Below are 60498 nucleotides of genomic sequence, written 5' to 3' on the forward strand. Positions count from 1 at the left end.
TAACAACAAAGTAAAAATGTTGAGAACCCTCACGTACGTACATAAGTAGCTAGCAGTCTGCAGGTCGCAGTTTCAATTACTCACGCAAAGAACAACTTCTGTTTTACCTTAAAAACAGACGAGCCCAAATTTTCCTGAATAGGCCTACCTAAGTCTGGATGTGTCGTTTTGAAACTACACAGTCAACACAAGCTCACATCATCTTTTGCTACTAAGATAAAGAAGTTCCGATCAGCCCAGATCTATAGGGTTGGTAACATTGTTAATTTCCTGTTCACGTGATGCGCTGCTGCCACGTTAGTGGCCTGGCTTATATTACATTTTCTTCCGCTTATTGTTTCAGTATTTTCACACTTCCTTATCACACAAGCTTGTTGCTTCACATCGCTACCTATTTTTCCAAATACATGCCAATCGTCATTCACATATTATTGCTAAATATCAATATGTAGAAATGTGGCCAAGGAGATAGATAGTATATGGCTGTAGTTTAATTTTTGAATATTTATGTCGTCATGTCCGGTTGTCTTCATTCAGTTATACAGCTCACATTTCATCACAACTTTCAAAAACTAATGCATGACATTGACATTCAAAAAAGATATTACATTGTATTTATTGTTTCTTTGCTTTCTTGTTTGTTTTTATATTTTGGGTGGTACTTTAAGTTCTTTTCTGTGCAATGTCTTGCCACTTTATCTATTTACAAGCGTACTGCTAATTTGCATTCATCAAATGCTGGCATTTGCACAACAATCTAACCTCTTAGTGTAATTTATTAAGTTAAGAATCGATTTCGCTATAGTAATAGCATCTTCAGCTTATTCAAATAGATTGTTACATCGGTATTTGTATTACCGGTAGCCTATTTACCTGATACGTTTTTTTTAATTGAAGACAAGGGAATATTCAGTTTTTTCTGAAAGTTTTTTGAGCCATGGACTATAATTGTTTGTAAAAAAAATTCTTCGGTCCCATAATCATGTTATGCTGCAATTTTAGAGCAGCAGTGATATATTATATCCAATTAGAAATGCAACTTTACACAGAGCTTTTGAATGCGATGGTTACAGCTATAGCAAAGTATTTTCCCGGAGTTGAAGGCGAGGTAAGATTAACTATAACTTTCGGTCAAAGAAAGGTGAATCCGTGACGTCGCTATGGCAGCGAAAATAACCTTTTTATTGTGTGAAGGTACCAATCTAACATTGAATGTGCAAAGAAAAATATTGAAAACTTTTGGTTTGGTCTTTGAAATGAAAACAGTTTAATAATATGAATGTGCTTATCTATACCATAAGACCAACAGATTAAAAATAAGGCTAATTGCTTCTAACATTTTACAGCAAACGTCGAATAAACGGTATCCGACGTTTTTTCGTAAACATTTGTTCGTAAAACAATTGTTCGTAAACAATTGTTCGTAACCAATTGTTCGTAAAATTAATTCATCGTAAAACAATTCTTCCTAAAGCATTTTTTCGTGCATGCAGTTAAAATTTGATGTATACGAAGAAATGCTTTACGAAGAATTGTTTTACGGATTTCATTTTACGAACAACAGTTTACAAACAATTGTTTTACGAATAACTGTTTACAAACAATTGTTTTACGAACAACTGTTTACGAACAATTTACCTATAACCGAATAAACGTAGTCCATAATCGATTTTAATGACATTTGCAAGAGTGAGCTTTTAGGATCAAAACCTCAAAAGTTGAAGTTGGTACACCACTTTAAAAAAAACACATTATTGTTCACTTTACCTATTTATTATTGCTTTTTGTGTAACAATTGAGTCATGTGACCAAGCCTATGAGCACACCTTGCCTACTTCTCTTCATTTTTATGTGATTCTGTTTTTGATTTGTTTGTCGTATCCAGGCTTACCAGTTTGTCGTTATCCAGTCGTATCCAGGTGGTTGAAAATGTATATTAAGTGAACGGGAAGGCAAGGAAGCCAGTCTTCGTGTCCACCTTCAGGCATGCCTTTTAAGTGTCCTGCCAGAGACACAGCCACATGCTCTTGAGCGGTGTCGAACCGGCGCCCTTTCGATTGTCCTTACAGGGCTCTCACCACTCGGCTTTGCAGCCGACATGTGATCCTGTGATTAGCATTGACTTGTTTTCTATGGCATACTTATATTTTAAAATACAAACAGTAGGTCTACATGCCTGACACATCACTGAAACTTCATTTTTGCATTGATTTGATGCAATTGCGCTGTATGATACAGTGGAATAAAAGAACGCAAAATAAAATGATTGTTTGATTGTTGTTGCAAATAAAGAAAAGCAAGTGATATACAAATAAGATATACAAATAAAATCGCTGGGAGAACCAATTTGGCTCAGTATTGATAAATGTCTGGGCACCTTCCGAAGAAAAAAAATAGACTCAAAAATAAGACTTGTTTTTGAAGAGCAACTGCAAAACATGAATATCGAAGAATTAAAAAAAAAAATTTAATTTACAAACTTTACGTTTATTTAAGGTTAAATGTGTCAAACCCCTTTTTAATTAATGAATATCGAAGTCTATCATTCTTAAAAGGAAATTTCTAAGAAAACGCTTCATAGGGGTTCTATTCTAGCGCAGTAGATACACGCTGCAGTTTAACTAACATTCCAAGCCCCTCAAAAGTATTGGACTCTCTGAAAGGATCCTGATCCCAAGTCCAAAAATGCACTCTGAAAATCCGTGTTCACAGTTTATAGTACTTAATCGCTATATTAGAACAAAACATTGCGAAAGAGTTTCATCTTCAAAATGCGGATTTGGTTCACTAAGCGTTTAGAAGTCGAAGTTCAAAGACGGTGTCACACGTTTTTCTTCGACTACTCAGCTTTGATTAACTTAGCAATTGTAATTTAAGTTTGCACCGGTAATGAAAATGTTTCCACTCGGGCCAGAGTTTGAGTCATTGCGTTATTACTTCTGTTAACCTTTTTTTTTACAAAACATAGTTGTTTCACGTCTCTTTCACTCACTTCATCTCGTCGTCGATTGCGTCACGCATTAGCCACGTGATGTAGCTTCAATTAGTTTGAAGCAAATGACATTTGTGGAATCGAGTTCTTCTAATTGGTACAAAGGTCGCAAATAGACTCGTCGAAAAGCGGTTTCCTGGTTGTGAATTTTCTTTCACATCCTGTTTTCCTCTTAAATTTGTTAAAATAAATTGGCAATATTTCTTGTAACTTACCAATATCTACGTTGTTGTATAAAGTTGATAAGTGGGATAGAATAAAGTGCATGATTGAACCTCTTATCGCTGGTTCAGATTACGCAGATGTTTTACACAAACTAAATGCAATGTATTCAAATAATCTTTGCAATGTTTCAATAGCCAATAAATGCATAAAATTTTTGTTTTCTGTTTGTTTGCAACGCTAAAGCTTCCCTTTACCTTGCATCATATATGACATGATGCTTTCAATATAGAATTTTACTTCCGCTTCATCACAGACAGTAGCCTAACATTGTCAAAGGGGTTTAGAAGGTACTTTTGAACCCGATCTCTGGATGATTTTAGAGGACCGGAAACGTGAAAAATCCACGCGTATTCTTGGGATATAGTGCGCTTTCCTTAGAAGTGTCCTAACTTGAAGTCTGAGGATCTCATTGGTAATTTCCCAAATTATCCTCTCTACGGCCCTGTCCTGAGATATTACCTGTAGGCTACAATACGGGTGTAAAGGTAAGAGGTAGGCTATGACAAATAATATAAGTTCATATTCAAATATCAACTAACTGCATCATTGTTATGCAGCTTAATGCTTTCTATCATTTTTTTTTCATGTTTTAATGTCGCTGACAAATGCTTCCGGACCTAATTCAAGATATTGTACCTATATAACAAAGAAGACATCACAAAGAATATAATGAAGGCATTTTACAGTGAGTAGAAACGTTTATGAATCGCTTGTTGGATACAAGAGGACTAGGCATGATTAGAATAGATATATCTTTGCAGTGAGAATGTGCTTATAATAAAAACTCAGCTTAAAATGTGCACTGCAACGAAAATGGCTTTCTTGCATTCTTGTGAAGACTTTAGTGGAAATCCGAAATTATTTACAAAAGATTAGGCTTACCTAACAATAATATCGATTGCTTGTGCTGTACTTTTATGTTTGTAGATATTAACAGCAAACGCAACACTCCATAGTTAACACGACACGTTGCAAAAGGGGATGAGAGCTTCATCAACACCATCAGGACATCATCATTTACCAGCTCATCCATTCCATCACCCACCAGGACAAGAAACAATAACAATAACTGGATATCAAATCTCAATCGTCTTAGGCTAGTATGTGATGTGCAGTCTAACTATAGAAAGAGCTCAACACCTGCTCTCCTGGGCCACATCGAAACGGGCTTTTGCCTGAGGATGGGTTTCCTTTATGTCCGGTTTTCTTTCTCCATCCTATTATTATTATGACTGCTCAATGCTCATCCACATCAGTATTGGAACTGGCAAATTTAATCCACAACACTTTTCATTAGGCTGTCATTCATTACTACATGTGTGCTTCTCTCTGTTTTTTTTTTTTGCTATTTGTTTTTTTGGTTTTGTGGCCGTGCTAACTACTGATAAATAGCCTATACTACATAATTTTTCATTCAGGCACGTTTTAAACCTTTCAAGGTTTTGCCTCCTTTTCCCGTTCGTTAACGTGCTGGTAGGTTTATATCGATTTTTGCAGTTAGTATCTTTTTCGTCCCGGACGCGTTAATGACGAAAAATAAAATGATTGATTGATTAAAATACTATCTAACTTTTATATTCATAAAGCTTTGAAATAAAGCGTTTTTTTTTTAACAAAAATAAAGCTTTTTGTCAAACCTGAAAAAGCCCAAAAAGAAAGATTTTGATTTGAATGATTGTGATTGGTCAAAAATTTTAATGACGTACTTTAATTGGATTGGTAGCGCGTGATCCATGTCTAATATTTTGCTTACAAACAAACCAAACAAGTAGCGTGAGCTACAAATACAGAGAACAATTTAGTAGGACACTTGGGAAGTTTTTTACGCCGTTTAGATGGTAGTTTCTTGTATGGCTTCCAGTTGTAATCGGTTTGATTGATTTGGTTCTGAATCTGTATCCTCAGGTAGGATATTCCTAGTAGTTTGGCATACTTGTAGAGGCTTTTGACGCAGGGCCCCAAGATTACCAAGATTGACAGAGTAAAGTTATCAAGATTGACAGAGTAAAGTTTTCCGATTGTTGAAGTGTTGTTGCCGGGGAATTATTTCATCTATTAGATGATGCTGAACGGAGAACAGTTATTAGAACACATTACTCAAGCGCATACCCCGAGAGTCGAACCAGCGTCGCTTGATCTTGAAGCCTCTTCGTTCACGATGTCACGCGCTAACCGACTGTGTTATCGGAGAATCGTCAAAGGGATATACTTTCATCGTTTACCTCTGAATAATGAAGACAAGCTGAAGAAATGGATCTTAGCGATGAAATTCAAAAACTCACTTGTTAACAAGGTCAGTAGGTCAAGGGCCAGGTTTAGCTGATGGAGGGCCCGGGGCACTTTTAGATTGAGGGGCCCATGCGAAAAGTTTTTCCCACACCGTTGCGAATGCCATTACGCCAAGCTCAGTCACCACCTTGTGACTAAAAATTAACCTTGAAAGAAAAAGGAGCCATTTTGCAGAAAATTCAAAGGCTGAGAGAGAAAAATAATAATAACACAAATTCACATTTTTCCACGTTGGGAGCCCTTCCAAAGGGGTGCCCGGGGCAACTGCACCCTCTGCCCCCCCTCTAAATCCAGGCCTGAGTAGGTCATTAAAGTATCGGCAGAGTAGGCAACTCTGAACACCGTTTGGTTTTTATAAACTATACTTGGTTCAAGACAATATTGTTACCAACACAGCTAGAGATAGGTCTCATCACAGCGATGGAGTATGGGACCATGTTCAATCATTCAGCTTGAATTGTTCATTTTTTAATAATATGCAACTTGATACAGGTCAACTCGATGAGACGTATAAGTCATCCGACAACAGCAGCAGCAGTGTAGGCTATATGAGAAAGATAAAGTAGAGGTCGCCTGTTCAACAAACACTATCAAACTGTTACCTTTTTGGTTCAAACAAAAATCCTTGTCTAGTTTCACACATCTTTAATTATTTTAAGGTGAATTGCAATGTGACTTCTTTTTTTTATCTTCTGTTTATAAATACACAATGCGACGTTTCTTAAGTAAATATGTGAAGCTACCAACCGGATTACCAGTCAATTACGGCACAAAACACATAGTGCAATACGGTGCCCGATTTTCATTTTGTTATGCATACCAAACAGAGAGATACACCAGACAATTCTTTCGAAAAAAATTATATTTTAACATTAAATAATCTCTAAAAAATTTAAATTTGACACTTCAAGTGCCCTTTAAATTGTTACCGGATTTCGATTTAGTGAAAATTGAGAAAAAGGAAACGCAAAGGAAGCTGCCCTTCTGCATTACTCGGCTATTGGAAGAAGTGATGAAGGCTAGCCTATGCAGATCAGCGCTTGGCGTAAAAATACGTAAAAATTGAAGATTAGCAAGAGTGGTCCGTCCCGTTACCTCAGTGGTTACACGCGTGACTCGTCATTGTAAGATCACGCGGCGCTGGTTCGGCTCTCGGGGTGTGCGCTTGAGCAAAGCATTTCAGAACTGCTCTCCATTTAGCGACACCTAGTGAATGGAATAATTCTCCGGCAAATTAATGCACTTCAACAACAATTGAACAACTTCACTCTGTCAATCTCGGTAACCGACCCTGCGTCAAAAGTCTCTACAAGTATGAGAAACTATCGGAAATAAAATATCAAAGGCTTTGTCACTCAGATACAGATTCAAAACCAACCAATCCAACCACAAAACATGGTAAATTGGTAATGCTTTAATTTTCAATTGTTTGATGTACTTTACTTCTGTTCAGTTGTTTTTATTTCTGACCACTACAGCAAAAACAATACACGTCAACATAGCAAAGGTCGAGAAAAGATACAAGCGACAAAAAATGAACGTTAAAACGAGCTTGTGACCGAAGTAAGCTATTAAGTTGAAAAAAATTTGGCACAGTCGCTACACCTTTAGAAATATTTGAGATGGAAAGGGAAATAAAAAAGGAAATGTTACAAACTCGTAGTAGCTATTAGTCTAACTCTACATGGTACGTTTGAGTGAGCATTAGACGATATAGAATAAACCACACAAAACAACGTTACTCTTTGTCACTTTTTCACAATCGACAAAATGTAGCATGATCATAACTGCACTAGGCTACTTATCAATTAAAGCTTTGGTAGAGAGTTTGCTTTGTTGAACCATAGAGAATTCTATGGTTCAACACCCATTCTCTATTTATCAATTAAAGTTTACCAAATTTGTCTATGTGCTCTAAATAACCTACCAAGGCTGTTTTAAATCATCATATTTCGTTTCTATTCGATCCAAGACTCATCATCTTTATTTCATATCTTCTCGACCAAAACAAAAAAGTTTACATAAACAGTCCAAGAACAGTCCAAGAACCGTTTGAAACGCTATTGCTTCAATCTTTATGTCAAATCTTTTTATGCTGATCTTCGACAAAATGATGTCGCTTCATGTTTTACCCAGAAGCATACGCTCATGGCTCAGACACACGTTTTACAGAAGACTTGTGGCTTTTAGACTGATATTGCATAAGTTTATCCATTCCTCACGTAGTCACATACTTGAATATTTGTTGGGACCAGGAGGAATGTATAAAGTTGGAATTTCATTCCAAGATTGATTATATTGTTTCATAGAAAACCGGCCGGAGATATTTAAAAGTACACACGTGCTTGCAAGTATTTGCAAGTCCATCACGTACTTGCAAGTCCATCACACCCATCAATGCCATCCTCGTCAGCACCAGATTGCTCATAAGTTTTTATTCCTGTAGGAGTGTATGGGATGTCGTCAGATGCGGACACTCAAATATGGAGATGTTGATTATTATCAGAAAGTTTATGCAATCTAACGCCCTAGAAGGGAGTGTTACTGTGGTGTAACAAATCACAATGATGTCGAGTATAGCTACTATGGCAACATCGCGTTTATTCTTTGTCTTCCTCTGTTCATCCAGATATTTTGTGTTCTTGAAGGTTTTGTTTCTGGTCCTTATTTACAGTAAATTGATAGCAGTTACTTTTATTTTCTATATTGCAGCTTATCTACATTAAGATAAACTTTAACTGTATAGCTGCAATGAATCAAACGAGTATTTGTTTTTCAGTTTACATTATGTGATGATCAAGAATTAGGTCTGCTCTTAACCTGCTCTCTATGCAAAAAAAGCTGTGTTCTAATAAAATGTGTAAATAAGTTGTTTTTATTTTTTTTATGATATTCTTCATGTCGTGAATTAAACTTGCTAAAGTCTGAAATTAATACTTTCAAGGATAGGGTGTAGCTAATAAAGTCATGTTCGATAGCATTTTACCTATGGTTTAATTGCTCGCCGTCTGGGAAAAAATAAATTTGGGGCTGCCCTTCATAACAACGTAAGTTGTAAAAGAGCCCTGTATGATTGACCCAAATCCGAAAACTTGTTTGAAATTCGAAATAAAATGAAAGCTATTTCATTCTTTAAATCAGGGGTCGACAATCCTTTTTCACACTACGAATCGGTTTGAGACTGGCATTATTTTGCAGACCGTTCATCAATAAAACACATAATAATGTTTGGTACACATAATTATGTTACAACTGATTCAGTCAAAGCCCTGGGCTTTTTTGCAGCAATAAGCCCAGGTAGGCTATTATGGCAGTCAATGTCTCAATGACACCCACAATGTATTTGTTAAGCCCAGCCTACTTTGTAATTTTGTCTGGTTTCTTGTTGTTTTGCTGTTTTTGAAACAAACTTTATGAAATTCTTGTTTTTTTGTTTGAGTATTTATCGCAGCAAACGTTTAGGCCTACGAACTATTCAACATAAAATTCATATTTTAGCTCTTAATAAAAAATATATGTCATTTTTGTAATTTTGCATTGGGTTTGGGCGGCCAGTTAACAAATTCTTCACAACTAGCACTGGGCCACGGCCGGTGATTGCCGACCCCTGCTCTAGATCAATAAAATTTATAAAAGACATGTTGGTTTATTAAAGATTGATACACTGAGTTCACATAGTCTTTAAACATAATCGAAATTGGTCTGTGAGCTTTAAAAAGATGAAAACAATATGATTCTGTCCTCTTTCTCAGTCAGACAAAAGGCGTCTGATGTTCCACTACACTTGATGTTTTTACCTATACCGATTGAACAAATGAAGAAATATTAATCTTCTATTCCAGCTGTAGGCCTGCTTCTCACGTAACCAAATAAAAAAAATATTCCCACGATGGAAAGCAGATGTTTATCACGCATCTTATCGTAAGCACGATCTAGGTCGGCTTTGCCGGGACCGAACACCTTTGGTTAAAGCTTATTTGTTCATTTTGTTGTTGAAAACAAAAGGCAACAATTTTCAGAAGCAGTTTCAAATTTTTATTTTAATAACTTGATAATATTATTGGCAACTACAGCAAGATCGAAAACGGAGATCATTGAAAAAATAAATCGCCTTTTTGAGGTGTAGGTATATAATAGCAGCCAATAGTTGCTTTGTGCCTAAACAGGGTATTTGGCGGTGAGTGCAGTAACAGAATGCGAGCGAACCTTTGCGTTTGTGCTCAAACGATAGTATTCCTTTAACCTGCATCACCTTATTAAGCTACATTAGCCCACGTTGTGGTTGCAAAAAGTGTTGCACTGACGTTTTTGAAGCAGCTCTATACGTTGTGAAAGAATCTGTAAGCCTTATAACTCTTCTTGTCCAAATAAAATTAAAAAGAGTTCATAAACTGAGGTTTCATAATTCTGATGTAATGTAATATTACTGTAATATTTTTCGTAGATGAGATGATTTTATAAAGTAAAAATTCACCTTTCTTTTACTCTTATCTTTTCCGTTTCGTCGATGTAGAAAAGCTATAACCAACAAAAAGGTACTGTTGAAGTAACAGTGTGTTTCAGCAAGCAGGCCAATGTGCTGCAGAGTAAAGAAGAGCAGAGGGTACATATCCCTATAAGCTTACAACCGTGGCATTAAAATACTGTAGGCCTACAGTGTTGATAAATCTGACATGTAAGAAGAGACCAAGAAAAATGTTTTCTTGCGATAGGCCTACTCTTTATAAGCTTCCTTTGAGACCTATAACCTTGACTGTCTCACATACAGTGCTTGCAAATGCATTAAACTTTTGACAGTCCCGGTCACTGCGATTGACAGTTAATTTTACACTTGAAGTTGAATGCTCATCTGTGATATATTCCAGCCATTAAGAACGGCTGATTAGAGACCTGCTCTTAGTGAATTGCTCATGCACAACCTGTGAGTTGAATCCTTTTTGCTTCGCCTTGACGTTTTAGCTGTTTAGATAGCCGCATGTTTTATTAACTAAGCTGTTGTAACGAAGGAAACTAAATACAGTCACATTCGAAATATTTTACTTTTACAGCACCTTTTAATTTAATTACTGTTCTTTTTCTTCCTTTCATTTCAACATGCATATGATCACCTTTTGCCTGGCATGTGCATTGTTTTGCATGTTTTTAAACGTAAATTGCACAAGTTTGTCCAAACGTCAAGAATTCTTTTTGATCCAATGCCTTGAAAACAAGTGAGTACTCAGTTAACTGATCTACTGTTTCTGTTGAACGGAACTACACACGGTTCAAGAAATTTTTCAGTTGGCTTCACCTGTGACTGCTAGTTCTTTTAAAACGTTGACTAAAATTTGTGGAGATTTGAAATTGCAGTTTTGTTTGTGGCCCACATTGACGCTTAAATTGAATTTGGCCTTGCTTTAAAAATAAGGGATGCAGAACTTGAATTTAGATTTTGATCACAGGAGAATGTACAGATAGTGCTTTTATAAAACTAAGCTATCTGATAAGAATTAGCATGTTGCAGCTATTTCTTGTCTAATTCAACCAGCAATCAGACCTATCCATTATCGTAATCTTCTTGCAAGACTAGTGTCGCTGTAGCCTACTAATATCGTCTGGTAGACTTCCATATCGTTTACAAGAACTTTATCGAAATCTCGCATAGAGCCTTCATTGCTTGTCACTTATCCCTGCAAGGCTGGGTGATTTGGATTTTTTTTTCAATGTTTAATTATAAGAATGCAATTCCTTTTACATTTATCAGCAATCTCTACGTTCGAAGCCATACTTTTGCTCCGAGCATGCAAGGATAAACAAAGTGTCATGCAAGCGACATAACTATTTGTAGAAACAGTGGAAGATCTACTACATCTCGAATAATATCCATAGCCCCAATGGTTCTAATGATCGCTTTTTTTGGAAGAGGGGAGGGGGGCGGGTGGGGTAAAGTTTGTTTGTTTAAAGATACAACATAATTTACGTGCCTTACGTACAATCTCATCACTGTTCATAGGACACTGTAGCATCAGTTTTGGCGTAGAAGTAAGTTATCAAATAAGCTAAATGTATAGGCTACTGTACCTCTATTAATTAGAAGCCACAAACAGCCATATCGGCCTTTGGAAACTTTCTGGTTCGTGCGTATCCACTTCAGGCACTAAAATAAAAAGTAGCTTTATCTTTTTGTACGAGATGTGTTACGTTTTTAACATTCTTTATTTTCAGCACCGATTGGATTCAATCATTCCCGAAGAGGAAACGATGCATTGCATACTGGAATTCAATTCGATTGTCATCATTTTCTGGTGTGTGAAATAGGCTATACCTGTTCGTCTCTAGGCCAACGATCCAAATAATGGTTTGTGTTATAAGGGGAAAAATCTTATTAAGTCTGTAGGGACAATACGCCACTTGCAACTTTTTTGACGTCTCAATTCGCATTTGTAATACATTGCATACCATACGGCGGACATTTTAAAATTTTCCATGGTAAATCACAGGTCTCATCTTGCTTCATTATTTGTTCGTCAGGCTGTAATTAGCTTTTTAATCATAGTATTGTATACATAACATTTAGAACCGCAACAAAGTGCATAAATACAAGACACTCTTGTTTTATTTGAGATTTTTCAACATTAATTTGGTAAAGGCTTGCTACTTTTGGCCTAAATTCAGATTGTTATTTAGAATTTGCGTAAAATGAACAAAATTTTGCTGTGTTTGAAAAAGCTCCGCGGTTTCGCAATATTGACTCGTAATGGTATCCGGTATTTTGAAAGCTTTTCATTTGTTCGTTGCAGGTCACAGTAATTCAACTAATTCAGAGAATTTTTATGAGAACACACAGTTGGGTTACATTTCAGGTAGGTCAAAAAACTTTCATCGTCATCATCTGTCACAGAGCCAAAGGTTGGCTGTAAACTATTTCCATAAGTCTCGATTTTCTGCGTTTCTGTTTGCTCACCAATATTCGACAAGTCAACCTACTGTTGCACATCATCTCTTCAAGTTCTTCACTTTTTTTCCTACTTCTCTTTCCACCCACCATATCTTCAGGAACCAATTGATGTAGCTGGCCGGCCCTCCAAATACATCCAGCCATTTTATAATTATTTTTGCTAAATTATTTGCCGATCTGTCTTGCACTCCAATTCTGTTTCTAATTTCTTTGCTCGACTTGATTTTTTGTATGATATATTTTTGTTTTCAATATTCTTCTGAAACACCAGAGTTAAAAAGCATTTTTTTTGTGATTTATTTGGCATTAAGTCTATATGACCTTGTAATTTGTTTTACATACGGTAGCGTGAGAGTAGTCTCTGCAAACTAAGTTGGAAAACAACATTTAAACGGTGGAATTCGTTGATTGCTAAAAAAAGAGTAACAAGATGCTGTCAGGCGTGTCCAAATGAATACTACGGTGCTGCATATGTGAGGATTATCTTATCAAATTTTGTTTTAATTCAGCTTTAGTAAATTGGAGGAATAAAGAAGGAACTTTTACCAATACGCTATTGAAAAAAGTTGTTCCGTGTTATAATCATTCCTCGGAGCTAAGAAAGACGTGGAGGAATTTCTTTGAGAAACGCAGTACCACTGTAGGCATAGCACCGGCTATATTACGTCAACAGTGGAATCGCACAATTGGAGAAATTACGTTGGTTACGCCTCAAAAAAGGTGTGGCGAGTAATACCTGTAGTTTTTTGAAGAAGGTTAAATAAAACTTTTTTAAAAAACTTAAAGCAGCGTTTTTCTACTCCTCATAAGAGATGCTAACAACCCCGTTTTCAAAACGTTGACATGTGCTATACAGTATACTGTATATACGAAGGCACATTCTAATCATTTTAAATGCTATGCAACACAGGCTATGCAAAATAGCACATGAACAGCACAATGACAACTTTATTTTCATAAAGTATCAAAACTCAAGTTTAACGACTGAAAGCATAGATTTGTGTCAAAGTAAATAAATATTTGTCATCCAAATATACTATTTAAGTCTAATGTTTTATCCTTTCAGCATTGGGCAAATCTATTAAAAAAAAATTCACCTAACGTAGCTTTTCAGCAGTTCTTATTTTGCAGACGCTCGACTGATAAACTCATTGCAGCAGAATTGATCATCGCCAGAATAAGTCCGTCTGATATCGGGGAGCAGCTTGGTCGATACGTCACTACTGTCTTGAAGGTTGAAGAAAATCGTGCTTCCAAAAGAATTCATTTTGAAGACCAGGTGAGCAAGAAGTTTTATGGCATAAGATAGCAGTAACGAAACAAGATGTAAAAATGAAACTGTTAGTTTACTGTCATTTGATAGACAATACAGGGCGTACGAAACTATTAGGCTAGTAGTCATTTATTATGTAGAAAATATTTCATTATTATCGTTGCAGTTGATCGACAACTTATAGATACAGTAAGTTATGTTAGGTAGGTAAGTTACAATTTCTTTCACGTAGGAGATTGTAACAAAACACTTTCTGTCTATCTCTATATAACAAAATTTTCAACGTTCCAGACATCATGTCCAACACCGGACGCGCGATTGCTAGTGCTAGATTTGCAAACAAACTTGCTGGAGAAGTGGCTCAGTGGAAATGAAAAAAATATCACACTTTCTGTTCAAGTTCAACCACGGCAACGGCAGTATTTTAACACACGCAGTGGTAAGTACAAGTGTTTGCTCTTTGGTCTGTCACTTTCGCCCTTGTTGAAAAAAAGTGATAAGTTTAAAATGTGGGTAAGGCGTCGACTATTAGAAATACTATAGACAGCTTGGAGAACAAGAATCTCTATCATTGAGAACTCAAGGCATGTCTTTAAGTGTCCTACCAAAGACACAGCCGCATGTTCCTGATCTGTGTCGAACTGGTCTTCTTTCGAGTGCCCTGTCAGGGCTCTGACCACTCGGCTATGCAGCCGACAATTTCTTGTCGGTAAGGCTATAGTCTACAAAATATCAATGTGTATTGGCTTTTTGACTTTTAATATAGACTAGTCAGAACCGTGGCAACCTATAGGCTATCCAGGGCTTCCCAAACTGGGGGTCGCGACCCCCCAAGGGGTCGCAGAAAGTATACCAATTTGCACAAATTACTGCATATTAACACTTTTGTGCGAGATGCTGTGACAGTTATTAACTTTATTAAGAGTCGCGCACTCAATAGGCTGCCCTATTGTTGAAAATTTTTGAGGTGAAGTGGAATCGGAGTTAAAACTCTTTTACTGCATCGTGAAGTGAGGTGGCTTTCAAAAGTCAAAGCTTTAAAATGACTAGCTAATTGAGCTAACGTTGAAAACTGAAATCGTGATTTTTCCAACAGAATAAAATTCACTTTTAGTCCACCATTTTCGTATCTAACTTTTGGAATTATGCCAAGTGTCAGACTTGCTTGAAAAACTAAACGAATTTAATTTGTTCCTCCGAGGAGAAAACATCAATATTTTGCATTGAAATCTAAAATTGATGCGTTCGTCAAACAATTGAACATCTGGAAACCAAATTTTCAAAATGATTTGTCTGAAATGTTCTCACTTCGTGTACCGTTCCAGCCTAAGCAACATCGAAACCGCCTTGAGACCTGCATTAACAAACACTGAGCCAAGAGTGGATTTGCTTTGTGGCAGAAAGCAGTCACACCCATCATACTGAATAAATGCGTTTCCTTGTTTGTTTTGTTTCCAGTAGGCTACCCATAAGCTTGATCGTTGTGATGGTCAGAAATAAATAAGAAATTAAAAGCAAACGAAACAGAGTGCCGGTAAATTGTTTTTGGTTTTCGTTTGATCTAAGCCTTTCAATAATTGTCACAAGTGTATATTTCGCACTGTTCGTCATTTTAATAGTAAGGGGTCGCGAAAAAATTTAGTAGATTAAAAGGGGTCGAGAGCAAAAAAGTTTGGGAAGCCCTGGGCTATACATCGCTTTGGTCACAGCTATTGAGAAAGAAATTGCTAAAACAATAATTATTTATTCAAATTCAACAATAGTTGTTTTCCACCGATGTCTATTTATTTTCAAATCAATCGAAAAAAATTGACAAACTTTGAGTTCATTTGTGAATTATTTTATACTCGTTTGTTTCCTGCAGTCGAACAAAGCGATACCACAGTGGTTGAAGAAATTGCAGGGTTGCTTTTGCATTTCAAAACCAACGACGATGAAACTTTGGTGTCAAAGATTCAAACAAATGCTCTTGGTGAGAAAGAAACTTATTTTAGGGCAGGCAAGTAACGTTTGGTTACGTAGTCATCAACATTAAGAAAAAACTATCATGAGTCTCATGCTGTTTGAAATTTAAAACAGAGCTAAATCATTAGGACCTATGATTTTTATCCATCATTAACGAAACGTTTGCTAAACATGAGCTTGTTTATTTAAAAACGAACAAACATTGCAAACTAGACTTCATTAACAGTAACAACTTTTTCTTTCCTTTGTGTATGAGTCATGAGAAGAGAACAGGTATATGACGTCATCGAATGATGCAAGTTTATTAAACTTTCTGTTTTCAGGTTTTCAATGGTCATTGGCATTCCTCGGAAAAAATGAAACAATTTCAGCTTTAGGAAATAAACTAAAATACATTTACTTCAGAGCATTCAAGTCCTGCTACTGTAAACTCGCGTTATGGGCGCTTAATTCGTACACGTCGTTCTTCCATAAGACGTAACACAGTCGTAATGCCCAGAGACCCACCAAGTAATATATGCAAGAAGATGTCATTTACCGTTCCTAAAGAAGTAATCACGGTACGTTTAGCAGCAAAATAAAAAGTCCAGTCGGCTATCATAGTAATGAAATCTACATCATAGGCTACCAAACTGAATGTGCGGTTTGGTTAAAAAAGCTAGTTTCATTCTGGTTTCATCTACTCTACGGTTTAATTGTAGTTTTTAAGATTAATAAATAACCTACATGTCGATGGTGGGAATCTTTACCCTCAAATTGAAAAAATTTCTGAATGGTTTAAACCAGGGGTGCGAGACCTGTTCGTATAGGCGGTGCGGGGATGCTGAATTATTAAGGATTTTTTATAATATGACGTAAGAAGCAAAGTTGTTTTACCAGGTGTCAACAAAAATTTCGAGCTGTAGGCGTTTATTACTTTTCAGTCACTCCTAGGAGGGAGTGCGAGAACTGGTTGGTAATTTCAACGTTGTGCCGACAAGGCAAAAGGTTAAGAACCACTGGTTTAAACCCAGTCAGCAAATTAGTCCTTTGTAGCATTGATTATCCCTGTAGTAGATAATGTCTGGAAATTTTGAATCAATTTAAACAAACGATTGATTTTCTGTCTGTAATCCCCGCAGTTTTGGGTGCAAGTAGAGGCTTTGAACTAACACAAGCCCGGTCATCGCGATTGACAGAATGGAGTTTTCTCTTCGAGTGAAGTGTGGTTGTCTGTGAATTATGAATTATTACATCCACATCAAACCAAAAAATGCTTATGGATGCATATCCAGAATAATAACTTTTTATAGCCTACTGTAGCTTGTTCTTACTTGCTGAAACATAAATTATCACAACCTAGCGCATTCCCTTCCTCAACTTAAGTCCACACAGCCCTTGGGAAGTCCTTGGAAACTTTTAATTGGGCGAAGATAAGTTGATTTTTGATAAAAGTAATCAATTATAAGCATTTGCCTACTGTTCATCTGTTTAGAAGTACGCTACTTTAGCAAATTCCTTTTTGCATCAGCTAATGACGATAGTTTATTTTGTCAGAGTGAACATGTTATTTCAAGCGATGGAGCAGAAGCATGGAACATCCATAAGTGTGTTGGGCCATGCCGTCATCCGATAACGGCTGAAGTTGATAAAACAAATCATGCCATCGTATTGAGCAGGGTAAGCTCGATCAATGCAGCAGCTGTTTTTAAAAATAAACACTTTCTATGCTTTTTTAATCGTTATGACGACTGTAATTTAGAAATGTAATAATATAGCGAGCCCATGTTTCAAGTACCGTAAAGTATGTTAGCTTAAAGGCATACTCAATGAAATTTTCAAACGGAAATTAAGCATTAAAATGCGTAGGAACTGAACATTCAAGAATACATTTCAAAAAAAATTACCGAATAAAACTTGTTTTCAATGGCGCAGGCAAGGCACAAAGTCCAATGTTTCATTTATTTTCATTTTTTTTCAAAATGACCAAAAAGTGCAAACACAGCTCGAGAATACGTCATAAAAGACAGCAATAACAAAAGCTACGTTACAACATCTGATGTTTTAACATCAGATCTGAGGTTTTGAGCAAACTGTCTGATGTTTTGACGTTGAAATCTGATGTTTGGATGTACATACATACATAGCCTACAGTTAAATCGCTGGCAGCAACAACTGTTGCGTGATCAGCTGATTGCTCGTCTTTTATTACGTGGACTGTACAGTCGCACGCTTCGCTGCTCAGGCCCATTCTGATTTTGAAAGCTCTGACAAAAGTACGCGAGGAATGCTGATCAGACCGCAATGGGGCAAAATTTTATTGAAAATCGTTTTATGGTAGCAAGTTAAACACAAAGAACGTGGAAAATCGCCAAGTCAGGTTTTTCCTTTAGTACCCCTTTAAAAATGTAGCTTCCAAGTGGTTGCTTCTGCAACTGTCGATTTGAGGAAGTGGAGTTGTCACAAATAACAAAAACTCGTCGTGATTAGTGCTTTTCAGCGAGATCTTTCAGTTCTTCAGCATCGTGTGTAGCTGTGTAGTCACAATTGTTGAAAGTCGTTTGTATGTTGACGTAGGGTATATATATATATAGCTTATAGGGCCTATTTTAGTTAGCAGTAGGCTACAGTGTAAGCTAGGCTATGTATCCACAGTTTATTCACTGCAAAATTTCATGAATCATCAGCAAAAAATAAGAAAACTAATGTAGCGAATTACGCTTACTGATGACATGTAATTCTGTATTTGTCTTGCAGTACACCAGGTCGAAGAGCGTATGCTGTGTTCCAATCGCTTACAATTCGTTAAGTTACGTTCATGCTGCTACTGGGGGTCGGATCATCCTGGACTACAAAACGAATATGGTCGCTACCAAGTGTGGATGTCGATAACAATTTAATTCTCTTCGATTTAAAACTTAAGTTTCCAAAAGCGCGGATAAATGGATGATAAAACAGATAAGCCTTCAACGCCTATTTGCTCTATTCTGGACTTAACATACACAGTACACACTAACTGAGTTTTTCAAGCTGTTTTGAAAGCATATCAGTGACTGTACATAAAAATATTATAGTTCTCCTTCGGTGGTTTTGTTGTCCATACAGTATTATAGAGTGCCTTACATTTGCATGACCAAGCAATTTGTTTTCAGTATCTTAATATTTTTCTTTTTACGCTTTGTATTTTATGATCTTTGCATAAATTGAAGAACTGAGTTCTATAAGTAGGCTACTTAAACGTAATTTGGATACGATAAATTCAAAGCTCTGCAAACAATTGTGCAAAAAAACCGACACACACTTGCAAAACATCAAGACTAGAAAAAGTACCGCTGGTACCTTACGTCTAGGTAGGCTACAAATACCGTGCCGATGTGCTTAGAGTTCATTGTACAAGATACACATGCTTACAATGATTGAAATTTATTTCATAAAACTGTGACTTAAGTACTTTGAATTAATTATTTAATTAGTTGGGAAATAAATGAAAAGTATTCTGTGTTGTGTAATCGCATCGAATGAGATCTAGATTCTAGCTAGACCAGTGGTTCTCGAAATTTTCAGTTTGCGGACCGGTAAAATTTCAAAACAAATTTTGCGGACCTGTGGACTTACAAAATCAACCCAAAATGTAATTACGACAAAAATATGCAATTCAAAGGAAGTATGAACAATTCAATTTAATGAAAAGTATGTTGCTGTCTGTTTGAAATTCTAAATCAGTTTAAAATTGGATGTTTTATTTCTTTAATCAATGGACAAGCCTTCAACATCTTGCATTTTGCAATTGAGAGATAAATTGTAATATATTTGGCGGACCGGCAGGAAAGTTGACGTGGACCGGCACCGGTCCACAGACCGGCGATTGAGAACCACTGAGCTAGACCACTGAAAAACGCTGAAGTTGCTGCACATACGTTATCGTATCAGATTTATTTTATTTTCGTTATAGTTGATCCAATCAAACAATAAATTGGTTCTGCGACAAAAGGAACAAAACACTCATGGTAGTTGATATTTTTTTAGTTCAACATGGCAAAAAGAATGCTGCATAAATTAGCTAGCTGCAATACGCAGACAAGAAACTTAAAAATGCTTAACTATACGCCTGTAGGCTTCACAGTATTATTACAACAGGGGTAAGTTACAAAAACTGATCATAATTACTTGGCTTAAAATTTGAAGAAAAATGCCACGAAACAAAAGTATCACTAGATACATACATATAACACTGAATAGTTGAGTGTTTTCAGATTACACTTAGTCTGCCTCAGAATGGAGATTGATATTCATTACGTTACCGTACTGTAACACATTATAAAAACCGACTGAAAATCTTAGCCATCTTGAAGTTAAATAGAAGTCTACCTATAACCTACTGCACTTGGAAAGGAATTGAGGGAAATGCAAAGCTCAAATGAATACATAGGCTAACTTACTCCATCAGTTATGAGAGTAGAGACGTTAAACAAAAGTATTGCCAATGCTTGACTATAGCTGGCTTTTAAAAAAACAGCACAAATTAATCAAGCACATATCTTGATAATTTCTCCATCACAAACAATTTTACGTATCACAAAAAGTTAAGTTGTCAACGCAATGGTATGTATCAGTAAATTTAAGTTGCTCATCTTACAAAACTTACGGCTTGATAAGTATTTACAAATTTAGGAAATATTGCAGTTAGCACCTGACTCATACATTAATACTTCTTGAAAACTACCTATGATTTTGAGCTGTAATACTTTTTAAACTTACAAAGGGGTGACTGCATAGCCGAGTGGTGAGAGCCCTCACTCGTCATTCGAAAGGTCGCCTGTTCGACACCGCTTAAGAATAAGTCGCTGTGTTTTGGCAAGACACTTAAGCGCAGGCTTGAAAGTGGACACGAAGATTGGCTGCTTTGCCTCCTCGTCCACTTAATCTAAATACTCATTAACTACTTAACTACATTAACATTAACATAAATATTCATTAACTACATTAACTACTACATCAACTACTTTGCGTAAGCCTGGAAAACTTATAAAGTTTCAATTTGAAGATATAAATTTTGAGTAGCGCTATTGTACTGTCGAGTGGATAAGAAGTCGCTTTTAACAGACCAGCGTTGACCTTTTTGTGATAGTTTAGGAGAGCATTTGGTTTGGAAGAGCTGGCAATACATTTATTTAACTCACTCTACTTTCAGAAAATATATTTTTAAAGCCACAGTCTGCAAGCATCAGGTATTTTCAATGTGTAAAAGTCAAACTTGAAAATGACATAACAATTTGAAAAACCTAAATGTCTACAATTTGCTTTGAACACACAGTACAACTTTTCAATATAATCACGTCCATTCACATTTTACACAAACAAAACGACACCACATGATACTCTCTCGGCAAGTTTTGGTAAGCCCCGATTGCTTTCACATAGGTAAGCAATAAACAAACCTTCTATTGAAATATCTGATCCAACAATGTGCCATTCATAAGCGTTGGGTGGTAAATTTGTTCCTGTTGCCAATTGTTTGGCTCCAACACAGACACCGAAATGAAAAAAACAAAACAAAAAAACACCTTTTGTTGAGAACTGCTCATAAAATCAACAGGAAAAGAAGTATCCTTCCAAAAAAATTGATTTGTCAGAAAATGGATTTAATAAAAATGAGTAGCAGAAAAAAAATGCGACGCCTTCTTCAACCTCCAATCACCTTGGAACGTCTCCGAAAAATCATCTCGGACCTAGGTCTAAAATAAGCCATAGACTTCACCCTTGTTAACGCTGCTGCTAGTGCCATGTGAACGAGTATCGTCATTTTCCATTGGTAAGATATCACCACTTGGTCACACTTTGTCCACAGAAACTCTTGATGGAACTCGCAGATTTGAAAAGGGAATTGCATAGACAAAAATAGCACAGCACACCAGAGTCATTCCTCCAACGAAATAAGTTCCTGCGCAAAGAGCAATACAAAAATGTGATGAATGTTATTTCAACTTCTAATGGACTCTTCCAAATTTTTCATCAAAGAGGAAAAGTATTTTAATACATAAATGAATCAACCACAGACTTGCCAAACAGTCTTTTTATTTATTATAAACTATTGTGTTCCACATGAAGCCTTTCATGATGTGTGGTAGCCTACTGGCCACCGGGCCTTCAATCTCAGTGGTTACTGAATGCTCATTTTTAGGTTTCAATTTTTTTTTTCTTTTTTACTTGCTATAGTTCACTGAGTGTGCATGATTGCTGAGAGAGTAGTTTAGCATTGGTACCCATGACATACCGAGCTCCGAAAACAAGACATCTCTAAAAAAATAAAATTATCTTAACCCATATCCTCCTAGTGTCAGTTTTTACTGAAGGCACAAAAAAAAGAGTGCCAAGCATAGTGATAGTTCTAGAAGTCCAGTTTACTGGTGTGATAACGAAGAATCTAGTTGCTTTTTGTCGTATCCAGGCTTACACCCAGCGGTTGAAGATTTAGATTAAGTGGACGGGAAGGCAACGAAGCCAATCTTCGTGTCCACCTTCAGAAGAATCTAGTAAATTGCTTGATACCTTGACACATTCCCAGCAAGATATTATCCATACTCAACTTCTATTAGAAGCAATAGGCACATCACACCACAGACCAATGCAATTATTGTAAGTTGTCATATGAAAAGTAAATAAAGTGATTACTTTCTCTAGTGCAATTGCGGTATGCAAATATTTACCATTTTGCGCAATAATGTAGGCTGAGCTGCAATGCAAACTTACCAATGTGGTAATCAAACAACATATATGACGCTATCGTAGACAGTAAAATTGACGTTGAGGCAGAGAAACTCTTCGTAATATTATCAGTGTGTAGCAACACTAATGATATAAGAATTCCACCGAAGCTTGACACAACTGAAATTACGGTGAGTTTAGACAAAGTACACACAAAACACTCAAAACTTGTAATTCCTTCAAAAATAAGCTCAACTGGATGGAGCTAGCTTATTTAAGAAAAACAATAGACTGTTAGCAGATAAACTAATTGCTTAGTAAGGCTTATTTTTACTAAATGTATGCCGAGGCTACATTCATATAATTCTCATAGCTACCTAGCAATACGACAAAATTTATTATATTTTGTATAGGCCTACTGTTTCTAACACTGTAAAGGAAAATCTAAAAAGTGCATTTTCTCATCTTTTACTGCCTTCCTCAAGCGGCATAATAGATTATGTTATTATTACCATGAGGCAACAAAAAAAAACGTAGTTTTAGAATTTTTCAGTTAGACTATTGGCAGTAGTATACAGTGGCGGCTCGTGCCATGGGGCTGCATGGCTGCTGCGCCACCTGAAAGAAAGAGAAGAGGAAAAATATGTTTTCCCTTGTGTTCGTCTGACCCGGTTACTTTTTTCACTTAAGAATTGCGGATCGAAAATTAAAATATTAAAAGTTGGCAACACCGATTATGGGCAAACTTCTTTGCAGCCCGAGATTCTGGATTTCAAACGCTCTGATTGGCTAAAAATTATCCTTGAAGCTCCACCACTACCACTACCTCCACCTTACCGAATAACTTTACAGACTTTTTAAAGTTAAAATAATGAAAGAGGCAATATAACGCAAGAGAACAACTGCATGCCCAGCAAGCTGGTGCAAAAGAGAGAGACCCAATTACGAATCCATAGGATGCACTGCCAAATAATTATAAAATTAAGACAAATGTTACGACCAGTCCAATTGATGTCAAGTTATCATGATAACTTGACATCAATTGGACTGGTCATACATTTGTCTTGAATTTATAAAGTAAGTTTTTATTTCGCAGAGTAGCGATGAGCCATGAATGTAGAAGTGTTAGCTGTAGAGTTAGGGTATTCAACAGGTTATAGGAAGTGCTAGGGCATCTCAAAATCACTTGAACCTTGTATGCAACAGCTAGGCTGGTCAAGGCTAAGCTCAATACTAGTAAAGTTTGTCACCAAAGCAATAGGCTACTGTTGGGTTTTTTTAAATACAGCTTAGGAATACATCAACTTTTCAACAAAGTTTGAATGCATTTGTTTAAAATTAGGGGTAAAAACATGCTCAGATCGCACCAAATTTAATGCAATTTTTCAAAATTTTCTGGGGGAGACCACCCGCGAAATCGTTTGCAGCCCCACTGCTCACAAACACCAACAGCCGCCACAGGTAGAATATAAAATAGGTAGAATATAAAAAATATAAAATCTGCCAAAAATTGCAAAATGTGATAAATCAAGTCTCATTCTAAGTTATTTCTAATATCAGAAATTCAAAATAGACTCACATACAATTATCCATACAACGAGATTGTAATCAAAGAAAAATCCTTTTTGTGAAACATGAGATGAGTCTTGAAAAACAACACTTAACAAAGTGATTGGGATTGACCAAACGTACATTTGAATATTCTTTATCCATATTGAGGTATCTTCAGATTTTAGCTGTTTTTCGAGATAGACACCTAAAAACAAAACACATTAGCTATAGAATGAGTTGTTCCTAAGTTGCGTTGGATCTTCTTGATTGATTGATTGAATCTTTATCCTCGGACTGGAAAGCTTCTTGCAGAGCTTAATCCTGGCAGTTTCGCATACTTGCAAAGGCTTTGAATCACTGACGCAGGTCCGGTCACCGAGATTGACAGAGTGAAGTTTCCGATTGTTGAAGTCTTGTTTGCATAAATAAAAATGTTATTGGACATGTCAATGCATTTCCTGTCTCGATCTTCGTTTGAACCTTCTTCGTCACTCCAAGAGTCGATGGGCTCTGCCTTTTACCACCACTGAGCAGTGGTGGCGACGCGGTCTAGATGCTTGGGCAGGGGTCGAGCAGCCATTTGAATTGATTCGTCATCCAGTTCACGCAGACCACGCACACCATTTGGCGCATGGTAGATGACGCAGTTGCAGATGGTCTGGTCTGCGGTTTGTTCCTCCTTGCCACACTCAGAGATCACGGATGGAGCCATCCCCCAATTTGTGCATGTTGGAGCGGAATAGTCCGACGCCAGTATGCAGGCGGTTGAGCCGCACCCAGACCTTCCTTGGAAAATGCATTCCGGTTGGGTGGGGGCAGGTGTCAATGATGAAACTTTGGAGTCTTGAGGAGTTCTTCTTCTCCGAGCTCCATTGATGGTCCACCCAGGTAGCCCCATTGATGGATTAATCTTCAGTGGTTTTCATCAGGAGTTGTGCGGCACGTACAAATGGGTGTCTCGATTTCAGTGGTCTAGGTTTGCACGCTCACAGACTCATAAAGACGAGTGGAGCAAGCGGTTGGGGTTCGTAGTGTGGCGAAATGGAGACAAAATATCTTCTTCGCGACGAGCTCAGCTGGTTGGATGCCTGCAAGGACAGGGAGATTGTCCGATGGTGTAGGTCGCAGGCATCCTGTCACGATATGCAAGGTGTCGTTTATGGCAGTGTCGATTTAATGGCAGTGAGCACTGCGGCTCCAGACAGGTGCACAGTATTCTGCTGGAGCGTGAACTAGCGCAATGGTGGCAATGCGCAAGGTGACAACTTTGGCTCCCCAGCCTGAGCCGGCCAGACGCCTTAGCAAAGCTGTGCGTGTTGAGATCTTTTTGCGTAGTGACTCCAAATGTTGACGGTAAGTGAGCGACCTGACCAGAACTTCTCCTAGATACTTAGGGTTTGGGAAGAAGGGCAGATTTTTTTCCATTGGTGTTGCTCTTGAGCTCACGCTTCGCTTCCCGGTTGTTTAAGTGGAAGGTTGTCGTCACTGTTTTGGTTTAACTGAGCTTTGTGTTGGATAAATGAATACTTTGAGAAATGATCCTTCGTGACTACAGATCTTGTCGTTTCGTTGTCTGTAAAGTCGTACGAGATCCAGTGTGCCATCATAATGGACAAAGTTTTGAACATACAATAGGGTCGGTTTTTTAATCAACCAATTGAAAAAAAACTCTTTTAAAATTGTGATTATCTCTAAAGTAGGCTCCAAAGTTTACCTTTGCCTTACCAAATCGGGCATAGGCTCTTTTAGCTAAAGCATGCTAATTTGACGTCTCGTTTTCTTCCAAAACACAATGATTCAATCAAGGAGCATATAGTCTACCTACCTGTACAGAACAGACAATATAAATATATTTTTGAGATGTCGTTGAGGTCCCCGATTGAGGTTTACGAAATCACCTTCCGCTTTCACTTAAAAATGTTATTGCACATGACAATACATTTCCTGTCTCGATCGTCAAGGAACTGGAACACAACTGTTGTGTTGATGTCTCAATAACGATGCTTTTTTTATTCAGTCTTTTATGAAAAAGCTGAACTGATAAATAAGTAAGTCGTATCGTGAATGAGATTTCTTAGCAAGGCACCAAAACCGTTAAAACTGACAACGCCGACTGAATACAAAGAAGAGCATGCATATAGAATCGAATTGTAGACAAGAAAGCGGCGTCCAAAAATTGCTGAAAAACATCTTTCAACGGCGTGAATACAACACAACTTGTAACTATTGTAATTTTGACCATACCTGCCACCGAAGAACACAGAGAAGCAAGAACGATTGCAAATGTCCCTATAAGATAATTTTCTTCACTTTTTACAAATTTGTTAGAAGCAGAGTTTGCAGTGCGATCGTGACCTGTTTGATGTTCAATAGCTCCTGTTCCTAAAAAGTGAAAAGGAAAGATTTCCAAAGTAAAAATATTTCCCATGTTAGAGCTATTGGGCTACATTGCTGTTAGATGAAGCAAAGGTAGGCCTATGCTTTATCCTTTATGTCAAAGCGATTGAACAGTGTCATGTGTAGCTTTCTACCACTTTAGTAGACCACTCAGAAGGCTTTGGATGGAAAAGCCAATGGGTCAAATGGTTAATTATGTATATCCAGTGGGTCATGCAAAGTGAAGCTTACATCAATATTGACATATTTACTTTGAGTTACTTTTAAGGCAAGGGGTAGCAAGCCTCGCAGCAAATGGTTCTTCATCGTCTAGATAGCCTATGTGTTACATGGCTTATCACCTTGTTCTGATAGTACAGCATAACTACTTTTTGTATGATGTCCTTCAATAAAATTTATACGCATTGTGCCAACAAGAGATCAGTTTCATGGTGCAAAAACGATTAAGTGAATCAAACTTCACAAAAGATTACTCTGAAACGCAAAAGTTTTCAAACCAACAACGGCTATTTAGCTTATTTTAGCCAAAAAAAAATGTTGCAAATCTGAAAATTCAGACCTGGATGAATATGCCAAATGGTTAGCCTATACTGTGGCCTACAGCGTTCAGTTGTAGGCTAGCCTACGCCAACATAGGCTAAGGAAATTAACTACGTGGCAGTTCCAGCCTGCAGACGTATAGAAGTATCTTTCAAAATTCGTTTCCATTATATGCAGACTCTTGGTCTCGGAAACGTAAGCTAGCTGTAGCAATGAACAAGCTGCTTACCTGCAAATATCATCAAAACTGCTACCCACTGCTGCCAAGATAAAACTGTTTTCAACCACACCACACAAAGTAGAGCGGTAAAGGGGATCTTCAGCTGATACAAAATCTAATAAGTTTACAAAATAATTTCACAAATTGACACAAAAATTTAATGTCGGTCTAATTAATTCGTAAGGCCTATATCAGGCTACCATAATTAACAAATGATTACTATTTCTTCATTGCACTAGCTTCAAGGACAACGAGTTCAGTTTGAAGTTTATGACTCGAATACTAGATGTATAGGCGACGGTAAATACCTTTAAATTGCTGTGGCAGCTTTTCTATCAGTATTCGACTATTCGTGTTTTCATCGGTAAGCCTAGTATTTAATACACTAAAATATTTACTTCGTCTTACCTGATGTGTAGGCACATTAATGTGTTCCAAAGCCAATAAACTTAGGTTATTTTGAATGGCATATAATAAAGACGGAGCAGCCATTTTCAAGGTGACCGTTTTGTTGTTTACCACGTCTCGTCGAAGCAATACAAGCAGCTCTTTCACGCTTGCGCAGTTGTACAGAAGCATGAAGACAACAAGAACCATTTTGATCAGCTCCTAGCAAATTATACTTTTCTGTTATGGTTTCGTTTCTATTATATTTTTCGTGTTTATTACTGTAGGTGGGCCTACACACGATTGCCTACTTTTGACAGCAAGCCTTTACCATTTGGCTGTTGGTGTGATCCAGTTTCTGTAATCCGATAGCTGGTTCTGTAGGCTACTGCCATCAAATATACAATAACCTACTGAACCTGCTAAGACCTGTTTTGATTATAGCCTACAACGTGTTCCAGTTCTTTTAAGACAATTCTAAAACCAGACCTGTGCGTTCTTGCAAACGATTGGACTTACGTTGCGTATTCAAATGAAACTAACGTGTTAATTCAAGAGGTTTGATCAGAGATCGGCAAACTATTCTTGTCTTTACCCGACATTGATACCTTTAGCCAGGGCCGGATTTAGCTGATGGGGGGCCCGGGGCACTTTTAGATCGGGGGCCCCCGTGCAAAAAATTTTTTCGCGCCTGCGGGCGCGAAAAACCACCTCTACGTCTACAGTAGCTTCAGTCCAGTACTGCACAGCATTTTGCAGAAACTTTAAAGGCCAAAAGGAAAAAAATAACACAAAATCACATTTTTTTCCACATGGGGGGGCCCTTCAAAAGTCGGGGGGCCCGGGGCAACTGCCCCCTCTGCCCCCCCTAAATCCGGGCCTGCCTTTAGCAACAGCAGCATTGACAGTAGGTTTAGGTAGGGGGTACTTTTGGACTCGGGCCGTAGCCGATTGATTACTGAGGCCCAGAGCCTTTCTAGAAGCATCGAGAACTTCAAGAAATCGCTGTGTACTTTTTTTAGAGGTGCCAAATTGTATTGATATGAGCTTTGGAGATTTCATTGGTATCGGCTCAAAATATCCTCTCGACACGGCAAACACCCCTGGTTAAGGGATGTTGTTATCCTGAAGTTGTACAAAAGTTTACTATGGTTGCGCAATTCAATACAGTAGGCTACATCTGTTTATTGTCTTTGGAAAACGAAAAAAATTACAGTTGCACCGACAACTAGGCTCTCTTTTGTTACCGTACCATTATCAAAAGAAAATAATAGGCTAATGTACAAATCAAGAAACAAAACTTTCTTCAAAAAGACAGCAACGTCGAAAAATCATTGAAAGTATGCCTAACAGTAAAATAATAAAATACTGTTTTTTCATAATAAGCAACTGTTTGATCTCATCGAAGTTCAATGCCGTTAATGGCACTGCTTAATTTTGTCCAAAGCGTCTAAAAACTGGGCTTTTAGAATGAGCAACTTTAATATAATCTTCAAGATATTTCCATTTTAAGCATGACAAAGCAGAAATATCGTGTTCACAGATACGTTGTTGAAAGAACAGATGTGGCTTCTATCTGCACAATCTAGTAGGCTATGCTCTGATAGCCCCACACATTAAAAAGTATTGCAAACAATTTTGAATAAAACATATTTTCGACAACTTTCCCTTCAAACCTAGAACATAAAAAAACGTCCAAAATTACCCTCAGAAACGTTGATTTTACTCTATCCCCACTAACTGATCGAATCGGTTTGCCAACCACTACAACTATCCTAGTCTTACACAAGCATCACTATAGTTAGACAACATCATGGTTACATTTACATACCTGAAGAGCCAACACTGTTGTCGAAATATATTTTAGATTGCTGATGACTCGTGAGTATCGTAATAGAATAACGTAAGCAGATCCGCTTAATGACAACAAGGAGAGAATTCCAAATTTCTTGATCTTTCTTACTTCTTGCATGGCTGCTGCCATTTGCTTTATCGCAGACAAATCCGACTAAAAGTGTAAATGGTATGCAAGCCGTTTTGCAAACGATAATGTCAACAAAAACTGTGACGAGATTGGTTAATTATTTATTGAAAACGAAGGCAAAGCACTTCCCAATGCTCGCTCAGCTGAACTTCGACTCTTGTAATCTCATTCTCATATTTCAATTTGTTTAATACTTTTTTAAACATATCTTTTTACACGTTTTGACCCTTTGGCACATGCATTTTACTTTATTGAGATTATTAGGTCATTGTTACACAACAAATGGTATTATTCATGGACCATAAAAGAACTTTAATTGAAAACACCATTAACTTTCTTACGAGTTTTTGAGCAGCTGAGAGAGAAAACTTTTATCTTGTCTGCTGCGAAAAATAGTATACGATACAAATATATTCAACAACAGACAGGAAGCAGCGAAAGACTAGATTAGTCATCGAGTCAGCTGCTTCCTGTGTTTTTAATGTGACAAATGTAAAGCATCGGCATTATGTTGCAAACAAGATAAGCATAAGTTCCGTAAAAATGTAAACAAAAAAAATGAATTCCTGTGATTTTATGCAAACATCAAAAAGTATCATGCCCTACAAAAGTAGTATGAGAAAAAACACCTATACAAAAACAACAACTGTTAACTGCTGGCATAAAGGACGAAGCAAAACACTAAAAGTAGGCCTATCGTAGTTTATAACTTCATACTTTGACAAAATCAGCTGAGCTATTGCTTGTACAACTGATGCTCAGAGGCTGTGTCTTGACAAGATATTTAATGCCACGCTTGTACGACTGCAAAGAACACAAAAACTGGCTTTCTTTATTCACCCTGTGGACGTAGGTAAAAAAAAATGTTTAGTCAGCCTTCCATAAAATCGAAATATTAACGCTGGCTAAGCTACTGTGTGAAAGGCCCACACAGTTGTTCAAATATATGAATTAGGCGCTTTCCAAGGCTAATTTCAACTTTGTTAGGCTTATAATATAGCCTACACCAGCACTGAGCACTCATCAACCAAGGTTCAAGCAGGGATCCCTAGGTTCAAGAAACGTTTTAATTCAGCATTTAACTTTTATTTGTATCATTATTACCAAGCATTAAATCTTTAATTCAATTTTTATTGAAGCAGGACAACTAGATCTATCTTTGGTTACCTTTCTGCAGCCGCAAAAACTTTCATGCCATTTGCTATCATAAAATCTGCTTGAGTGAGTGTGCGGCTTCTTGGCTCGTTGCGTATAGTGGTTTCTATGGCGTTACTTTTTGCACGTTATTACGTCGTGCTGGTGCAACTTGTGCAGCTACTGTCTTTGGTCTGTAATGTCACTGCAGTTTATTTCCTATTCTCATTATCGCTAAGCTTTTTTCACGCAAGCTTGCAGCTAATTTCTCTCACAGAAATACTGCGCGATGTGCATGACTTGGCTCGTGTACTGTACTGTACATGTAGGCTATGAGTATGTGGTGTGACTGCGTGTTATATTACCTCCAAGGAAAGCTAGTCGAATATGCAACAGAACATGATGTTCTAGTCTGGCCGCTCAATGGAAACAAGATCTCCTAGAGGTATGAACATTATATTACGCGATTTCTACAAATACAAACTTTATGTCACAGTAGCAAGAGTAAACAAAACAATCCGCCATCAGACAGAAAATTCTTCTTCTTGGTATGCTACAAAGCAAGAAAATAATGGAGCCTTCAAACTAAGACTAAAATTTAAACACAAATGGTTGGAAAACATAACCAAGAAAAAACACTAATTGTAGAAATATTCTATGCGGTATGCGGCAACACACAACAGTAAGAAAAAATACTACAAGCCAAGCCAGCAGAAAATGACACGATTGTTGCGAAGGTAGTTGATGAACAAAGAATTACCACACAACATTTGAAAATAACATTGATTATAAAATGTAACATACTCCAAATAGATGACAGTACGCAAGCAGTGACGAATCCTGTCATCCATAATTCCAAGATCAACACGGACAACATGTCCAAAGCCCCATTGTTCTTCAAGCACTAGGGTAAACATATTAACAAATTTAAGTTTACTGCTAAGGCAACTTCATGGAGCGTTCAATTTGATTTGCTACAAAAACTATCAATCATCAAGGGAAGCAGTTACCAAAAACATAACAAAAACCAGTGTAGCTCAAAAGTGAAGCAGCGTACATTTCATGTTGTAGACAGACTTTTGCTTCGAATCCAGCATCGGATCATGCTTCTTCGTTTAAGCTGCGCTGTAGTTATTTTTGTCATTTCAAGCCAACTTGGTTGTTTGACGTAGCATGTCGATTTGGACGAAGAAATTGCAGCAAGTCAAGAGTGCAAGCAAAATTTAAGGATTGCAATACTGAACAGCTTTGTAAACACAAGTTAATTCGAAATGATTAAAGATTGGAATTTTGTTGAAGCAATGCAAAACAATCAACATAAATGCATGGCAAACTATTTTGTTTGTTCAACAAAATAAGTACTTTAACGGTATAAATGACGCCAGACTGATGTAACTAAGAAAACCATTGATGTCAAAAAAAGTGAAGTAGCATATTACGAAGTGTTCTGGGGTGCTCAAAATAAAAATCTCAAAACTATAGATATTTGAATGCAAAAAGATTTTTGCTAAGAACGCAGTTTCATTGAATGGAGCCATCTTTCATCTCCGAAATTTAATTTGTTCAGAAATCCCCTAGGCTTAAATTCTACAGCAAGACAATACGTTGTACTGTGAGAGTATGATACAATTATTGTGGAGGTAGACCACATAGCACCGCAACCTCTTTACTGCAATTGTTTGAAATACTATGACGTCACAATGAACGCTAACATAAAAATGTTACGAATTGAAAAACAATATCGGAAGCACTATAACTTGAAAATAAAGTTGTTTAAAGCTAGCCATACTCACAACAAATTAAACAAAAAGTAGTCAAAAACGAAATAAAGAAATGGTTTCATAGCCAAAAATACGGCACTTGCGAATTTTGAATGTTTGAAGAAATTGTTGAAAATAAACATCTTTTCGTCAAAAATGTGCAACAAAATTATAAGCGCCATTACAAAGTTCTGACTGCTAGACCATGAGATGTGAAAGCGGAAGCATAGTCAACACGAAAGGCAACTACAAAAGATCGACACAAAGAAGCTTACAGTGACGTTCGTTCGTATTTGTCAACTTGGATCCATACAGAATTCCAAAAGTAAAAAATATATAATCTTGTCACGTTTGTTTGTACAAATTTTTTAGTCTAACACTTTGTTCCACTACAGCTACTCGAAACTGCAACAAGTAAACAAAAAAATAATAGAACATAATTGAAAACAATAGAAGACTTGTGCGCGTGGTATTGACAAAAAATGTGCAAATCGGATTTACAGTAATCGCAAGATATTTTGTGGCTAGTCAAGAAAATAAAGAGCTAAGAAGAGAATTTTCAAACACCGCTCAATAGCCCCGTCGTGCGGGGGAGTCTTGTCTTATATAACAGAACCTCAAACCCACTGTGGTTCATTGGAATTACTGGCCAAGTTGGATGAGACTTTAAAGCCACCGTTCCTAACTTCAGCTTCAAACGAAGGATTCGAATTCAGTCCACATGCTTTCATAATATGAGGAGGTAACCTGGATGTCTTACTTGCTTCACCAGCGCTGCTGCGGTGGCTAGAAAGACGATTGTTGAAGTCGCTTTTGGCGGGAGATAAAGGAATGTAATCCGGCGAAACATCAATTTTGTTCTCGAAGTGGTTCAAGTTAGCTTGGCGTGAGTTTGGCGATGTGAACGTGTGGTTGAGAACCGCGGGGTGACGGCGCTGAGCATCGTTTCTGTAGCGAGACTCAACGGGAACAAAGGAAAACTGAGAAGTGCGTGAAGCCATGTTGTTTGTGTGTCCGGAGGAGCGTAAGAAGAGAGAGTCCGGGGGATGATGATTTGGCAGAAGATCTTGAGGATCCAATTTGGTTTCGTTTTCGAAATCAAATTTACTTGAATTCAATAAGCGATTTATTTTGTCAAGAGGTAGTGAAGTACGCGGACGCGCTACATCAGTAGATGGTGAGAGAACACCATTGGAAGGATCAGTGCCGTTGACCAGACGCTTCTTCTGAGCAACTTCAGCGATCTGTTGAGCCGGATCATTTCTTGAGACTTCAGTTGATCTTATCTTTTCCGATTTCGGTTTCTCTTCCACGAAATCAAAGCTTTTGTTTGCAAGCAGCGGCTTGTTGAAGGAAACAGGAGTCGGGATGCGAGTGCGCCTGTCATGTTGCTCCCTCCTGGAATAAAATTCAAATACAGCAACTTTTACAACAGAAACCAGTCGCAGCAGTTGACTAGTTCTTATCATATTTCCTCAGGCTGAAGCCCACTGCAGTAAATGTGAATGTAGAAGCGCGAGCAATCCTAAACCATTCAAGCACCATGCAGTGAAAGCACATCAGTATTGATTTTTATCTTTTTTGTTTCAACATATAGAACTATCAGATTTACAACACTTAAACGACTTCAGCACTCCAAAACAATTACAAGCGCTCACTTATCTTTCCTTGGTCTCGGTAAAGAAAGGGAGCTGTACGAGCTTGGAGGGGGTTGGGTTGACTTTGGTTCAACAACATTGGCAGCTTGTTCCATGTGCAAAGCCACCTCGTTGTCTTCTGAACTCGTGCAAGACGCTAGCCGTTGTGACTGGAGAATAACACAATTTATTAAGACGTTACTACTAAACGTTGAACAGTGAATATCCTTTTTTTTTTAACTATGCAAGTGAATTGCATTTTCAAGAATAAGATAAGTTTCTTGCAAACAATTCAATCTGAAGCTGATACGAGAAATACTTTCCCAAACAAACTTGGTGGTATGGATGTCGATTGATGACATTAAATTTCCAAAGAAAAAAACAAATACCATGCGACAATTTCGCGTTGTAAAATGTGCGATGTAAAGCCTGCCCTAGACGACTCAAAGGCCTAAAATCCTATCCCCGATCGCATGAACCAAAAAAATATTGGCAAATATAAGAAAACTTTCATTTTGCATCACTTGATTATTGCCACATGTTGATTCTATGCAAAAATGCCGAGTCTTTGGATTAGACCAATTACATGATATTTACTTTACAAACAATTAAATAGGCTTAAAGTCAAGTCCTGATACAAGATTTCAGAACAGCTTTGTTCTTCAAACCATCTTAAACCATCTTCAAACCATCTAAAAACAAAAGATGAACGCTGCATAGCTTAAGGTGTTCATCGGTGGGACGGAGACCACTAGTTGTGACTTGAAGCATACGATCTAGCAAACTGCTATTTTTGCGTTGTTTTAATGTGGCTGGACGACCGGGAAACTATAATTAGAAACATTGCGTGAAGACAAATAGTCTGCAAAGCTAACAAATAACAACCCGCGAGGAACACGGGACATAACACAGACAAGTGGTGGGTGAAAACCTTGAATATTCTTCCATGGAATATGTGTTTCCAATCTGAATATCGATTTCCTGGTGGGGTACATTGGACAGCGGCAGCGCATGAGATCACTTTGATAAACTAAAAACTTTCATTTAACGTACAGTGATTCGAAAACATCTTGCTAGAGATACCACGCGTACATACAATTACTAAAAAAAAAACTGTTGTAAATTTGCCTCCCACCCTCTAATTCAACGGTAAACAGACCTTAAATCAATGTAAAAGCGACAGGTTTTGCTAGCTGAATTATCAACCTTTAAACGTAGTACACACATCTAGCAAACTGTCAATACTGGACTGGCGAGGAATCGACTTTGGTCGTTCGTGTTGAAGAGAGTACTGGTTGTTGATGCATTCCTTCTCGAACGCTTGAAGCAGTTCACGTTCTCTCGCTTCGACTTCCCTGGTCGCCGATTTGCTTCGTACCCTGGAAAGAGGTAAGTGAAAAAAATAAGCGTCGTTGAAAATAGGTTCTTGTCACTTGCAATCTGAGTAGTTCTGCTAGCGTGGTCTCGTCTTGTGCTTCAGAAACAAGATCTCTTGTGATCTCAACTAATGCCACGTTCATTCGTTCAATGTCTCGCCGCATCTACGCATTTGATTACGCACTAGGCATCTACGTATTTACGCACTACGCATCTACGTGTTTACGCACTACGCATCATGGTAGTTGAGGTTTGTCTCATGGTTCTTCAGTTTGTACGATATTGACTATTTATTGCGGTCAAACACTTGACCTATGGATTGGATACCATTCCAAATCGATATAATTAATCAAAAAAACTTTACAACTTGGTTTGGTTGTTTTCTTCACATCACATTAATATCTTCCTCAATAATACCATCCAAATAATTAATTTTAATGCAGAATTGATTGATTGTGGAAATCCTTATTATCGGACTGAGAAAGCTTCTATGAAAGCTTGAACCCAGCAGTTTCGCATACTTGTAGAAGCTTTGAACCACTGACCCAGGCCGTGTCACCGAAATTGACAGAGTGAAGTTTCCGCTTGTCAATGTGTTTGAAATTTGTTGTTGAAAATGAACTTAATTACCGTGAGCTTCTTGATGCGCTGGTTCCGATTGATTGACCTGGAAAGATGATCAGTAACGTTATTATGTCACCAAAACCGTTCATCGCAGTACTGCAGTGTACAGCTATTGCCACAAAGCGTCATAGTCTGAATCTTGATATCAATTTGTATGGAACATGTCCTTGGATGCATATCAGTAGGCATACATCTGTTTTGCATAGCTGCGTGCAATTGCACATACGTTTACAAAGCATATTATAAATCTCTATACAGTATGTGTACGTAAATCTGTATTTTTACATTTCCTTTAATTTCATTTTGATTCAGACAAAGATTTAGTCTCCCTTTTGGAGCAGAAAAGTTGTATCAAGAACTTGTAAAGTGCAAAAAAAATCGCTAAATTTCCAACAGAAGAAATCTGCTGGAACAACCAAATGCAGGACGTTTCAGATTCACACCTTGGCTTGCTTGCAAGCTTCTCTTCTGTCTTTGTGCTCTCGATCCATAAACTGAGTCGTCGCCGCGGGAGGTCGTGGTAAGTGCAGCCGATGATTTCTACAAGTAAAATAAAGATCAATACCACTACACTTGACTATTGGAAAGGTTATATCTCAAGCCACTAAAAGTTGCCTCAATTATATCGTTTTAATATCGCAAGACGTTCTTTTTCTTGATCATGTGAACTTCTAGGGGCGAGAGTCTATCCTTTTACTATGCTAGAGTGATGATCCTTCTTTGAATACACTGTAGGGCTGCTATTCTTTAGTCTCATCATCTGAAACATGCAGACAGTTTATGATCTGGTCGTAAACGATTGTCTGCGCCTGCAGTCTATTCCTCAGCACAAAATTCACTGGAAGAGAAATATGCCACTGCCACAGGCGCACTGTTGAGCAGAAAATCCCAGGGCTTGTGCGAACACAGTTGATGCCCACACTTCGCTCAGTAGAGACAGGTCGAAAGGATTGTTATTGGTGACAGAAATAAAAGAACCAGACTTAGTGATACTTGGTATATCACTAGACGTTAAAATGGAGTAAAAAAATAAACTTTTGCTGAGTGAGTTTGTGTAACTCATGACTTCGAGAGGTTGATTTCAAGCCATCGTAGAATCAGCGAGTAAAATAGTAGAGATCCACGTGATATGTGTGAAAGTTGCATGAGAAATTAACAGTTTTGATACAAAACTTACACTCCGAAGAAACGAATTATCCGAAGATCGTGTTCGGGATCTTTCGGGAGTCTTCGTGTTCGCCAACCTTCGAAACTCTTTACTGAAAGCAAAAAAAGAATTCACATGCTTTGTAATAATCGCAAGAACATGCAAAAGTTTGAAATACAAAAACTTGACGTCACAAAAACTTTATCATGGTTTGACATTGGTTGTATTTTGTCATACCCGATCTTTCATACCGACCTAGGCGTGGACGTTCGTTGAATTTGGTGTGAGCCTTTCTTATTGCGCTGGACGACCAACTGGTCGTCTGGCTGCATGGACAGCTGACGATTGACAGGTGGAGCACTCTTTGGCCGACTCAATCTGGGAAGAAATAATTAGTTGATAGTAGTGCTCTAGCAAAAAGTAGACTTAGAACATTTGAGTCAAATAAGCATTTTGCAGAACACGAATGCGCAAACTTATTCCATGTTAGAGAATCTTGTGCAAGTTTAATTTAACTTATATTCCAATAATTTTGACAGTGAACAAATACGCTGCATTAACATAAACTGACAATTTACGAATCCACAAACAACATAAACACTAGCCACCTTTTGAAGACATCGGACTGCAAACTCAATCTTTCTTTTTTGTTTGGTGAATTTCTAGTAACGCTGTTTTTTTCAGTAGTATATGAAAGTCTTGAGTTTACGGATCTAAAAATGCAAATTCAACATACAGTAAACAGCTCTAGCAAATTTAGTCTCGTTTTGATAGAAGTGATAGAAGATTTGACATAAGAAGCCATTCGATAAGTATTCAAATGCCATCGTATTTCACTCCCATATTCAAAACGTTTACTGCCAAAATCGAAATAAATTGTTGTTTATAGTTTGGTTTACCAAGTACGAGTCTTCTCATGCTTACAGTACTGTAGAAAAATATGTGCTGGCATTTGGAGCTGCATTGAAAGTTCAGGGACCAGCTGTCAACGTGCTAATACCTGAATAACATATCGCAGAATCTTTGTGGTTGTTTGCCCCATTGACCTGTTCTAATTGTTAATGGTCGATGCGATCCCAATGCAGTGCGGTGCAGTGTGGCTTAAAAAACAGTGCTGGCAGCGCACCAAAATTGTTGTCAGCGACTTATCTAGTTAACTATAACTAGTAACCACTGCTTCGTTTCAACGCTCTCGATTATTTAAAATGTTATTTAATATTCACAAATGTACTTATCGCTTACCTTTTGTCTGAGCCTGATGTATCTGATGTACTAGAATTTCGCAATTGCTGGGATGAACGCTTTTGTTCTGATGGTCGGTGGTTGTTCTTCCCATTTGGAGTCAACTGCGTTAGGTTGGTGCTACCTGATTGACAGCAACTCAAATTGAATTATAAAAATTGTTAAATAAACCTTTTCCATTGCATTGTAATTGTAAAGTAACTGGAAGCAAACTGCAACGAGTCGCGTTGAAAACCGAGGAGAACTAAAAGTAGAAATAGTGCAAGGGACACGCTATGCTGGAGCTGCAGTGTGTGATTTGACCAAACTACAGCTGTATCGTATCACTGATCAAACAAGGCTTCGTAGTGTCGAACGTCAAGCATGTTAATAAATTGATTTGTCAAAAATTGGTTCTTATAAAAAGCAAACGGCCCAGAACTTCATGTTAAGATTATAAAATAAGTTGTTAAAGTAAAACTCCCAACACAAAGCAAGATAACAGAATATGCATGAAGGTACCAAACTTCGTAATAAAGCAAGTCAGTCGATATTTTCTAATTTCACACATTGGGAATCAACTGCTGCATTGGAAATTAACGATTTGACTTCAGATTGCGTTTAAACCAAAAAAAAAATACAAAATGTTTAAGGCACGTTACGTCTTCTCGTAATTACATCATACTTTTCGTCATCCTTTCCGATGTTGATAACTTTTTGCTGCTGGAAATTGATGATTTCAGAACACCTCCTGCCGAAGTGAGAGACCGCTGATGCTGCTGGGGCTGTTGATTCGATGTTCGAGTTGCACTTTGACTGCGGCTATGCCTACAAAGTGATGTTTTTAAACTATCAGGAAAGGCACAAGGTTTTGATTGCTCGATAATAATTGAACTTAGACGCAGGAGAGCACCTAGCAGTCATTTATTATTCTATTTGTCACTGTATCGATAATATCAAAAATAGTTGAAACAGTTAATTGAAATTGCAATGCTAAATAAAATTAATGCTGTAACTACAGTTGTGACACGCCTGACTGGATGATAACAATGTAAGCCGACAATCAAAAGCCCAATAGCGGCAGGCCGCTGTACATAAAAATGATTTACTTTGTGGAAAAAATCAAAAGAAAAGTTTCATGGATTGGTTAAAAAGTGCACTTACCTTGGACTGAGAAAGTTTCTTAAGAAACTTAAACTTGGCAATTTTGCAAGCGTATAAAAGCCTTAAATCATTGATAAGAGCCTGTCAGCAAAGTTTCACGTTTATGCTTACAGTGTTGCTGCCTCTAAGTTACTCTAGTTGAAAGTCGTGAGTGCACAGTGAACTGTACTTGAAGTGAGCTAACTGTTGGCTACATCCCAGACAGAACACCAACCGTTTTTTTTTTAATCAATGAGGTAAACCATTTGTAAGAGGTGAACCATCGCCGCTTAATCTTGCCATTTCTTCTTTTACAAAATCGGCCATTTAGCTATGCTGTTGTTTTCATAGGCACCCTTAACCCTTTGAGGACCATTAATTTTCCCGAAAAATTTTTTAAGTAGAATTTGTTTGTTTACACTTCATATGTCCTATAAAAAACATTTATCAAAAAAAAATAAAAAAAATATTTCATATGCCGGAGATATCGCATGGGACATATATGTTCTAATTGTGTTCTAATTGTTCTAAAATTACCGTTGAGGACCGATGGGACATATATGTCCCATCGGTCCTCAACGGTAATTTTTTATCCGCAATACTTAAACATTGGTTTTTTAATTTTTGCTCTTACAGCGACTAAAAAACATGGCTAAAAACACAATAGACAGAAGTTTTACAAAACAAATTCTTCTGTTTCATTTGCAGGCTTTGTATTATATGGTATTGCAGTGGATGTCTACCACTACCAACCTGAAGTAGCCTACCACCTACAGTATTTACTGCAAAAGAAGTAACTTGTAGGATGCATACCGTACTACTATGTATGCAATTTTTTGTAATTTCACAAAACAACAAAACAGAACATTGTAATACACAATGAAGAACATTTAGGGTCTAACAGTGTATCATTGAAAGTTATTGTAACATGCATTTACACTTGACGGTACATTCTGAAACAGTCCCTGCCATTCACATTGCAAAGGAAAATATTGCACTCTTCACATTTATTGTTTGTCCTGTTTTCCAACTTTTTAGTTGTGCACAGTTGGCCTAGACTAGACAGTAGACAATTGACAATCTAGGCCTATAGGTGTACCAGTAGGCCTAGACTTCTTCCATGTCAACAAAGTGGGATCTTGAACATTCTCTTGTCAGTGACTGGCTTTCATTGACATCATTGAAGAATGATCTACCACATGTGGTTCAGCTTGAGATGTGTGACCAGCTGAACTTGTTCTAGAGGTTCAATAACAACCTCAATTGGACAATCACCATTGTTGACAAAATTTTTAAAATCATCTTCCAAGAAGGCAATATCTTCTTCATCAAGCACCAAAACATCTTCATCATTGCTATCATCACAATACTGAAATTGACTAATCAATTCTTCATCCAAATGAAACATTTTTGTACGAGCAATAGATAGCATTTTAGCAGTTAGCTGTTGTGTATGCAATTATGTATGATAAATTTCTGAAATAAATCGCAAAATATAGATACGGTACTGAATGAAGCTGAAATATACTTGAAATAGGCTAAATCATATGAAAGATAAGCACATTATTGGCCAACAGCATAAGAACAGCTTTGTAAACTGCATAATAACAGACTTCCCTGGAATATACAGATAGCCTATTCTTGACAAAACATAGTGTGTGCAAGGGCAGAACTTTTAGCATGTAACTGTACAAACTTTAGTGGGCTATTTGGGCAAATGCACTGATTAAAGGTGTGCAGAGAATTGAACTTGTGGATGTATGAGATACTTTTTTGCATTGATAATGCTTGCTAGTTATTTGCAGTTTAGCAGCTTAAAATAGTGAATAGGCCTAATTTAGCTGTTAATGTTTTTTAATCAAAAAATTATCATCTTCAACAGTCTGCAGAACTTTCAGTTAGCCTAACAATTGTGTTTCTATCCTGGAATATAGCGAATACACAGTCTCTAAAGAAACATAAAAAATTACCCTTGAGGACCGATGGGACACATATGTCCCATGCAAACAAAATCTCCTTTCATGCCATAATACTCGCTCCTATCCTAATTCTAACTGGCATACAACAACAAAGAAATCTTACAGACCACATTGCAACCAAAATTTTTTTTTTAAATGACATGAAAATTTCTCAATTACGTCACTAAAACAATGCACTTGTAACCTCAACTTTTCACTGTTTTCAAACTAAAATAACACCAAGAAAAATGATTCAGAGTTTCCAATTTTTATATTTAGTTTGAAGGATAAACATCTAATACTATGTTAAGGTATCAGCAGTGGCAATTTTTTTAAAGTTAACTGCAGGGTGATCGGTTAAGTGCATGGGACACATATGTCCCAGCGGTCCTCAAAGGGTTAATAAACTATATGTGTTAGCATTTAATGAATTTCTTTCAATCCAGTCATCTCATTCTACAATATCTCGTATAAAATGACACTTTCACACAGCTTGATATGATACGTGCCTGGGTGTGAATGCTCGGTCGGTTTTATGTTTCTGGCACCGACATGGGTCATGCTTATTGAGATAATGCTCCAGGGTGTCCCAGCCTCCACCAACTCGCACCATGACGTGTTGTCGTAATATCTAACAAGAAAGATTGAAAAATATAACAAACAGTCACAGTTAAAAATTGCGTCTTGCTGTTTTTCATAATCATTTACGTTCCAACAATGATTGTATACAAAAACGCATATTCACAAAGCAGGACAGCCTCCTTTTGCTTACTACTCCACGCTCATTAGGGTGGTCCTTGTATGTAGCTAAAAATTTAAGTTGGTTTAAATTGTACGGGCGCCCCTTACATTGGTTCCACTTGACATAAACATATTTTGTAAAATATCTTTTGTTTTAATAAATAATTAAGGTATGCTCAATCCAAACGAAGTTGTTCAAAACAAAAAACATTTTACAGAAAGTGTTTTTACATCAAGTGGAACTATTTTTTAAGGCACCTGCTAACAAATTCAAAATTTGGCAAATAAGAACCACCCTAACGCTTATGCATGGCCTTTGAGGTTTAGGTTCAAATGGAAGTTGACTGATTATGTAGCCTATTGCTTCTACAATGACATCGAAAAAAATAAAACCATCCACAACTAATACTATATTTTCGAAGAATAAAAATTTGTAGCCTAAGCACAAAGTTGTGGCACAACTTTCCTTACCCGCATAAAAATAAGACTCTCCGAATCGCCGACTTTGTATTTTCCATCGGATACTTTCACCATTGGGAACTGGCTCGGACAAGTACACATGCCCAAGATGTATTGAACCTAAAGCAATAAATTATGTTTTCGATAATCATAGCTTGGCCAAGGATATATTTATTGCTGCCACAAAACTGGTAACAAAATACTATTTACACATTTGCAAAACCTGCTAGAGACGTCAGTGCGACGTTATTTAATGGATTCGCATTAGTTTGAACAAGAAATTACGTGAATTACTTCTCACAATCAGGTCGTAGACTGATCAATAAAATAATCATGCTTGTCGAACACGTTTTGGAATAAAATGTGCAAACTAATTTATTCGAAGAAGAATTTGTGACACAAGTCACATTACGGTGGCGTTCAAAGCCGCGGTTATCGACATGAAAGCTAATGCATCAAAACTAAACGACGATTTGGAAAGGCAATATGTTAAAAAACATATGCATTGAAATAGTATGTGTTCACTGCATGTCATCACTTCCAACATTTCTTACGCTTTGGCGTGTGACACGTTTGCCGACAGGGTTGGAAAAATCATGATTTTTTAAAAAAAAATCGGATTTTTTTGATTTAAATCGGATTTTTTTGATTTTTTTTTATATAAAAAAGCGTCGAGTCTACTTGGGGGAAGAGATCATTTTAGTAAGATAGCAGAATTATTTTTAACCCCTTGATTGATTGAAAGGCTTTGCTTTGCAAGTGTTTAATCATTTTTATTATCATATTGTAGGCTAGCCTGTCTATTGCACATATTTCTAAGTAGGTGTGATATGTTGCTTTATACTAAATCATAATGTGCACATCGAGATTGAGGTACGTCTCAGACTGTCATCTCATTACACTAAGATCTTTCCTTACGTTTGAGCACACATCACATTGCTTTTTTGCTCAACTGATGCATAGCCTACAACCAGACTTTTTGCAAAGAAAGTTTAACTGTGTAATATATGTTACCGACGTATCATACCAAAACAATAAAAGTTCAGATGACACAAAATTGCAGTTTATTTTGCATTGAGAAGTTTGTACATAAATACAAGCTCGCCAGCTTTTGCAGTGCCCAATCAATTTCGAACTTCTGATTGAACCAGACCAAAAGTGGAAAAAACTTGCTCAAAAACTATGTTTAGTGAACAACACTGTTTGTGAACTGCCAAGTAAACTAAGTTGCCTTTCAAAACATGCATAGCCTATAGCCTTAAGTATTTAAATATAACTTTTGTATTACAGAGAAGCAGTGAAACATTTGTTGATGTAATTATTTTTATTTTAGCAAATAAAAAATCATTTGATTTTTTTAATTGATTTTTTTGATTTTTATTGTTTGATTTAAATCATGATTTAAATCAATGATTTAAATCATTTGATTTAAATCAACCAACCCTGTTTGCCGAACTTGTAGAGGTAATACAAAAATGAATGCAACCTTTGGAATTGAAAAAGTTTAAAGTGCCACCAAAACGGGATATTCACTACCTCCATTTTGCTTCAAAGTAATATTGCCCACCCAAAATCAGTGCGTTTTCATTTTTTGCATCTTCATTTTTTTATTCACTTTAAAAAAGAGTGATGTTGCAAATTTGATGAGGCAAACTTACAACCAAGGTTAGTGTAACCAGCCATGGTGTAACAAACCAAGAACAAAGCAAATCTACGACCAAGAATACGAATTTATAAAATAAGCACGATCTGGGCACGGAAGTTCGAATGCTATGTTATTGCGCATATTTTCTTTTGGATTGTTGAGTCACACGTTTAGAAGCTATCCAGCCAGCAAACACCGCCGTTTTTACAGCATTTCAACGTCGCTAGATATCGAAACGATGTAAAAAAGAAAACTTTTTCGGCTGGGTATGTCTTTTATTTATTTAAGCCCAACCTAAATATTTCTCAATGCCAAGATATTAAGTGTAACAAAGACGTGTTATTACTGCACCAACTCCACAGTCTACGAGCAACAATAAACTTTTACTATTGTTTGCACAAGAACCTTATCACGCACGGTGAATCAAGAGAAGAAATCCTTTGTGGTTAGATATCCATTATCCAGCAAAATAAAGGTTGTTGTATTCAGTTTAAAATAAATACGAAATAACTTGGCAATAAACCAATATGGCGTTCAATAAGTACATTATTGCCATTCCACGACCTCGAACGTTAGTGTGCTGTATATATCGTAGTAAAAAACAACTTCAATTTTGAATTAAGCAGGGATTAAGTTGCTACAAAAATACTATAGCCTACCTAGATAAGTGGTTTGCTTGAGTGCGAGTAAAAATAAACGACCGGTACGTCCGGTAGTCTAGCATTTAAATAATAAAAGTAAAATTTCTTCAAATCTGTATACTTTTTTTTATCATTCTTTGTTACACTTAAGCTACTACACATCATCAAAAAAGCAGTACTTGACACGTTTGTAACTGGAGATTAAAACAGAAAGTAAAGCTTCTTAAGCAGTGGAATCACATAATAAACTTTATGCACGATACCATTTCATCCAAAGATTTGAAGTCACAGCCAGTCTTATGTTTCACAATTTTCGGAGGCGCTTCATTGCGTTCTTTGGCCACTTTCTCAATCTCAATTTCCTCGTCAATTTCTTCTTCCATTTGCACAAGAACAGGAGCAGGCACTCCGAATTTGCTCCCTCGTCTGGCAACCTGTTACCAAACCAAAAAAAGAATATTAAGAAATGTTTGATCTAGAAAAGCAGTAGAGACAGCCCTATTAACAAATTGTATAGTTGAGCAGCTGTTCACCACGAAACAGTAAACAGATTCACACTTGCGTTACTACCACAAACAAACGAAAGCATGGCTGAAATTCACAGGCAATTAACAAGTCGAAATTAATACGGAAAATCTTCTAATATATATTATAACTATATAAAGCTGCTTCCATGCCTTAAACCAGGGCTTACTAAACTGGGGGTCGCGACCCCCCAAGGGGTCGCAGAAAGTATACCAATCTGCACAAGGTACTGCATATTAACACTTCTGTGCGAGATGCTGTGACAGTTATTAACTTTATTTAGAGTAGCGCACTCAATAGTCAATAGGCTGCCGTATTTAAAAAAATTTATGAGGTGAAATGGAATCGGAGTTAAAAACTCTTTTCCTGCATCGTGAAGTGAGGTGGCTGTCAAAGCTTTAAAACGGCTAGCCAATTAACGTTGAAAACCGAAATCGTGATTTTTTTCAACAGAATAAAATTCAGTCTTGGTCCACCATTTTCGCAATGACATCTAGCTTTTAGAATTAGCCTATGCCAAATTTGCTTGAAAAACTGAAAGAATTTAATTTGTCCCTCCAAGGAAAAAGCATCAACATTTTGCATTGAAATTCAAAATTGATGCGTTCATGAAAAAATTGAACATCTGGAAACAAAAATTTAAAAATCATTTATCTGAAATGTTCTTACTTCGCCTACCGTTCTAACCTAAACAACATTGAAACCGCCTTGAGACCTGCATTAACCAACACTGAGCCACGCCTGGATTTGCTTTATGGCAGAAAGCAGTCACACCCAATATACTGAATAAGTGTGTTTGCTTTTTTGTTTTGTTTCCAGTAGGCAGCCCACAGGCTTCGTTGTTGTGGACAGAAATAAATAAAAACAAACTAAACTGAGAACGGTAAACTGTTTTTGGTTTTCGTTAGATGTAAGCTTTTCAGTAAATATCATAAATGCATATTTCGCACTGTTCGTCATTTTAATCGTAAGGGGCCGCGAAACATTTTAGGAGATTAAAAGGGGTCGAGAGCAAAAAAGTTTGGGAAGCCCTGCATTAAACAATGCTGCGAAACAAAAAACGCTCATTTTTTACCTCCAGCAAACACAAAATCACATTTTTTTCATTGTGACGCAGCACCAGATCGTTTGTTTCAAACATGACAGCATCAGTTATCTGCAACTCCTTTCGACACCAGCCAATGAAGCTTGCGATGTTATCACGGGCAAAGAAACTGCCTGACCGAACGAACCTTCCCTGTTTTAAAGTAACATTTTATCTGTATGATGTTACCTTAGAAGCTCATCCATCACAGTGAAAGAAAGCCATTCCGAAGATACATTAAGATTTCTAGCAAGCATCGGATCTCTCATTCAACAACGGTGCTTTTAAAGGTTTTGTTCAAAGTCATAGGCTTTGCCACCAGTATGACTCAAGATTAATAAGATTGACGAACATTCCTTTAAGTAGGCTATTTCAATGTTTTTATAAATATCAAAACAAGTCCAGATAACAAAAGCGCCATACTTATAAACAACATAACATACCTGGTGGAAAACCAATGGTTTTGTTGGAAATATTTTACTTGCTGCCAATTTTCTGTGACTGTTGTTTCTCTGCATGTACTCAGCACAAGCGATGATGCTGTTGGCGTGCTGGCACAGCAATGTGCCAGTTTCTAATTGTTGAAAGAAGTTTACTGCATCGATCTCTGCTGCGTAGAGACCCTAATGTAAAAACAATTTTTTGTATGGTCAAACATCTACTACCTGTACAGAAAATTTAAAAAAATATATGTTACTCCAGCTACAGCATCTTAGTTTAACAGAGCAGCTAGAGTTGCTAAGCTGTAGTCAGATAAACAGATACATGACATCAAATTTTTCTGCAACATTTTATGGCAAAGACATCTTTTCACAACAGCACAATTGTGAAAACTGAAATTTTAATAATGTTGTGAGAAATACAATTAACCCTAGTTGCATTTACTTACCTTCAGCCAGTCAGCCAAATCTTCTCGCATAGCATAAAGATATTCTTGGTTGGTGCTATAAGGTCTAACACTCTGACTGGCAGCATAGCTTATAATTCGTTTGCCAGGCGCATTTGTGTCACCCAAAGATGATAGTAAAGGATTGTCATAATGAGCAATTGGCATGTTCTTTACTAAATGAAATTACAATCAAAACCAGTTAAATAATAGAAATGAAACAACTACATAACTAATGATACATAAATACCCCAACCTAAAACATGGTAAAAATATTGCAACATAATATTTTTAATCAAACATCACACAAATTTAGCAATTACTGTAAGTGCTGTTTCAATGGAAATAAGTTAATGAAAGAATGAGGTGCATCTAGTTAATCACCAGAGATCTATAGCATAATTACTAGTAAAAAAAAAAAATCACAAGAAAAAAACAAGTATTATATATGGTACGGTAACACAAAATAAAGATCAAATTTATGGCAATAAGTCAAAGATGAACTTTTTCATACAAAAACACAAGAAAGGCAATCAGTTTCTTCTTGAGTGCAAATGCCTAGCGGGCGATAACTAGAGGTGTAAAGTCAAGATACTTGGTGTTTTTAGACAGTGAAAATTAAAATATAAAAAATACAATTTTTAAAAAAGATCTACCAGTATTGAAATATTTATCAATTAAAATACAGACACCAAGAGACAACATGTCAAAGTATGATATTAAATTGACAAAAAATGCCATTGATCTCATTGGACAAACATGTTCATCTATGACCATGTCTATTCTACAAAATAAAATAAATTAGATGTGTTCTCATTGCTAAATGGCTGAGTGGTGAGAACATTTGTGCAACACTCCCAAAGATGTTGATTCGACACTGCTCTTGAGCACGTGGCTGTACTTTGGCAAGACAGTCAATGGTATGCTAAAATAAAAAAGCTGGCTGTACCACGAGTCCCTTCGCTGCTTGTAGTTCAAACTTTCTGTTTTAAAACTGAATGCAGGTGTATAAAACTGAAAAATGTACCAAGCAATGACCTATATGGTTAATTGGTCAAACACAAAAAAGATGTTAGTGCATTTTTCTCATACTGTCCTGGAATCAGACCATTGTAACTGCATCCAAACAATTATAACACAATGTTCATGTCAAACCCTACTGTCTCATATTAAGATTAGAAAAGACATAACCTATCTTGGGGGTAGCCAACACTGCTTGCAAAGTAGTGGATGCGCACTGTTTGTTACAAAGCCTTGTTCCCCATGTAAGCGGAGGAATTGATTGTATTTGTAGAAGTGAATTCTGCCTGATCAATCATGTTCTAAATTTGCACAGTTGTGTTTTTCTGAACATGATTACCTTGCAGTATAACTAATGTTCTTGTTTCAATCTAAGCATTAACTTCAATAACATGCTTTCAGTGCACAATAGTACTTAACAGAGCATGTTAAGTTTGAGTTCAATAGATGCGAATGGTTAAGTTGTCTACTGCTGTCTTCATTGTCGATTGACAGTCCAGCAGTCAGTATCAACTTTTATTTTTATATATTTGATTTGTCTATAAAAATACAACAACTAATACAATGTTCTCAAATAAGCTATAGTTAGAAATCAATCATTTTAAATTAAAACCAAACTATGGTTAAGTTATAAAAACTTTTACAGACTACATCATTTGTTTACATGTAAGCTGGGGGGGGTTTTCGGTCATATATCGGTCATTGACCAATTTTTTAGCAAAATGTCCGAAAAAAAATATAGTCAATTCAGTTACAATGTCCAAAAATTTATATAGTCAATCTACGGAGCTGGTACATACAAGTCCCCCCCCCACCACCCTTGGCAACTCATGACAACGACAGGACTCAACCAAACATATAGGGTGAAACTACTTTACCTTTGCTTTACTGTTTACACACTTCAATTCACATGTTTTGGTCACTTCCTCTTTGTCATGAGTTGCCAAGGGTGGTGGGGGGGACTTGTGTACCAGCTCCCACTCTACTATAGTCAATTGACTACTTAAACTACTTACCGTATGCATATATAATCCTCTGCAACAACAAAAAGTGCAGCAGAAAATTTTAGTCTGTCCATCAGTGGCCGATCCATCGAAAGGAAGAAATGTATAAACTATCTAGGTGTAACTTTGGATGAGCGATTGACATGGGATAGTCATATTATTAATCTTAGAAAGCAGCTTGCAAAGGTCTGCGGCATAGCATTTAAGCTGAGATACATTGCCCCTTTAACAATATTACAATCTTTATAGCCTATTATGCTTTGTTTCAATCCAAGATCCAATACTTGATTATAAATTGGGGAAGAGCAAACTCTACATTGCTTGCTCCACTACAAGTGTTACAAAACAAGTTCATTCGATCCTGCTTATTTTTGCCGAGGTCAACAAATACAACTGTTTTTTATCACCAATTTAATGTGCTCAGAATTGACGATATTATTAAATTGGAGACTGCAAAATTTATGTACAAATATGTGCACAAAATGCTGCCCGGGGCCTTTGCTGGCTGCTTTATTTTTGTAAACAAAATTCACCATCATAAAACCCGTCAGAATCAAAAGAATGATTTATATTTGCCTTCTACAACGTCAAACTCTGGTAAGAAGATGCTATGTTTTAATGGAGTGAAACTATGGAATCAAGTACCGGTACCAAAAGAAATAAAAGAAAAGTCGTATATATGATGTTTTTAAATTTAAATATATAAATGTTTATTAAAGAATTTGTACAATGATCACTCCTGAAACGTATCATCCGCTTATTTCTCTACACAGATTTTTTATGTTGCCCTGTGTTATTCCATTGTTAATGTATTATGTAAAGTGCTGGTATTGTGCTATATGTGTTAATGTTCTTAATTTTGGGTCTTTTGTTTAAATGTTTGGGTGGCAGCTGACTTTAGTGACCTTTTGGTCTTTCGCTGCCATCCTTGTTGTGCGAATTATGTGTTTATTGTGTTTTTGCTTTTTGTGTCTTTCTTTTTCGCCAACAAAAAAATAAACTGAACTGAACTGACTATGTATGACCAAAAATGACTAAAAATGACCGAAATAAATAAAAAATGACCAAACTTTTTCAAGTCATTTTGGACAAATGACCGAAAAGTCTCAGCAAAAAAAAACAGCATGTAAGCAATAGATCTTATGAATCAATTTAATGTATTTTTCTATCAGCTTAATTATAGGGCCACAATAAAACTACTGACATTGAAAAAATTGGCTAAAACAGGTTGTTTGTATCTAAATTGTAAACGTACAATGACAACAGGTTGTTTGTATCTATATGTAAACAATCATCATGCTGCTAAAAGCAAAACTCAATCTATTGCATTGAAAAAAGTAATAGCCAACACCTATTGTCCTAATGAACAAAAAGAGTCATCCAGTCAGCTGCCACACTTTAAGTACATAATCACAATGACAAGAACACACAAAAACATTTAAGTGAATAGTGAATACTGTAAATTTATTGCTACAAATTATGTAGAACTGCATAGGCTACTTTTGTGGAATTTTATTCTATATTTACAGACTTTGTCTTAAAGATAATTTTTGTGCCTACTCTTGGAAAAAATAGCTATGGTCTTTTGTTAGAAAAATAGCTATTTTTGTAACTTATAAAAGCTTCTTTCAATTTATTTTTAAGTATCCAGTGAAAATTGATGTAACATATGTATTTTTGTAATAAGTATAATATTTGCAAATTATGAACGGGGCTCACATGTAGAAGAAAACACTTCTCGTGGAGTAAACTTAGTATGCTATAGGCCTACGGATACATTAGTACGATAACCTATAGTTAAGTGATTTAATTGCTGGACAGAATCATCATCATCAGTTTATTTGTCATATAATACAAACAGAAATATAACACAAACCTTGCAAAACCCAATTAGATTCCTACCAGAACCGGAGAAACCACTTTATGATAGAGCTTGTTGCTGCTCAATAACAAACAACCTACCGTACGGTAGTTATTAGTCAATCACTCAAAAACTAGCCTACATCGCATGTGATGTAAAGAACCAGTTTTCTTTGAAAATTTTGGTGAGTTTTATTTCTAGCTTATATTTTCTACATTCTAATTTTTTACTCAGTGGATTAATGATATAAAAATCACCATCATTTCGGTGACCTGATCCGCCTGCAGCAGGGTATGATAGCCCAGCAGCGTTCTCATGTTAGTAACGCAGTCTCGCAGAGCAACGTCTTTAGCCACCTTGCGGCAAAGCGAGTTGATTGTTGATTTTATTCGCTGAATAATGGCATGCAAGTGCGTGGCATTATTAGACAAGGATGACGTCCGGTGCTATTGGTTCGAGCATCTGGAGTTCTGGACAAGACAAATGGAAGTTATCATAGCGTTGCTAACGAGTAGTTCAGTCCGTGTGCTGTTGACATATGACAAGTAAAGTCAGGCAATAGAATTGTATTGCGAAGTTGTTAGCTTATAGGCTATTGTGATCTCAAGCTATGGAGAGAACATCTCACGAGGAGAAATTTTTTATAGGAATAATGGTGTGGTGCGTGCATGGCAGTGAGCGAGCAAGCCACATGTGTATGATGTGTATAGGGATGACAGCTTCATCAAAACCAACAGGCAGAGATGTACGTATGCGCCGCAAATTCTACGCCGCATACTTGCGGCGTATACTTTTTGTTTGCGCTAACGCTTGCGGTCACATTTTTTTGGATAGTTTGCGCTTGAGGATGCGCCGTAAAGTTTTCGCGGCTTTTTAGCGCATAGCGTCAACGCATACTTTTTAATGTCTTATTGTTGTTTGCAATTTTTTTTTGCCAAACTGCGAAATGTTGACGTCTTGCAATTGCCCATTGTTCTAGTGTTTGGTCACAGTGTCATCTATTGTTCAGTCAGCTGGAGTTTGTTTGTATATCGCACTACTGCCTTTGACGCTAGAGTCCCACGTGGAGACTGAAGTCTTGCAGAAAAAAAGAAAGAATTAGTTAAAACAACTTAGCCCTACTGCGAAATTACTTAGTAAATTACGGATCAGAACAGGAATGTAATGTAAGCAAGCAAGTAGGTAGGTTCAGTAGCGCACCCAGAAAAAAAGTTTGGGAGGGGCTAATTCAGAAATTTCAGCCGAGTGATTTGCGACAATAGTGACAGTGACAATAAGCCAATGCCCATCCCTTTGATTAATATTTAAAGGTACTTACAGCCAGTGGCGTAGCCAGGAATTTTGAAAGGTGGGGAGCTTTGACGGTCGGCGGCCGAAGCCCGACGGCGTGTTCACCTGATACGACACCCAGCGGCCGGGGGTTTGGGGGGCCTCCCGCAGAAAAATTGAAAAATTACTTTGAATATGGTGCATTCTGAGAGCATTTTCAACAAAAATGTGGGTATGAATATTCTTGTAAAATGGTGCTGTCTGGTGGCATAGCAAAAGGATAAGATCATGTTTTCTTCGGCATTTTTCCGAAATAAAGCTAAGTCTCTATGTTTTCTTGTTGCTAATTCCTGGCTGAGATATTTGAATGTTTCGTATTGGAAAAACTCGCTCTTTTAATGCAGTTTCGCTTAAAATCAGACAAACTTTGTTTTAAAGACATAAAGAAACTGAAAGCATCATTCTCAATATCGTGACGTAACACGCGTGCCAAAGAGTGGGGTGCCGAAACCTTCAACCCCCCCCCCCTTGGCTACGCCACTGCTCACAGCCCACAACCCACCGGTTGCCGATACATCAGGATTCGTTCTCTCAATCAGATTAGAAGTTGGCTTAATAAACCCCATGCTACTAGCACCATCAGCTTTTTCATCCCTAGCCTACGTCCACTCATGCAATCTTCTATAGATTTCGACGTAAAATAGAATTAGCTTTCCGTTTGCCAACACAAATAAATGCGAAAACAACAACTAGCACGAAAACAGTTTGAAACAAAACACTAATTTTATAAACAATAAATTTGATGTGGACGTTTTTTCTACTTACAAAACATTCAAATTTAGTTCGTATTTTCAACTAAAGTCCCAAACGTCTTTGTCTCTCTGCTCAAACGTCGTATACAGTTTACAGTTTTACATGTCCGTGTGATTCGGCATTGACGTACGATACATCGGTACGTATGTCCACAAGACATTAATTTGACCACGAGAGTACAGGAGCATCTGAATTTTAGGGAGTTAAAGAAAAGTACCATTAAAGACCATATCGTGGAGTGTTCTTTTTGATCTGATCGAAAATTCACTGCCGACTCACTTAAAATTTTACGCAAAGACAAATCACAATTTGACACCAAAACTTAGGAAGCTCTGTTAATCAAATGCTATAACTCAAATTTAAACAAACAATTATTTACTGGAGGCGAGTCCATTCTCTTCAACATTTACTTGATGTATCACGTTCCCTGTGGAGCAAATTTGTTCGTAGTTATTTATGTAGTTGCCTTTTCCTAATGTAATTCTACCTTCAAGAAGTTGGAATTTATTGCATTTTTAAAAGTGTTTTCAGTTCCTGATGAGGGCTTAAGTTAAATCGAAAACGTTCAACTATTAAAACTAGTATTTGTAGGGTTAAGTATGTAAAATATATTGTTATAATGCTCATCCCTGTTGTATTGTTTTGTCTTATTCATACCCAACCTGTAAGCAAAATGTATAAATGAGGAGCATACAAAAACTTCATTTTTAGTGGCAGGTTTGGGGGGGGCTTGAGCCCCCTTAGCCCCATGCTGGGTGCGCTACAGGGTAGGTTGGTAATGTCGCTCCATGTAAAAAATGTAAACAATGACTTGGCTTCGTAGTGTGAAGTTTTTTTAGTCAAGCAGTGTTGAAGGCGTTTGTAAGCAATTGTGAGCACTTTAATTTATATTAGTTAAGTCTTGCATTTTGGGGCAAATCAGAAACTTCTCAGGCAATGAGCACTCATTGAGCAGTGCAGCCTATGTATCTAAACAAACTCAAATATTTGGTCTCCGACCGTGATTGCTTGCATGATGTTGTACTCTGTATGTTATATGTAGTACATTACTTTGCCGGTTATTCTTGTTGTAGGCTATGTAGCGTAGTAATGTGTAAGCCTACATACAGTAGGCTATCAAGCTAAGGTAATTTTTACTTGACAATTTATACAGTCTGTTGCGTAAGTATGTAATTATATATGTTTTGTAACTTGATGAGCAGTTTAGCAAAACATGCATCCAGGGGCCAATTGTGAGAGGCTTTTGAGTAGCCTACTGCTAATAACACTAGTAATGCTAACTATCCCTGAATGCTAATAACAAAGAGTTGTGCAGTTCAGAATCTAAACTTGCTTGTGTCTGGCAGTTTTGTCTTCCATTAACCTACTTTTTAAAAATCTTATCAGAAAAAAGAATAGAGCTTACTGAGAGAATTATGGCATTACAAGCAACATTAGTCTTATTCAAACGGAATCATTTTAAAAATAGTGTTTTTTATAATGGATTTTTAGGGAGCGACAGTTAGTATATTATTAGGAGCGACAGTTAGTATAATACTAGAATTTTCTTGATGGGCATATGCTACAGTTTCTTACACTACACTATTGTATTCAGGGAATAACTTACGGTAATACTCATCTCCAAGTGAAATGGAGCATGATAATACAAATCCATGGCCCTACATGAAAAAGTATTTTAAGCTCTCTTCTTCGAAAGGCAAAAACTTATATTTTCAATGCCAGATGTGCCTTCAGGCCAAAAAGATAATTTCTTGTAACGAGAAATCGCGAAATGGCTTGAAAAGTGTGTTGTTTCGAGTGGTTTATACCATGTGAATATTTGGCACCTAGCAAACAAAATGAGTTTGCGCTAGAATATGCGCTAACGCTGACGCCGCCAACTTTTTTTACAAGTTGCGTTGACGCATGCGGCGTATAGTTTTTCGAACGTTTGCGTTTGCGCTGACGGCGTCAATATTTTTTGTATGCGCGTACATCACTGCCAACAGGACATCATCGTTTTATCTACCGTACCAGCTCATCCATTCCATCACCAACCAGGACAAGAAACAATAACTTAAATTGGATTTCAAACTTCAATCGTCGTACGCTACTGTGTGATGTGCAGTCTGACCATAGAAAGAGCTCAACACCTGCTCTCCTGGACCACATCGAAACGGGCTTTTGCCTGAAGATGGGTTTCTTTTATGTCCAATTTTTTTCTTCTCCATCGTAGGCTATTATTATTAAGTTATTATGACTGCTCATCCACATCAATATTGGAACAGGCAAATTCAGTCCACAACACTTTTCATTAGGCTGTCATTCATTACTACATTTGTGCTTCTCTCTGCTTTTGTTTTATTTTTTGCTCTTTGTTTTTTGGGTTTTGCGGCCGTGCTAACTACAGACATCTAATCTAGGCTACTATAGGCCTAGCCTAGCCTACATGATTTTCTATTCAGCCACGTTTTAAACCTTTCAAGGTTTTGTAGTGTATCACAGCAGGGGATAAATTTTCCAGCAACCTTTCGATTTTCATCACAACCTTGCTATTCCACCGCTGACTTTGTTATTTATTATGTTCAATTCAAGTCAGTGGAGATTCTAGATAGTTGTACTGTATATCTTTTCGCAATTTGCATCCGGCTCGCAGCTGTTAATCTCGCAGCAATCCAGCCCTCAGAGAAAAAAGTTTGGTGACCCCTGGTTTAGACTAAACAGAGCATTACACTATGAAAATTGTTAATTAAACTAAGATTTTCTAGTTTAAACGAAATTACAGTTATTGTACTTTGTCTCAAAACTATTCATCTTGTAGTTCTTCCTTGGAAATTAGTTTTATTGGGTAGGCTAGTTATTTTTGTTCAGTCATGGCTATTTTGGTTGGGGCAACACAAGTCAGTCATGAAGTGCTGTGCCAAACTTTTGCCTCAATTAGTGAAAATGCTAAATTCTTTAACCCAACTGTCATGTAGGCTTAGCCTACCTGGTTTAGTGGTTTATAGGATATTATTTGCCTATTACATCAAAAATCAGCTTATCCTAGTGTGAGCGAAGCATTTAGTTTGGGGGGAAGGGTCTGCCAAGGGGGCACGATTTTTTGATTTTTGGCCATGTTTGAGGCCCTATCACTGCTAAACCAAATTAGGTAACAACCCAAATTTTTTACAGGTGATAGCACTTCTGCCAAATATTAAAAAAACAACATCTTTACATTGTCACTCTGAAAGGTCAAAGGTCATAGACATCCAAAGTTGGCCGTTTCCAGCTATCGGCTAAGATTTTCCAAAATTTTAAAACCTTGCCAAGACACCATTTCTGATTGGTTTAGGCTGAAATTTTGTGGAAATGTTGTTTGTAAGATTTTCAATGAACTGAAAAAATATCAGCACAAAATATTAAAGGGTTTGGGAGTTATTTAATGTGAAATGTGGGTCGAAATGAAAAAAAGCAAAAGTGGGGTCCTTTTTATATCTTGGTTACCCATGACCCCAGTGAAAATTTTCACTGAAATTAATTTTATCTACTTATTCACTAAGATATGATAAGTCTACCATGCAAAATTTATCAATGGTTCTCAATGTTTTCTCATAGAAAGTGTGCGTCAAAGTTTGGACAAAAACGCAAAAAAATCACAAATAAAAGATTTTAAAAAAATGTAACAATATTGAACTATCTATAGGCTACTAGAAAACATTTAAAGTGTATTTTTGATTGTTTTTCTATCAATTGTTCACAAAGCAATTGCTCTAACATTTGACAACTGTAATGTACCATGTGGACCTCATTGTCAGTGAACAAAATGGCAAATTTTGTCATAAATCTTCCTTGCTCAGTTTGTTTTGTCAAGAAGAACCATGGATACTCGGCACAGCAATTGAACAAACAATGTCATAAAATAGAATCCAGCATGTTTGCTGATGTCTGTTCTGAACAAATGTGCTGCAGTAGTGTACTTTGTATGTGTAACTGCACTTTGTATGTGTAACTATACTCTTTCTTTCATAAAACAACACTGATCTGTTTTACCCTTACTTAGGGGCAAAACCAGTCATTTGACTCTGTTGTAAAAATGATGTTGTATTAACATAACTTAAAAATAAATTTCACTTTTTTTTCCTATCTTGTTTAAGGAAGCCTTAATACTGTATAACTGTTTAACACTAAAAATTGAGACATTTTAAACTTTATGTGAAGATATACACAATAATACCAAAATGTGACTAGTCTTGCCCCGCACGACCCTACGCGCATACAAAAAAATATTGACGCCGTCAGCGTTAACGCAAACGTTCGAAAAACCATACGCCGTATGCGTCAACACAACTTGTAAAAAAAGTTGGCGGCGTCAGCGTCAGCCCATACACTAACGTAAACTAATTTTGTTTGCTAGGTGCCAAACATTCACACGGTATAAACCACTTGAAACAAACAAGTTTTATTTTGAATTTCCACGAAGAAACACAAGCATCTGAAAATGTTCATCTGACATTTTGCTGTGTTTTGGTTGCCATATGTCTTTGCCCATTGAAAACATTCTTTCAACTGCAGCGCTGGAAGGCATTGGCATGTTGTAGCGAAAAAAATCCATTAAAAAGTATGCGTTGACGCTATGCGCTAAAACACCGCGAAAACTTTACGGCGAAGCTTCAAGCGCAAACTATCCAAAAAATGTAGCCGCAAGCGTTAGCGTAAACAAAAAGTCTACGCCGCATGTATGCGGCGTATACGTACATCTCTGGTTAGTAGTAGCCTATCTTTTTCGTGCAAGACGAGTTAATGACAAAAAATAAAATGATTGAAATGTGTAGGCTACTTAATGAGTTAAAACATGGGGATGGTCATGTGTAAAGCATCTCTTGTAGTCATAAATCACCGCCACTTGATGTGGCTTGAGTGACAGTGTAGCTTCAGTGCACGTCGCGAAGAAAGGTGCAGATAGTGGCAAACATGAAGTTGATTGTGTCGATGGCATCTCATGTAAAGGAAATGTGTACGAATAGGCGTATGGGTATGGGAGATGGGTGTCCGACGTTTTCTTCGTAAACAGTTCTTCGTAAAGCAATTCTTCGTAAGCAATTTTTCGTAAAACAATTCTTCGTAAACTTAATTGTTTGTAAAACAATTCTTCCCAAAGCATTTATTCGTGCATGCAATGGAGATTTGATGTATACGAAGAAATGCTTTACGAAAAATTCTTTTACGGATTTCATTTCACCAACAAACTGTTTACGAACAATTGTTTTACGAAGAATTACTTACGAAGAATTGCTTTACGAAGAATTGCTTTACGAAGAATTGTTTACGAAGAATTCGCCTATAACCTGGGAGATGCGGGATTTGTGGACTACCGGGACCTTTGGACCATGACACTTTTCTCTAAAACCAAAAGGAACTAAAAATTAAAACTTAGCTTAAAATGTTTACCTTTTTGATTTGAAACCCTGTACTTGTCCAGATCAGGTTTACCAGCAGTGCTTAACTGGACCTGTTATCAGACGTGGTCAAATGGCCACGCCCTTCACTAGTTTTGAAATTTTATATAGAAGGAATTTTCCCAAAACGCTGATATTTCTTGACTTTTACTTTTTATCATTTGAACATCGTTTAAACCTAATTTGGTTATTTTTGGAACACTATTGTCCGCCCCGATAGCTCAATTGGTTAGCGCGTCACTTCTGGAACGAAGAAGCTTCAAGATCAAGCGGCGCTGGTTCGACTCTCGGGGTGTGCGCTTGAGCAACGCACGTTTAGGACTGCTCTCCATTCAGCGGCATCTAATGGATGGAATAGTTCCCCGGCAACAAGACTTCAACAATCGGAAACTTCACTCTGTCAATCTCGGTGACCGGGCCGCGAATTTTTTTTCCCACGAGCTTTCTGTCTCATTGATTCTAGTCATTCTAAAAGTAAGATTTTCCGAAAGTGTTTTGAGAGATTGGTTGATTCAGATTGCAAAATAACTATTTGCCAATGAAATTCTGCAATGATAATAAAATATAAGCTTTCCCTAACCCTACTTTTTTTGAAAAGCTCTTGTGCACCGCAAAAATTAATTTAAAGAATAAAAAATAGTTTGACTTTGACGGGCGTCGAACCCTCGTTCTCACGATCACTAGGCAGAGGATGAAACCACTGAACCAACCGTGCCAACGAGAAAATGTTGCATTCACACGGTTTTAATATAAACTTTTACCAAAATATGCAAATGAGACAGAAATCTCGTGGGGAAAAAAAATTCGCGACCGGGCCTGCGTCAGTGATTCAAAGCCTCTGCAAGTATGCGAAACTGCCAGGATTCAATCAATCAATCAATCAATGTTTTATTTGTCAGTAACAGGAACATAGGTAGGGGAAGGTGGGGTTAGTTGAGTCAGTGGGTTGGTTGAGTCACCATTGTTTTCTGAATAACCAAGCATGACTTCGTGAAGATTAATTGCTTGAAATAATAAGCATTATGGGTAACTGCGTCCATCTTGTTTTAGCAGCTGTGTAAGTTATACAGGTTATACAGTCAGCAAAATGCCATTTTTTGGACTAAAAAGTAAATATTTTCAGCTCAAAGTTGATTAGGATGCTGAAGCTATGATAGGCGTAAGCGAAGATAGCGTCGAAGTTTCATATAGTTTATAGCTAGCCTATCTTATGCACAGTGCATTTGTGTAAAACTGATAAAGCTTTACGTATAGAATAATACTTTCCATAATTGTCACGAGGAAGAATTGGGGTTGGTTGAGTCAATAGCTGCGGGACTAGTTGAGGCAGTGACTCAACTAACCCTACCTCAAGTTGCAGGCTGCTGAAATCTTACTTCTGAATTTTATTGCTAACCGCGCATTATTAATTCAGTTACTTGGACAAAATGATCTATTATTTGATTATTACTTTTCTGTTTAGCTTTAAAATATTTTCAAATTGAGTCTTAAAAATTATAAAAAAAACTGGTCGTGGACAATGGCTTATGGAGACTTTTGAAGCTGGTTTGAAGTTAGTACAAGATGGTATGTCGTTAAGAAAGGCAGCAGAAAGAGTTGGTGTGGACAAAGAAACGTTTCGTAGATGTTTGAAGAAGATAAATGAAACTGGAGCTGATGCTTCTAAAGTAAAAATGGGATGCTCAAAC

The 60498-nt window shown here is 37.0% G+C and overlaps 2 protein-coding genes across 5 annotated transcripts; both read right to left on the reverse strand.

Moving 5' to 3' along the window:
- Positions 1 to 19668: 19668 nt before the first annotated feature.
- LOC145780665 (CMP-sialic acid transporter-like) lies at positions 19669 to 29625 on the reverse strand. 4 transcript variants are annotated; one of them, XR_014290666.1, is made up of 8 exons: positions 29292 to 29625; positions 27482 to 27682; positions 27083 to 27188; positions 26161 to 26298; positions 23945 to 24121; positions 22411 to 22545; positions 20655 to 21601; positions 19669 to 20591 (listed from the first exon to the last, which is right to left on the reverse strand). XR_014290666.1 is itself a non-coding variant. In XM_082592297.1 (7 exons), the coding sequence occupies exons 1-7, from the start codon at positions 29442 to 29444 to the stop codon at positions 21492 to 21494; spliced, it is 1008 nt and encodes a 335-aa protein (XP_082448423.1). In that variant the 5' UTR covers positions 29445 to 29625; the 3' UTR covers positions 19669 to 21491. The 4 variants fall into 4 exon arrangements, 3 of the variants coding, with proteins under 3 accessions (XP_082448423.1, XP_082448414.1, XP_082448428.1); XM_082592297.1 differs by having other exon boundaries at positions 19669 to 21601; positions 27083 to 27176; XM_082592288.1 differs by having other exon boundaries at positions 19669 to 21601.
- Positions 29626 to 30998: 1373 nt separating this feature from the next.
- On the reverse strand, positions 30999 to 47645 carry LOC145771725 (uncharacterized). The gene is made up of 16 exons (XM_082583456.1): positions 47430 to 47645; positions 46984 to 47163; positions 46532 to 46693; positions 45195 to 45365; positions 42658 to 42765; positions 41955 to 42076; positions 39030 to 39172; positions 38366 to 38489; positions 37732 to 37836; positions 37379 to 37501; positions 37154 to 37235; positions 36420 to 36516; positions 35983 to 36019; positions 35201 to 35354; positions 33997 to 34145; positions 30999 to 33736 (listed from the first exon to the last, which is right to left on the reverse strand). The coding sequence occupies exons 1-16, from the start codon at positions 47592 to 47594 to the stop codon at positions 32956 to 32958; spliced, it is 2703 nt and encodes a 900-aa protein (XP_082439582.1). The 5' UTR covers positions 47595 to 47645; the 3' UTR covers positions 30999 to 32955.
- Between the last annotated feature and the right edge of the window lie 12853 nt (positions 47646 to 60498).

This window comes from Aplidium turbinatum, chromosome 1, assembly GCF_918807975.1.
Source record: "Aplidium turbinatum chromosome 1, kaAplTurb1.1, whole genome shotgun sequence".
Classification (NCBI taxonomy): domain Eukaryota; kingdom Metazoa; phylum Chordata; class Ascidiacea; order Aplousobranchia; family Polyclinidae; genus Aplidium; species Aplidium turbinatum.

Bases quoted from the DNA above. Each gene is read 5' to 3' on its own strand.
- LOC145780665 (XM_082592288.1), bottom strand. From the start codon at position 29,444: ATGGCAGCAGCCATGCAAGAAGTAAGAAAGATCAAGAAATTTGGAATT. The intron at 24,122-26,160 runs GTATGGTCAAAA...TTTTGTTTTTAG, and splicing joins TCTGTGTTCTTCGGTGGCAG to GTGTCTATCTCGAAAAACAG. The intron at 21,602-22,410 runs GTAAGTTTGCAT...CTCTTTGCGCAG, and splicing joins GTTGTTTGATTACCACATTG to GAACTTATTTCGTTGGAGGA.
- LOC145771725 (XM_082583456.1), bottom strand. From the start codon at position 47,594: ATGCCAATTGCTCATTATGACAATCCTTTACTATCATCTTTGGGTGAC. The intron at 37,502-37,731 runs GTGGCTAGTGTT...ATTTCTTCCCAG, and splicing joins CAGTCCGATGTCTTCAAAAG to ATTGAGTCGGCCAAAGAGTG. The intron at 35,355-35,982 runs GTAATTAAGTTC...ACCTCTTTCCAG, and splicing joins AGCGCATCAAGAAGCTCACG to GGTACGAAGCAAATCGGCGA.